The following is a 66617-nucleotide window of genomic DNA, read 5'->3' as shown; positions in this document are numbered from 1 at the left end:
TGTTCTACATCTGTGAAGCTGCATTAGCATGTAAATTAAATCTCATTCTGTTGACTAAACATGGACATTATAAACACAACCAGTAATGATTTTTAAGTATAAGCAGATAAATAGTGGCTTCCAAGGCAGCAAAGGGAAAGGCAGATTTTTGCTGTGTAGCATGGTGACGGGTCTGCTTCATTACTGATACAGTACCACTCATATGTCACTTTTTTTTGTTTACTAAGAACAGCATAGATGTAATTGTGCACACACTATGATGCTGATTTCTTTGCATCAGCAGAGCCATGCATCTGTCTCAGCAAAGTTCTGCTATCACTTGGAATGTCAAATGACAAGCATCAAATGAGAAGAGAGGAGATTAAGATTGGATAGAAGGAAAAAGTATTTTAGTATTTTACAGTGAGGATGGTGAGGCACTGAAACACGTTGCACAGAGAGGTGGTGGATGCCTCATCCCTGGAGACATCCAAGGTCTGGCTGGATGAGGCCCTGAGCACCTGATCTAGCTGTGAACGTCTCTGTTTACTGCGGAAGAGTTGGACTAGATAACCATTAGATGTCCCTCGCAACTCAAAAGGTTCTATGATTCTGTGATTAACTATATCTTGAGTCATGGGATGGGCGGTATCACTTGCTTTCATTGGAATTTTGCTAAATCTGCTACTTCAATAACTCACTTGCCTGTAAAGTAATTTCTGCTGTCTACATTATTGTCATGTTTGTCATTTAGCTCTCTATTGATTTAAGAACACAGAATGTGAAAGCTAACAGTTTAGAATTGTAGAATCATTGAGGTTGGAAAAGACCTCTAGATCATCTAGTCCAACTGTCACAGAATCATAGAATGGTCCAGATTGAAAAGGATCTCAACGATCATGAATCTCCAAACCCCCCACACATGCAGGGCCACCAACTTCCACATTTAATATTAGACCAGGCTGCCCAGGGCCCCATCCAACCTGGCCTTGAACACCTCCAGGGTGGTGCATCCACAACCTCTCTGGGCAGCCTGCTCCAGCACTTCACTCATAGTAAAGAACTTCCCCCTGACATCCAACCTAAATCTTCCCTCCCTCAGCTTAAAACCATTTCCCCTTGTTCTGCTTTATCTACCCTTACAGAGTCGACTCCCCTCCTGTTTGTAGGCTCCTTTAAGTACTGAAAGGCTGCAATGAGGCCCGCAGCCTTCTCTTCTCCAGGCTGAACAAGCCCAGCTCCCTCAGCCTGTCTTTGTAGGGGAGGTGCTCCAACCCTCTGATCATCTTTGTGAGTCTCTAGACCCTCTCCAATAGCTCTCTGTCTTTCTTGTAGTGGTTGCTCCAGACCTGGAGAACTGTCCACCTACCACCAATATTGACTACTAAACCACGTCCTAAAGTATCGCATCCTTACATTTCTTGAACACCTCTGGGGACAGTGACTCCATCACCTCCCTGGGCAGCCTGTTCCAGTGTATTACCACTCTTTTTGAAAAGGAAACCAATCTCCCCTCACGCAACTTAAGGCCATTACCTTTCATCCTATCACTTTTCCTTGGGAGAAGAGACCAACCCCCATCTCACAACCTTCATTCAGAATGTTGCAGAGAGTGATAAGATCTCCCCTGAGCCTCCCCTTCTCCAGACTGAACAGTCCCAGTTCCCTCATCCACTCCTCATAAGACGTGCTCCAGACCCCTCACCAGCTTCATTGTCCTATCTGCTGCATTAATAATTCTCTTTATCAATCAAACAGCACTAAGGCTGGGAACTACTCAAAAACTACCTGGAATTTCTATTTCTGGTGGGAATCCATTCCTGGATGAGCCATGATTAGTTTTGGTGGAAGGTGTCACTGTTACAGGCACATAGGAAAGACCTAGAATATAAATAAACTCAGGAAAGGAGGAGTTGGTGGGGAGCTGCAGGGGTTGCTGCTTTATTTGGGGAGCCATATATTCAGTGATATGTTAAGTCGTGGCTAGACCCTATTTTCAAAGTACCCTATCAAATAGATTTGAACCTCTGGCAACAGTGTGTCACCATGCATGGCTGATCATATTTTGTCAACTAATTGTTTTTTACCTAACTCATGCTCAGATGAAAATAGATTTACTATTCACTCTGATGTATGCTTGAGAATGCCTAAATGGTAATAAATGTCAGCATTGCTTTAGGTAAGTGTGCTGTATAAGAAGTCTTGTAGTTATTTGTAAAGTTCTACCAGTCATCATGGATCTCTCCATATTTTATCCCTATATTTACACTGAAAATACACAAGAAATGCTTCAGTTAAATATCACAGACCAAATGGGGAGTGGGGGGTGCAAGATAACAATATTGTGATATTTGGCTTTGCGTAGTATGCAGTCGTCTTTTTACTTCTAACTTGGAAGTTACACATGAATGCAGATAAGAAGCAACTTAACATGTTTCCTGGAAAGATCTTCAATTCTACAGCCTCATCTTTGATCCTGCAGTGCAGTCGAAACGCGGACTGTGTAACATCTAATTACAGTCATCATTTCCCTAGCAACAGAATGATATCCTCAATGCATTACACAGTAAATTTCAGAGAATAGTGCATGCTGTAAGGGAGAAAAGATGGATGACTTACTAGGCATTTTTCATCTATAATTATTCTCATCCAGGGAAAGAATTCAGCGCACTCTCCAAACACAGCTATGACATTCTCATTTGTTCAGTAGTGAAACACCAACACTACATAATAATGAAGATTCTATAAACTTCTACCACTGTTCTGTTATTACAGAACCTCCTCCCCAGCAGAATAATCGAAGTGCTCCAGAAAATAACCAGTAAATAGCACACGGACACCTCCTGGTGGCATTGGGTAGTATTTTAAATAGCAGGATTAGAACTTATGCTGACAGAAAGAAATCCAAACAGCCATGCTGGACCTGGGAAGGAGTTGAGAACCTTTGTGTTTTTTTTTTAATTATGAGAACAAAGTAATGGAAGTGCATCTTCTACATGTTTAATTTATAGGCTTGACTTTCATCCTTAATCTCTTAAAACACCCATCATTTTTCAGAGCTTGGTAAGATCTGCATCCCTGCCCCACAAAGAAAATTTCCATAAGTGCTGGAAATAAACCTGGGACTGTACAGCAGGTCCTGCAGCTGATTCCAGCTGATGATCAGAAACCAGAAGTGCAGTATTCTCCTGTCTTTATGCAGCATCTGACTGCTAGAAGGACAGCACCCAGACTTTCACTCTAGACTCACCGATCTGAAAGCACCGTCAAAATTTTGTACCCTCCTGGTGACCTTTAACATTAAAAATTAAGAATCTGAGTGTATCAAATAGGCTTGAAATTGAAAGAAGTCCTGACAGCAACAATAGAGAAGTTTCTGGGAAGTAGGTGTTGGAAGCTTTGAGAAAGTCCACAATCTAAAATACTTGTCTTCCTAAAGGCAGTACTTGCCAAACTAAAACTTGGCGATGGCAGAATTGTCCATGCATCTCAACCACATTACATCTGCTGATAACAACACGTAATCAGCATTGCCACAACTCTGGTGAATAAATCCAGTTGCTAACTCTTCCCCTGATGTCTGAAAAAGGAATTGTGCTGCAGTGGCCCACATGGTAGGTAATGTTAGCATCAGAAATTTCATTTTGACAAATTTCTCATTGCATTTTCTATCATATGTTCCTTCTTCAAAATCAAGTGTTTGGGCCAATAAGTCTTAGTTTTACAAAACAGACCTGTATGAGACAAAGCCACAAAGGGAAGTTACATTTCCTTTGAAGTAGGCCATCTATGGCTATCTATCAGACTCAGGAACTCCCAAACTTTGCAATGTGGTTCTTAACAACAGCTATTTATGTTCTCATATAATTTTAGTCCCAACCATGGCACAATGTTATGCTTCTGTTGCTCAAAGAGTAGCAATTGCTGTTTAGCTGTCCCAAACACAGTTCAGCCACATGCCACAGCTTTCTACAGTAGTGTTATGTGTGTATATACATGTGTGTAGCCACATGTTACCTTATCAATTGTGGATCCTGATCCTTCTTTTTGGGAACACATTCTGCCCCAAACATTTCTTGGTGTTTTTTTTTTTTGAAAGGTGAAAATGATAAATCTCCCAGATGATAGCTATGTTCTTTCATGATTTATATACGAGAATACTCAAGGACTGGAAAATATATGTAGACGTGCCTTTCTTCAGTGTTTTGTACTAGTAACTGGCCAGTAAAAGTAAAAGAAAAACAACTTCCCAGTGTTCTTCTACTGAATTTTGAGCATAAAATATCCGACATAATTGTCAGCTGTTTGTATTAGCTGTCTCATAGAATCATAGAATCAAGGAATGGTTTGGGTTGGAAGGGACCTTTAAGATCATCCAGTTCCAACCCCCTGCTATAGCCAGGGATGCCTCCCTCTAAACTAGGTTGCTCAAAGCCCCATCCTGCATGGACTATATTTCTGTAAAGATATTGTGATTTCAAAAGATGAAGTGATTAATTTAATCCATCACAGAGATCTTACTATCATTTATGTTGATGCGAATCTTGAACAAAAGCATCTCAGCATAATATTTCTGTCAATGTTTGATCGCAGGAGACCTGCTTTCATCTCAGCCACCCATGAGACTAGTCACTGTCTTCCCAGAAGCTCACAAACTCATGTCCATCCATCCCTGCTGCCCCCCATGAAATATTCAGGCTCTTTTCTTTAAAGCATTTTTCTGTTTCTCTAAAATACTTCAGTGATTGCTACCCACGGGTTGTGCATTCAGAAAATATTTAAAAGTTACAACTTCTATCTCCCAGAATTAAGACTATGCAGTAGATATTCCCATTTGCTAAAGCAGTTTTGACAGGAATGCTGAGCACGAGTGAATGAGAAGAACTGAGCATCTAACTGCTGGCTAGGAAAGAAGCAAGTAACTACTTTGAATTTTAGCACACTACCAATACAAAAATAATAAGTAACCTATAGAATCACGGAATCATAGAATGGCCTGGGTTGAAAAGCACCTTAAAGATCATCTAGTTTCAACCCCCCCTGTTGTGGAGAGGGTTGCCAACCACTAGACCAGGCTACTCTGAGCCACATCCATCTATGCTTGGTATGTTCTGCAAAAATAACTTTTAAGGTCTTTGCAGAATTGGACACTAAATGATTTACAATGCAGTTGCTGTTGATAAGCACACAGAAAACACTACTCAGTACATAACAACATACTGGGTTGGGAAAAAATAAAAAATAAAAAATGATTTTAAAAAAGTCTTGGAAGATATAATCGAAGCAGAACCCAAAAAGGGCACTCATCTGAGCAGTCACGCAAGGGGCAAAAAAAAAGCACATTGATATCCTTGGTAAGAGGCATCTGGGGCCTGCTCACTGCAGCACCCTTGTTGCACATAACTACCACTGCCAGCTACGTGCCTCCAGCTGTAATGGGTAGCTACAGGCAGCTACAAGGCTCTGCTTTTAAACCTTCAGTGGTAATGGGTAGGTACTTCAAAATGGAAAGGGTCGTGACAACAGTAGTATATTTCACATTAAATTTCTTTGCATTTCCATGGCGGAAGGAAGAGGAAGATGTATGTCATCTTGAAACATATTTCCTTCCCATTTACACCATATTCTTTTCTATTTTCAGACTTGTATGGAGCTGCAAAGCTAATGTAACACAAAACTATCATAACTAATTAGATCAGTGGTGGTATTTGGGACTGAACACAGTATTTCGCTTTCACTATAGCTGCATATAATCCAGTCTGTTTTTACCAAAACACATTTTGTACGTATTAGTATAACATTAATCTTTTCTTTCTCTGGTTATCTACCATACATTGCCATTTCTCTCTGCTGTTCCCAGAATCTCCAGAATCATGTTTTTCACTGTACTTGCTGTGGTTTATTTAGAACACTGTAACAAACATGAGACATCAAAATGGTTTGTTGTGCTGTAAACTGGCTTCTATTTTCAGTAACTTCTTTCGTTGTTACTTCTATTTTTGTCATGGCAACATCTATATATCTCTATCCAGTTTGATCCCACTGAATTTATTAAAAGTTTTTTCTCAACAGGATTGATTTTCTGCCACTTTTTCTGCTATTCTTTTCCCTTTTAAAATCATGCACCAGTGACTACCAGCCCTACTACACATACTGCATTTCATTTGTAACTTTTGTTCTGTACTCACCACGTGAGTTTGCTTTTGTTATGACACATTGGCCACAACCATTTCCATGTTAAGAAAAAACTGAAAGGGGACTTCTAACAAGAATGATCTTACCCCAAGCTAGGATTCATTCTTTAGTTTGATTTAATCTGAGGACTTAGATACAAGTACCCTTGAAACCCTTACTTATACAGTATATGTTATCTGGTAGGCTGCAATGCTCCTGTTGATGTTTCCAGAGCAGTTTAGCAATTTGTGATAAAATGTTCTATTTTGCTTTTCTGGTTTTCGGTTGTTTTTTTTTGTTGTTGTTGTTCTTTTTGTTTCTTTTTGTTCTGCTTTTTGTTTGCTTGTTTGTTTTTTAAGTTAGTGCATCTCTCTTTCAACATTTCATATCTGAACACTTCATCTTTCCCTGAAAACTGCAGATCCAGTCCCATCATCTTCCTTGATGAAGAATTACAAAAGCAGCTCTATAATTACTTCACTATTTCTTTCATTTTCCTTAAGGCCCAGAAGTCCTTGAACTATTGAAATATCTCTAGGTTCTAGTCTCTCTTCTTTTTTTACAGTTCAAGTCATGTGGAAATCTGTATTCCAGTTTCATACGTCCCTTATTTTAAAAGATTTCTGTTGGGCTCAGAGATCTCCTGCTCACTTAAGTCTCTAAATAAGAGGAGGGGAAACTGCAGTTTCCCTTCTTGAATATACTATAGGGTAACTTTGTCAAGTCTATTTTGCCACTTTCTGAAGATTTTAAATGCATTGACTTAGAGTTTGAGACATTGATTTAACACTTCAAATACTGGCCAGTTTGTTCCACTTTAGTTACAAAAAAAAAGGCTTTCTCGTACATCTACAATCACATGGCAATTCAATCATTATTTTTTCAATTTCAGCAATAGGAAAGGCAGAATTCATTAACACTTAACTAGTACAGGCAGACTGAGGTTATTTCTGTCTTCATTCAAATAAATAAACAGCTTAATTCAAAGGTGTATGTTTGATCACTTGTCTATTATGGAGATGTAATGGCAAACTAGCACGTACATTGTGACAAAGATATTGCAGGTAAATTAAAGGAAAGTATGTAATTTCGTCTTAAAAGCTTTTGTATTGTAGTTTGACAGCTTAGGCTTTGAAATCTGTGATTTCTGTGTAACAGTCTGTCAGACTGCACCACTAGGAAGTACAAATGCACTCTACATGAATTGAAGGTGTAGCATATGCCTTGAAGCTTGCACATGGAAAAATAAAAGTTAACTCTTCCTCTTAGTCCTTGTCTTTTAGCTATGATCTGATATCCTCCCTCATTCTTAACAGAAGCCTGAAACAAATGTTGGAGGTTCAAGACCTGGCTGGATGGGGCCCTGGTCAAGCTGGTCAAGTACCAGATCCAGAGGTTGGTGGCCCTGCCTGTGGCATGGGGATTGGGGCTTGATGATCCTTGGAGTCCCTTTCAACCCAAGCCATTCTGTGATTCTGTGAAGGATTCTCCCCAGATATTATCTTTGACAAAGCTCATTTCATGACTGTGAGTATGAACCTAGTAAGACACGAACTGACTTCCTAAAACCAGGAAGTTGGGTTCCTTCTCCTTTAAACAACCATCCATCAAAAAGAAAGAAAACAAGCAAACAGACAAAAACAAACAAAACAAAAACCTTTTAAAGCCAATAGTCAAAACTCAGAATCTTAAATAAGGCCTCAGACGAAAGACACTGAGTCCCTTTGCTACTGAAGGTAAGATCTCTTCTCCTTTCCTGCTGAAAGCCCAGCAGCATTTTGCTCTTTGAAGAAGGAGGGACCAGATAATCGTGACAGTAGAGCATGTGTTAGTCCAGTCGTCAGTAACACTGGTCTTCACAGGAAATCATTTTATCAAAGGTTGTAGTAATAACACTTTTCCCAGTTCCTTTCCCCAACAGTCTGCAGATTAAAGCTTTGACCCCAAAGGTGACATCAAAGGTTCAGAATAAATCCTCTACTTTGAAGAGGCTTTGAATCTCCATCGTCTGCTTTCTAGGCAAGAAAATATTCTGGTACACCCAAGTCCTCCTTTTGAAGATTTCCCCACTGCAAAACAAAGAACTGAAAGGCCTTGCCTTCTCCCAGGCGAGTGCCCTAACCACTGGATTACTCGACAATGGGTCCAAAACTACAGTGGTAGTTTTCTTCAAGTTGAAAGTAAAAAGAGCCATGTGGATGATCTCATCTTCAGAGGAAAGTACTGAAAGGGATTTCCATGCTTAATACAGTTAAGTCAAAGAAGAGAACTCAGCCCCAAACCAAAGGGAGAGATATACATCCCGGACAAGCAGGCCTGAAGCATCCCCTATGCTGCTCCCTGTGAGCTCAAGGAGCTCAGCCCTCAGCACGACTTCTATAGACACTACTTTTGTGCACAAAGTCCATAGTTACTCTGGGCATTGTCAGAGGACAGAAAATTGCCATAGCTGTGTCCTCCCTGTAAACAGAGCCAAACATTTATTAACTCTTCAGCTCTCAAAAGGAGAGATTATAAAGCACTACTGACCAGAAGCATAAATATAATTTGCCCTCCAACAATTGCAATAACAGAAACTCATGAAGTATAACTATCCAACCAACCCCAGAGTCATCTAGAAGCAGATTTCATGCTGGCATTAGTATTCCAGGATGATTTTAGGAGAGGTCACCGAAGGACAGCTGCTTTTGAAACTTTTAGTTAACAACTTCCCTATCCCAGGTTATCTTTTTTAAAATAAACATGCTTTTTCATGTATGGTGTTCCTAGTTCATACTAAACCCCAAAAAATCTTCTATCAAGACAAACATACAACTAGAGGAATACAATGTTGGAATTTTTTTTTAAGACAGAGGGAAAAAGTCTACAAAACCACTGGTGTCAGTCCTTTCCTGAGCCAGGGAGTTGCTTTCATAGTATTCTGAACAAATACTTTGCCAAGACTTTCTTCTAAATAAAGATCCGTTCTCCCATAAGAGTACAGAGTTCAAAGAAACAGCAAAAAGCAACAGAGCTTATAAAGCAGACTGTGTTTAAAGGAAAGGTTTGTGTCAACATACTACTATTGATAGAGAAACTGATGAATTTGGACATTGATATTGAGTGTCCATTTTACAAAAAAAGGAGAATTACAAGTGGGAATTTTTCCTTGGCTCTATCCCTTTACAATATATTGGCCTTGAGTAGATGCAAGACTGCTGGAGCAAATTCAGTTTTCTCTTCATATGATGCAATTCCAAAGTAATAGTCCTGGAGCAAATGTTATGCTTACAGAGTTAAAAGGAAGGATCAACCGTACTCTGTAATTTCTGCATCAAGCCCATGCTGTAAATCAGCTTCATATTTTAGTACGATTCAGATCTCTGTATAGATGTATACCCCTAGGGAGCATTTACTGTACAATTGCTGCTTCAGGTGAGGGGAGGCTGTATGTGTCAAACAATGGAGTGGTGCTCCCTTTATGCAAAATATACCTGTTTAGCAGAATGCTGCAAAGCTATATTTCAGAATTCAGTTCTTTCTACGAGCATATAAATGCAGTATCAGTATTGTTTGCAGCCATATGACAGCATCTCAGAACAGCACATTGTTCTTAGAGTTAGAAGAACAAGCAATAAACTGGAAACAAAAGTACATGAAAAAGAAACCTTCAGTCAAAACCTTTATTATTTTATTCCTTCCATATTTATTTGGCATAAAGCTTTGAGAAGTTATTTGAGGGATCATGAAGAGGGAATAAAATGATTATTGTATTATCATACTTAGGCATATGAATAATAATTATTATGTTTCCTTCCAGTACTAGAAGGAAGCTTATAACCAGGATGGAAAACAACTTTTTGCATGTTCTGGTAGAGATATGACAAGGCAGAATGGCTTTAAAGTAAAAGAGGGGAAATTAGATTAGGTTTTAGGAGGAAACTCTTTACTCAGAGAGTGGTGAGGCACTGGCACAGGCTGTCCAGAGAAGCTGGATGTCCCAACCTTAGAGGAGCTCAAGGCCAGGATGGGGCTCTGGGCAGCCTGAGCTGGTGGGTGGCAGCCCTGCCTGTGGCAGAAGGTTGGAACTGGGTGATCCTTAAGGTCCCTTCCACACCAAGCCATTCTATGATGATTCTTGTTACAATTAATAACCAACTTGGTATCGTATTATTGTACTTCAGTATATTAAATGATAATTATTATTATTGATTAGTATTTGTAACTAGCAGTTACAACTAACAGTTATATACTGTGTTCCTTTTTTCATGTTAATCTGAGTCTATCAGACTTTCTCATAAAATGCTCAGCTGAATAGAAACATTGTGTTATCTCCATAAAGGGGAAAAAAAAAATCACTGCATGAGTTTGTTTAATATATGGTAAGTAATTAAATTAATGTAAGGGTATGTATCAGCAACAGACATCTACATGCCTCCAAGTCTTATTCTTAGGACATACTCAGCCTGGTGACTAACAGACCCATGAAACTGAGTGATGCCACCTCTCTACTTCACCTTCACCATTTTTTTTTTTAGTGGGAGGAATAAAATGGAAAGTCTTGTGTACTAATTCCTCAGCCAGAGACATGGTGATTTTTTGAACTCCTAATCCATATTTGCTGAGGTCAAATGGTGTCTTCAGTACATCTAATTTTATTATCATCCAGAAGAGAGGCTTTTCAGAACAGCAAGTGCAATTTCTCTCTAAAGGAAACCACATGGGGAGGAGAGGAGAGGAGAGGAGAGGAGAGGAGAGGAGAAATGTTCCTGCTTTTTGCAGTCTGTTTAAAAGAAGTGTCATTAAAAATTAGTGGAGAATGAAGTACCTGTCTTTCTGAAAATGAAGCAAAACTATTTCCTTGCCATGTCCTACGATCAGAGCATCTTGTGTGGTTTCCTACACCTCCAGAAAGCCTAGTTTTGTCAGTATCACTTCCCAAGGAATTGCTGACACCAAGATTAGGATGAGTCATCTGTACCACAGCAGCATATATGTTCAGTCTCTCTGCTGTTTTCTTACTTCATTACTGATCTTTAAGAGTAACATGGAAGTTTCATAACTGAACAGTGTTTTCTCTTAACTTCTTGTTTCTGCAGACTGAGATTAGTTGGAGTTCTAAAGCTGCAAACACACACGCACACAAAAAGGGTTGTGATGGAATCTGGAAAGAGATACATTCTTTTTATTAATGAAAAAAGAGGAGAATTTGCATTGCAGGGTGTGCATATGTCATTTCAAGAGTTATGTGCAGACGCCTGAATTCATATTGCAAATAAGAACAACACAGAGCTCCTGCGAATTCCTGCACAAAGTAGAATGCCTGCTGATACATATATAGAGGATCAATATCCTCATAGATACCCATCTATCATTATAGCATCCATATAGGTACATGTCAGGGATCTTAGCCTGTATATAGAACTGAGAAATGTTTTATGTACAAAAATAATATACAGTAATTGTACATCAGATAGCAGCAACAATAAACAGCCAATTACCTCAAAGTATGTAGTGACAGCTTTTGGTCCAATTCTTTATGTTTACAGTAAAAAAAACAATAATTTTGTTAGCAATAACAGATGTTTATACAGCAAGCACACTAAATGAACGCTACACACTCAAGTATAGCATAAAATACACAAGAGATGACTGATTAAGATAATGGATGGTTAAACACAGCAGATGGAAATGGCTTTTAAGATTTTTATGGAGGACGTACATAGAAACCTAGGATTGGGAAAAGCTAAAGTAGTAGTTCAAATCCAAGGTCCAAGGATCAAGTTATTGGAAAGTGTTTTTCTGGACTATCACTAGAACACATTTGGGGTCTGAATGTAGGGAAATCTATTCACCCACAGGACACTATAGCTCTGACATGGAAATGCTAGTGCAGGAGTTGTCCAGACTGTGCCCTGGACTTGTTTGTTCGGTACAAGGCACCAAATTTTGAGATGCCTTGATACTGTAAGACTGACAACTAGGTAAGGACATACCTACACTTAAGTATGAGCTAAAGGAAAAATTCGGCAGGTGTGCAGACTGCTGACTTGTAAGAACACCAACAGAACTCGTTCCACAATGACTAATCCACCATGCCCTAAGCAAAATTCCAAGTGTGTCTGAATGTACCGCATGCACTTTAAAAAGCAATTAGTGACACAATTATCTGAAGTGCAATAGCCCTAGCTCCCAAAGCCTGGTTGGACAGCCTCCACACATCCCAACCACATGCAGCTCTTTTACGTCTGACACTGGACAGACACAAGGAGTTGGGTACTCTGAGGTGTAATTTCACACTGGCACTTCACGCAAGTGAAATGGTCCTGGGAACCAGAGGGAGGCAGCTGGAGCTGCAGGAAAGAGGATACTGCATAGTGAATTTGTCAGGAACTGTAGCAAGTTGGCATCCTAGAGCTGTCAAAGATTTGGGCTGTCTTAGCAGCAGACAAAAATCACATTCAAAAATGCAAATTTAGGATTGAAGCTCAGTTTTTTTTTTTTGTTATGCCTTTTTAACTTTGATCAGAACTTTCAAAGAATCCATTCTCCAAAAGTCTAGTTTTTAAAGAAAAATGAAAGGCACACGTCAATAAGGAGGGGGAAAGTGCCTGCCAGCAAAACACCCATTTTTTCTCTTATTACTGCCTACACCTGACGTTTGAATTTCTGATAACAATACTTGGCACCACCTGATACATCTGAGATGGAAATGGCCTTCCTTAATGAACACAAAAAGCTACTAAGCAGAGCACTTAAAATGTGTTCGTGGGTAATAGACTAAAAAGATGTAAGAGATGTGGACGTATACACAAAATAAAAAGTACACATTAGAGGAATTTTGTCCTGCCCATTTTACCTTATCCATACTTTATATATTATCTTTTCGGTAAGTATAATTGAATCTTGTTTAAAATCAACACATTTCCCAAAAAATTACATGAAAATGATTTAAGAATAAAAACAAAAACAACCAAACAGACCATACTTCAATCACTGAAAGCGTGATAATCCATGTGTAAGGTTGTTTTCTCAAAATCTTCTTCAGTTCCTAGCATTAAACGAATGTCAAACTCACTTCCATTTATTTTACGAGTATCCAGCTTTTTCTATGCAAACAGTAAGATGACTGTGATGCCAGGACACAGAGGGGGTGTCATGGAAAACAATCTCACAACTCATAGTTCTGCATGTGACATTCTGTGTAATTTTACTTCCCCTTTCCAAGTCTTATGCTGCCAGCTTCAGTGATAGTTTGAGACCAAAAAATGTCCTTAGCTGCAGGCTATTGTTGTAACTAATAGCTTCTACACCCAAATACTTTTCTTAGGCTGAATAGTTTAGAGCAAAGATCAGCTTACTTCAGGTTATGAGTTCAGTGTGTTTCACAGTATAGAACAAAAATAGAAATCCTCAGTGGATTTCTGTTTCAAGACTATTATTTGTAGCTCTTTTAAATCAGTAAGAAATTTCTTATTCATCCAGACAGCCTGAAACATTGAGCTGTGTGTAATCAGATACTCGCCAGTGAATCAAATAAAGATTTTTGCAATTCCAAATCCTACAGTTTCATCAAATGACAAAAAGTATTTAGGAATACATTACAAAAATTATTTTCTGTTGGCATGAGTCCTCTCAGTTATTGATTTTTTTTTTATTAAAAATGAAATATGCCACAGAAAAGTTGTTGAATTAAGCCAGTATGACACCAGCAATACTGTGGGACTATCACCCAAACTGAAAACATTGACTAATTATTCAGTGTTTCTTGCTGTAGCTTCTGTATAGTTGGTGACTTCTTATAAAGTTGTAAAAAAGAATACACTGTACTGTAAATCTAAGTTTAAAAATAAAGCACATTATATGTTTTTCTTTTATGTTAGAGCCTATAGTAATGACTAAAGTTACTCATGAGCAACTTTCATCTTCATGAATAATATTTTACAGTCTAGACTGTGCCAAATGTTCTAAGTAGTTATATGAATCTGCAAGTACCAGGATTGAAGTAAATACTGAAATCAATTTTTTATCCAAGGGTCTGACTACATGGCAAAGTTGGCATGGACAGAGAAAGTCAGTTCAGCTCACGCCAAAGGTCACTGCATTTTCAGTAAGATATTTCTTTTTTCTTTCCTTTTTTTTTTTTTTTTTTTTTTAGATTTCAGTATACTGACTATGCCTAAAAGGCTTTCTATTTAAATACCTTGTTAGATTGGCTTTTAGAAATGCTGAAGAGCCAATTTTCACCCTGCACCATAAGTAGGTGTAATCACTGATACTACATGGGACATGTGAATATCTGGCATTCAGAAAACAAAACAAAACAAAATAAAACCAAAAAACCTCACGTAATTGTGACACAGAATGAATTCTCACCATAGGGATATACCAAATGCTTCTCATAAGAGCAAGTAAAGGGAGAAAAGGCAAAGATGTATATGGAGTAAAGTTGTGATCTTTAAAGGAAGTGTTATGAGAGACAATCACAAGGAGGTCAGCTCCAACTAGAGATTGTCTGGAGAATTCACAGAATCACAGAACGGCTCGGGTTGGAAGGGACCTCAAGGATCATGAATCTCCAACCCCCCAGCCACAGGCAGGGCCACCAACCTCCCCATTTAATACAAGACCAGGCTGCCCAGGGCCTCATTCAATCTGCCCTTGAACATCTCCATGGACAGGGCATCCACAGCCTCTCTGGGCAGCCTGTTCCAGCACCTCCCCACTCTCATAGTAAAGAACTTTAGCCTTTTTCTGTATAATGCAAAGAGAGCAAATGCAGTGAAACCGCATTTGGGTTAGATGTAACTAAATGTACTTTTAGACTATTGCTTTTAAGTTTTTCTTTCTTTGCCAAATTGATATGCAAAAATATTTTGTTTTAAGAACAACTTTTACAATCAAGTCTGTGAATACATATTACCCAATAGAATTAAAAATGTGTAAATTTAGTCACATAGCATAAGGAGTTAAGTGATGACACTGCATAATCCGTAGGTAGGTTTTTGTCTAAGAATAGAAGAATCATGAGATCACATTCTGAGACAGAGAACTGCAAGAAGCTGAGTATATTCAGTGATAAATAAAAAAGGAAACAAATATAACAATATTTATTCTAAGCATTCTGAAAGTTCATTTCCAAATGACTTTACACCATTAGTTACTATGATTTAACACATTTTCCTCTGAATATTAAAAAAGAACATTATGAAAATCACACAAAAATATAAATTGAAATGTAATCTCAGTTACAAAAAAAAATTCTTGTGACAGAATTTGCCACCTTTGTTCTATCCACAAGAGTAAGAATATATATGTATAATTTTCATTTTAACTGCCATGTAAGACATTTGGATGATTCTAGAAAACTAGAATATTTTACCTGCTTCGTGGTCTACTGGTTTGTACAATACATAAATGCAACCAATTTTTGCATGCCTACCCAGAAAAGTCAGTTTTCTAAGCAAGCACTTAGGGTACAGAAATGCATAAACTACTTTGCACACAAACTCACATCAAATGGCTTTGTTAAATCACCTTTATAGGATTGTTTTGCTTCTCAGTAATCTCTCAGTTTTGGCTTGTGCCATGCCTCAGAAAACAAGACCATGTCCTAAAACAACAAGCTCAAGTGTGGCAGTGTGTTGGAAATAAAACACAAATGGTACATGAGATTTACCAAAAGTCGATGTCTGCCTTATGTAGACCGTGCTCTGATTTTCCTACTCATCTTTTTTAGAGAACTACCCTGCTAGTAGAGCTGTGAAAACTAACAAACAGCCCGACGTTTGAAAACTGTCATATAGGTTGCAAAATATAACTGTTATATAGGTTGCCAATATACAGCAATAAGTAAACAGTGGAACTACTGCAGTCTGTAAAATTTCAAGTGCCTCTCTAATGAGACTTTTGAAGAAAAGGTGATACAGAAAAAGGGGGTATATCATGTCATTTTAAAGTTCAGCATAGAAATGTAGAGACTAGAAGGCTATGCTCAATGCCTAAGTCTGGAATTACTGAATTTTGAGCCCTGACCCTCGCAAATTAAAAAAGGCTCCTCTAGGTTTCACAGGAGAAAATATAAGCAAATATGTGAAATTACTTGTGAAAGTAAAGAACTCAAAGAACCTTGTGTTTCTTCAGCTCTAAAGCTTGGACTTCACAATCCCAGCTTTACTGACACCACAAGCATACTTGGTTAGAAGAAAGCTGTTATCAGATAGCAAGAGGACACTGACTCCACACCCTGAACTGCAACCCAGAACACCAGGGGTTTGGTCTCGCTCTCTTCTGGAACTCTGGATTCTGCCTTCTGCTCTGAGCAATGGTGCTCTCAGGAGTGGGCAAAGGTTGATTGGAGAACATGTCCGGCAGAAACACAGCTTGGGAAACCTATTTCTTCAAAACTTCCTGCTGTTCTAACAGTACAGCACTTTCCGCTGCTGCTATTTTGGCACAGTCTCTAAATATTAATCAATCTGGCAGAGTAAAATGTCAGGATTTCTTGAAAGCACAAGGAAGAACTCCCAACATTTCATATTTTAGCCAGACTGAGAAGCAAGAAACAGGAATGTCTACTTTCCTTGTTTTGGCCTTTCTATTTTTAAAATGGCTGCTACAAAACCATGAAAGGATTTGAGCTCATTAAAAAATAAATAAGTAAATTAGTCCTATCGGATTTATATAATAGACCTGGTAAAGATTCATATATGTTTTAGAGACAGCACAGCCCAATCCTACACACAGGGCCGTATTTTAAGTTCTTTGTTTCTCATGCTTCTGGATCAAAAAAAAAGATGAAGCTTTTTAGCAAGGAAGGGCTGTTTACTTAAAAACAAAATAAGAGATCAGAAAGGATATGTAACATCAGAGTTAAGAGATGAGTAACCTGCAGGCTTTTTGCAAGTCCTCAGACTTATCAACAGAGAAGATCCTCTGTATTTTGTCACACGTCCAACAAACCAAGCTGGAGAAATTCCTGATTTTATCTTCTCTTTAAACTAATACAAACTACCAGTGGAAGCGTCAGCTCTGTTTTCCTGAAAGATGCTGGCTACCCATTCTGATTTTAATGTGGACACCCAGTGTGTGATGGCACAGTTCATGTAGTCATATAGGGAACCATAAAGATAAGCAGATCAGATGAGTGTTGAGGATCACTTTCCCAGCTACTTGAGTACAGCAGCACTTGGGCCAGCACAAGGAAGAGGTCAGAATGATGAACTGAGAAACAATGGTTATAAGAGGACAGCTGGGCTCAGTGGCAGCAATGGTTTACAGATCAAGAAGGTAAAGCAATAGAGTGTCCGATGAAATAAAAAACAACAGCTTTTCTTTTGTTGTTTATTGTCCAATTGAAGAATTACAGACTCAGATACAAAGTCACAATCCCTGGACTCCTCCTCTGGCTTGACAAAACACATCTAACAACATGGCATGCTAGAATTTAAACTAGCATGTTTATTGTTTTATCGGTGTTTGGGGCATTATTGTATCTTATTTGCTCTAACACTGACAGTTTACATTCAGCTTTATACACTGAGCAATTCATGTTTGAGCAATTCACAGGCAAAATCTGTTCACTCAGGCACTGCTCAACAGTGTTCTTTGTGGCCTCTGGTCTTGTTCCATCTAATATGGGAGTCTCACAGCAAACAAAACTATAATGTGTACTGAGAAAAAGAAAAAGCAAAAAGCTAGGCTGCTAAAAAGATTGATAGGAAAATCACAATATACCAGTTCTGAATATAAATCAGGTCTATAAGCCACAAAAGAACAAAAGGCACTCTTATAGTAGTTCAATTGAGGAATTATTTCGGTAGGAAAGTAATCATTCTTGTCTGTAGTCCTCAATTAGTGTTAATTGTAAGAAAAAGCTTATTAGGAATATTTAAATTTTAAACTCCCCCGTGCAAGCATATCTGAATTCCCAGTAGCTAGTGTGAGGCAAAGTGTATTAATTAAAAAGCCACTTTGGGAAATCCTTCTCTATCCCATGTTCATTATTAAGATGAAAGATAGAGAACAGGTTTTGATTTTCTATAAAGATTTTAGTCATTATGGCAAGGATTTAAATGGTGGAGGAAAGCATTTGGAACGTTAATGGAATTCTGATCATTTTACAAGACTTAGACCTTTTACGACTCTTCTGACCCAAAGGAGGGATTTGCACAGGTTTGCAAAGGTCTAGGACAGTACAATGCCAAAGTCTGGATCCCAGAACTCTTTAGTCACTTTCTAAAGGGACTAATGATTTTTGAATGCTTCAGTTTAGATAATCTGCTATATTAAAATATATATACATATTTATTCCTCAAGTCCCACTGGCCAGCCTAAACAATTTAAAAGTTTTACAATCTATTTCATGGAGCCGTCTTTACCTGGAGTAAGTGCTGGCCAAATGAACAAGGGCAAGAATTCAATTCCCATTGCATTTTACTAAATATATCCTGTTATCAATATGCACCTTTCAGACTATCATAATCCAACTATCTCTATCATACGTAGTTAACTGAATGGGCTGTGGCAGTCGCCAGGGTAGACAGGGGCCCCTTGGCCCCTGGGAAACCAAGGCAACAAATGTCTTGAAGATACGAGAGAAGAACAGGTTAGACCAAATAAGGAGGAAACAAGATATGCCACATGTCCATTGGTCAGAGATAACGGTAGTAGCCCTAAGGCATGGGGAAAGTTTTAAGAAGGATGTGCTCCTTGCAATTAACGCCATTTTGCTGCTCACCATATTGGTGTCATGAAAAGGGTGCAAAACTGACTGGGGCTGTCAGAACACTTTCACAAGGGGACTTCAATCAGGGTCGTCAAAACAAAGGCAACAATCATACAAAGAGCTGCATGAGAAGTAGGGAAGTAGAGCTTGCACGCAAGAAAGAGCTGGAGTTCCTTGTGTAACCAGTCAAGAGCACAGTGAACAAATATTTTGAAAATGTTGCCTTATGCAACCAAAGACTAAACTGTAACTTGCTTCTATGCCCATAGCTGGCAGGGAAATTGGGCCTTCATAATCTGCCCCTCTTTTATACCAACTAAAACTGAGAAACTCTTCTGAAAAAATAGCCTTCTGAGAGACACATAAGCCTTTCTGCAAACTGACTCTTAAGCTAAGAGGGTACCTGTATATTCCTGCCTGATGTTTGAGCTGACTGCAGTGCAACTCTCACCTCCTTTGGAATTCCTCCTGGAATTTGGTCAGGTGTAGTTGTGTCTATGCCAGTGTTTATATTTCCACTCTTCTAATAATGTGAGTGGGGAAAATGTGACCACTGCACTCATGGCCATGTTTTCTTGTTCCTTCTCAGAGATATTGAACAAACTGAACTGAAAGTGTTCAGACTGTAGAGTCTGAGAGTAGAGTAGAGGCAAAAATTCCTGTCATTGCTGCCCCTGCAAAACAGCTGATATGGAAAAGGAGCTAAATATAGACTAGGTGCCTACAAGTTTACAATAGCATAGCAAATGTAACCTAAGATGCATTAGTAGAAATACTCCCATCAGAGGTGAAGAACTCTAGCAGATGTTTACAGTAAGACACTGATCACATGCAAAATGAGGAAAAGCTTCTTTACTCTGAGGGTGACAGAGCACTGGAACAGTCTGCCCACAGAAGGTGTGGAGTGTCCTTTTCTGGAGATACTCAAAACCTACCTGGATGTTTTCCTATGTAAACTTCTGTATGGAACCTGCGTTAGCAGGAGCATTGGACTCAATGATCTCCAGAGGTCCCTTCCAACACCTATGATTCTCTCATTCTGTAATTCTGCTAAATATGAACTAATGTGGTATAGGTTGGTGGAAAAAAAAAGGATACTGCGATGACTATTGAAATGGGAAAGGAAGTTTATGAAGACAGTTCAGAAGAGCTCTACTTTGTTTAGGCTAACAAGGCAAATACTGGAACAGAACATAGGCTAATTGCCTATAAATACATCAAAGAGATAAACAATGAGGAAAATATTTAAACTAGAAACCAACGATGGCAAAAGAAGACAAACTGCAAACCAGTAATTAATAGATTTAGCATATAATTTGGAAAGGAAATCCTAAATATTATAGAATTGTCAGACTTGCTTTTGGAGTAGTAAGTCTAGAGCAAAGTAGTATAGGCATGGTTGTTTTTGTTTTTTTTTTCTTCCTTGTTGTTGTTTTCTTTGTTTGTTTGTTTGTTTTGTTCCAATACGTAAAATAGAGTATATTTACAACAATTGAAAGACCCAGCATTGGGCATCCTTTAAGATATTCTGTCCATGTGCATATTTGCACAACAGAAGTTCATACACCAGCCACAGAAAACAGGAGAATTGTTCAGCTTTGCTGCAGAACAGCCACTTGCCTACTAGCTTTGTAAGTCATTTCTTACGTCCTTCACTTCCCAGATGAGTAATGAAATGACACAGTCAGTCAATCGCACCTTGGCAGAGCAAAACTAAGCAGTACATCTATTTCCAGTACAGGATCCAGTCTGAAGACATCTAAGGCAGAATTTGACTACTCTAATGTGGGTGTTGTCTACATCTGAGCTCATCACCTGGCATTAATACCTCTTCACTTTGTAGGTAGCGCAGAGTTAGTAAGTCTAATTCTTCCTCTGGCTAGAGGTTGGGCTCTGATTCATGTCACCCTGAAACAGGCAGTATGTTTGGCCAGATGGATCTCACTCTCATCCCACAGAATACATAATCTACAAAAACAAATTCCTATTGACTATAATAGGAAATCTGACAATTAGCTCAGCTCACCATGTTGTAGACCCTTAAAACTGGATGAGATGAAGTCATCTTCTGCTCTGGTTGCTAATAAAAATAACCACACTTTTCAAAGAGAAACAAGAAACCAAACCAAGCCAAATGATCTTCTAATACAAACTATTTACTACATTGCAAACACAGGATAAAAGTTGTGCTTATGGTTTCATTATAAAGGATTTGTCTGCTGAAAGATGTGATTACCCTAAGCCTCTGCTTTTGAGTTTTCAGCCCCGAAGTATGCAAATGTCACAAAAGAAAGTGAACTTCTGTTTGCTACTCTCATAGCTAGGTAAGCAGCCAGCATTTGGCAACTATGACAAACCTTGGCTCTTTCAAGTTTTATGACAAAGATTTAATGGACAATTTGCAAGCGTTTGGTCTCTGCAGCACTGGGGCAAACAGCTTTCTTCTGCCAGGGCCTGTAATTTTACAAACATGAGCTCCACAGATCAAAGGCAAATTTGAAATGCATTTTCAGCATGGTTCTGAACCACCCGGAGAAACTGCAGCTAGAGTTACTGCACATCTTCAAAATTTTGACACAGTGGATGATTTAAACATATACTTGTCATAGTTTACATGCTGAGTGTTGGGCATGCAGCACTTAGATCTGTGGAGCTCATGTGATCGTAACAGTGATCCTATGGACAAGGAAATATGATTTCAAAGTGCACAGAAAAGACAGAAATAATTTTGGTAAGATTTATTATTGTTTACACTGAGAAATTTTATTAGTTGTTTGTCATCATGAAGACAAGTAAAGGAGCTTAAAAAGTAATCCTAAAAAATTATTGAAATGCTTTTATTGCTATAGATGTGAAGTTTTAACAGATCAAAAGGAGCTCGGGTAAAAAGCACCACAAAAGCATAGTCATTGACAGTTCAGTGGTATTGTTTTCCAAAAGCGGGCCTTGTAGCCTGTTGATCTTGTAGCAGGAGATAATCTCAGTGGATAAGGAACTGGTTGGAATGCCACAGCCAGAGGATTGTTCTCCAGATGAGCAGTGAAGAGCAGTGTCCCCCAGGGGTCCAGCATGGGACCAGTGCTCTTTAACATCTTTATGAGTGACATAGATGATGGGATTGAGTGCACCCTCAGTAAGCTTGCAGGTGACACCAAACTGAATAGTACAGTTGATAGGGGAGAAGGAAGGGATGCCACCCTAAGGGACCCCAATAAACACAAAAGGTCCTGGTAAACCTAGTGAGGTTCAACAAAGCCAAGTGCAAGATGTTGAACTTTGGTCCAGGCAATTCTAGATATATATACAGACTGGGAGAAGAACTTAAGAGCAGGCCTGCTGTGAAGGACTTGTGGGTCCTGGCAGATGAAAGACATAACGTGAGTCAGCAGTGTGTGTTTGCAGCCTGGAAGGCCAACTGTATTCTGGGCTGCATCAAAGACAGATGGTCAGCAATGGTGGGGAGGTGATTGTCCCACTCTACTCTGACCTTTGCAGGACCCTTCTGGAGTGCTGCATCCTTTTCCAGGCTCTCAACACGTGAAAGATGTGAAGAGCTTCCAGAGAAGGGCTACAAGGATGATCAGAGGCTGAAGGATCTCTCCTACAAAAACAGATTGAAGGGCCTGGGCTTGTCCAGTCTGGAGAAGGCTCTAGGGTGACCTCATTATGGCCTTCCAATATTTAAAGGGATATTATAAAGGGAAATTTTTTTTTGTTTTTTTTTTTTACATTGGTAGACAGTGTTAGGACAACGGGAGAATGAGGTTTTAAACTAATGATGGTAAAATTAGATGTAAGGGGAAGCTTTTTTGCTGTGTTGTGAGGTGCTGGAACAGGCTGCCCGGAGAGACTGTGGATGCCCCGTCCCTGGAGGTGTTCAAGGCCAGGTTGGATGGGGTTCCAGACAGCCTGATCTGATGCCTGATGTAGTGGCTATCAACCCTGCTCACAGCAGGAGGGTTGGAACTAGATGGTCTTTAAAGTCCCTTCCAACCCAAGCTATTCTATGATTCTATATTCATTTCCTTCATATGTGTGCCTGTTTAATGAGGAGGAAAGGACGAGGAACCCACTGCCTACAAACACAAAAAACATTTTTCGTGCTTTTCACTCGGCTGCCCCGTGTTTTCACACCAGCAAGGGCAGCGCACCACACACCGGCAGCCGTGCCCTCAGCCCAACCCCTTCACCCCCCTGCCAGCCGAAAGCCGCTCAGAGGAAGGCGGCAAGCCGCTCTACTCCCAGCCCGGCGTTGCGGCCCCGAGGGGCGGTGAGGCCCGTCCCGCCCGCTCCGGCCGCCCAATGGGAGCGGCGGATGTTAGCGGGCCGGGAGGTGGCGGCGTTGCTACAGCAGCGGCGGCGGAGCGGGACTGGGTTGGGCGCTGGCGGTCGGGGCGAGCCATGGAAGGGCTGGAAGGTGAGGGGCAGCGGTGGGGGGCGGCTAGGAAGGCCTCAGCCGTCCGGCGGGGCAGCGGGAACCGTTCGGGGTGGGCCACGCTCCGGTTTCGTGGTGCTGCGGGCGCGTCTGGGCGGTGGCGGCGGGAGCTGCGGGAGCTGCGGGCCGGGCGCCGCTTTCCTCTCGTTCGGAGCCCGGCCTCGCCGCGCCGTAGTGCTGGGGAGCGCAGCCGGGCACGCTTCGGTGGTCGGCAAGCGGGGGGGAGAGGCTGTGGGTCCGGGCGGGCTGGGGGTGCCGGCGGGCGGGGCCGCGCTTTGTCCCCGGCTCCGCTCCGCTGCCGCAGCCCGGCGGGCGGGCTGGGCGGTTCCGCCGCCCGCTTGGTGCTCGGGGGACGCTGCTGCGGGGAGGCTGTGCCCGCTTCTCTGCTTTTGCTCACGGAGGATGAAGTCATGGTACAGCCGTAATTCCTGGGGAGTGCTCGGTGCCGCGAAAACGAGGTGTGTGTTTGCTGACAGAGTATTTGCAACTTTATCCCGTGCCAGTTGCTTCGGTGAAGATATCATCACCCTTCCGACCATCCGTCGCAGTGAAATGCCAGCCTGGAACTTAAGAAGTTGCAGCTTGCCTTAGAACGCTTAGTAAATCTGCCATTACTGCGTTTGATGAGCTGCTGTAACCATATTAAGAAAAAATGCAGCCTTGTTCTGAGTAATTGTCACAAAACAGTCGTTGAGGCTCCCATGCTGAGCTTCGCAGGCAATAACTGCGTGTTTAAACAGGGGTGAGCATTAGCTAGCCTTTGTCCTTTGTCCCTCCAAGCACTGGTGTCACTCACAGCGAGCGTCTGTCCTTTCTCTATGTCCTAACCATAGATGTTATGGCCATCAGGCTCTTCTCCTATGAGCAGTGACTTCAGTAAGACTATAGATTAGGGCAGCATTATTTGGCATTAAAATCCCAAGAGGTTTTCTGTTATTTAATTTGCTCTTACGCCTTCCCTGTTAGTGAGATTTGAAAGGTGATGTCCAGCGGTTTATCAAATAATATTTTGGGTTTGGTTTTGTTTTTTGTTTTGCCTCTGACTGATGACAATCCTATGCTGCCTGCCCAGAAGGGGGAAGCTTGCTTTGGTTTTGAGTCAGCTGCATGTTTGCCTGCAGTTGGGACTGCGTATTATCTGCAGCCCATCCATCAATTGATTTGGCTGTGAGCTAATTTAATGAAGCCAGCTATGCCAGCTGTGTTGTATAAGCTCCAGTAGCTTCATAACAGAGGGTAGGGAGAATGGTCATCTACAGATTACAGAAGGCTAAGAAAGTTTGTCATTATTGGGTTGGATTTCTCCCTGTTCTGTCTGCTGGTTGGTGTGCCTTCTGGAGAAGAGTTACACTTTTATTGTTTCAGTAGATACAGGCAGTGGTGGGAAGAAGAACTTCTAAATTGTAGGCTCTCATGCTTACTCAGCCCTTGTTTGAAATCACTTTCAAAACCTAGAGCTTATCAGAGTTATTTTGTTTTCCATGGCATGGAATGTTCCTTCTGAGCACTCAAGATCAATTTGAGCATAGTATGGGTATTGAGACATTTCTAAAATTCAAGATGACCTTTGTTCTGAAGATTCATATCCCACACTGTTATCTAGCTTCTTTGAAATTAAGTAATAGAATTTTCTGCATCTTTTGAGGTTAGTTTGTACTACTTTCCTGTCTTTGAACATTGCCAAAACACAAAATACTGCTTTTTTTTTTTTTTTTTCTTTTATTAAAGCACAAACTATTAGTGCTCCTAGAGCTGCAGTGTACATAAGTACACAGAGCTTTTGTATACAGGTTTTTCAGTTTAAGACCTCTCTTTTGAACATTAAGGTAGGCTCTAATGACGTTCATATGGGAATATGGCCCCAAGAGAGGAAAACAGGCAAAACCAACAGTAAAGATGGATTATTTTGCTAGATGTTGTGCTTTTCTCTCTGTCTCTGCTTCACCAGTGACTCAGAAGAAAGTTGTTGGTTGCCATTTTGGATTAAATTTGTGTTAAGGAGCACAGTTGCCCAGTCATTCATCCAGCATGGAAGCAAGGGCTGCTCCTGAAATCCGGCTCAGCCTGCTCCTTGTCTGGGGTTAGGGCTCAGCAAAAGCAATTCCCAGGGCTGATTTGTGCAGCTGGTCTGGGGAGTTGTGAGGTGAGGGATATAATTAGGGTGCAGGGCAGGACTTTGGCTTTTGGCTGCATTCTCCTGGTGTGTTTTTGTGGTGGTGGAAGGGCCCTCAGGCATGAATTGCCTGGCCAGGACTTCTTGCCTTCAGAAGCTGATGCTTTATTTTCTGAAGCTCAGCAACCTTGAGGTGAGATCTGTTTTATTTCTGACAATTCAAGCATGCTTTTAATAAGAAGTAAGTTTACACAGTTTGTAATGATTCTTTCCATTATGTGAAGAGTTGAACGTGTATTAGTTGGCTTGTTGAGCTGCATTAGTGACATTTAAGAAGTGGAATAGTACTTTTTATGTTGTGACTGCGTTTTTCTCACTATGTACAAGTTTAAATGTTCAGTGAAATGGCAAAGTAGCTTTCTGTACAACTTAAATGTTGCTTTCAAAGTTCACTTGTGCTGGTTTTTTGATGTCTGCTTTATTTTTTCAGTTGTCTACCAGTACTGTTGTATTACTAGACTGGTGTTGAAAGTCACATTTAGAACTACAAAGCTTTGTACAAAGGAATCAGTGCGCACATTTCAAGTGACAAATTTGTTACATGCTTTGAAAGTTGTATCTGGGATTCCTGACTTGACATTTATTACTTTGTAGCCTGTGTGGGTTTGACTGGTCTTCAGTTCATTTATTTAATTTGTTTAATTTCCTGGAGAATGTACTGAGAGCAATGACTGCAGGAAGCAATGATCTTTAAGGTGAGTTAAAAGCCCTGCCCTGGGTAACCTGGTGTGTGCTGAGTCTGAAGGCCACTTGCCATGGTTTGGTGTGTGCTAGTGGCTCTCACTGCTGGATGGCAGAAGGGCTGTCACATCAGTGCAGTTATCCCTGTGCTTTGCTGAGGATGATGGAGGAGGGGCCCAAGCACTGAATTCCTCACTTGAGCAGGAACAGTCCAATGGTGGCATTAAATCAGCTGCACTCTTAGGCTCTTGTTTTTTTTCTGGGAGGGTGCTGGCAGCAGCTGCCGAAGCTGAAGAAATGCTTATTCCCACACTTGTTCACAGCCATCCCAGCAGGTCAGAATGGCTGCTGCCTGGAGGGTGAAGGGCACGGGGCAGCTGTGGATGAAGGCAGCACCCACAAAGCCCCAGCAGCTAGGGAGGGCTCAAAGGGGATGGGTGGCTGCAGGCTGTAGCCTGAAGCTTCCCCTGCACACACTAAGCAGGATCTGTTACTGCCATTAAGCTTTCAGGCTCTGAGCAGTCTGGGTGTGCCCCTGTGGGCTGTTACTAATAAAGCTTGCTGTGTAGCATCACCTGGGAGCTGAGGACTGTGCTGAAGGAGCGTTTTTGTTTCTGGACCTTTCACTTACCCTGATAATGTCTGAGACCCCACCGCAAACAGTTGAGGCATAATACTTTGGGGCTTAGTATTAGTAACATGACCACTGGATGCAAGTGCATGTGCTTGCTTTCAGTTTGGGAGTGAGCCAATGCCCACTTCCTTTGCCTTATTATTATTATTATTATTATTTTCCTTATGCTGTAGGAAATTATTACTTTGTTTTCAAAACAGAAATATGTGAGCTTCCTTTCCCTTTGGTGTACATCTTTGCCTTACCTCTGGATGTGTACTGCAGCTTCCTTACTTTGGCAGCCATTTTCTTAAGCTGCATTTAAGGGGGCCTCCTGCATTTCTGTAACATTCTGGCTTTTTCTTTTTTTCTCCTGAAACTATCTAATTTGTCTGAGAGAAGGAAAAATAAATGTTATGATTCTTAAATCAGCAAGCTGGAAACTGCTGTCATCTGAAATCCAAGACTAACATAAATGTATATATTTTTAAGAATGTGCTACTCTAGTAGTTATTAAAGCATAATAAGTAACTTTGCGTTGTACTGCTGTGTTTTACACGTGTTTGCCCCTCTGGTAAGCGATATAATTTTTACATTTAATACACTGAATAACCATGGACAAGTTTAGTTTTTTGACAACTTTTTATTTTTATTTTTGATTAGTGCTTATGTTTCAGGAAAGAAACTGAAATGAAATGTTTTGGGGGCTGCCAATGCAAGGCTGGCAGAGTGAAGGTCAGCGTGAGGAGGCCAGGCTGCGTCTGGCTACCTGCTTACTGTCAGCACAATTCTTCTACCACGCATAGATTTTGCAAGTCATGTGATTTCTAATGGTGACTAGCTGATGTTAAAGCTCATTAACAGAAGACCAAATAGCATGTTTGGAAGTCAGATCGATCACGCAGAACTATTTAATTGCCTTGGGTTTTGATATATATGGTATGCGTTGAAGGGGAAGCTCTCATAGTTTTTTGTGTGTCACAACTGAATGCCTCTCCAAAGTGCCTGCACACCCATGCTCAAGTGTGTGGAACAAATTGAAGGAATTGGAGTTCTGTGCACAGCTGCAGGAGTGCAGTGTCACTGGGGCCACAGGAACGCGGCAGTGGCTGCTGCACTGTGGTTGGGTACAGGCTGTGCAGGAAGAACCAGCCAGATGGCAAGCAGAGGTTGCCTTTGTGTGGGAGAGCAGTGGAGCCTTACTGTGGGACTGGAGAGGATCAAACATAGCAAGCAGAGCAATAGGGGAACTGTCGTATTTGTATGTCTGCTACAAGCCACTTGATGAGGCAGAAGAAGTCCTCTTCAGATAGGTGGCCCTCACAGGAGATTTTACCCACTGTTATCTGCTGGAGGAACAAGTCAGCAGGGTATGAGCAGTCCAGAAGGCTTTTGATGTATATCAGTGACAACTTCCTGACCCAGGTAAAAGATAGATGTGGAAAAGTCTGCTGGACCTCACAGCATGAATAAGGAAGCATTGCCTGCAGGGGTGAAGGTCAGGGCAGCCATACATGTGTTGGCCATCAGGCGAATGCATTCAGGGTCCTGAGAAGAGAGGGCAAGAAGGAGAATCAGGACCCTGGCCTTGAGGAGAGAAGATTTTGTCCTGTTTAGGGATCTGCTTGGAAGGGTCACGTAGGAGTGGGGAAAAGTAGTTTCAGGAAGATATTTAGTGTGACATCAGCATGTTTTCACATTGGAAGTTATGCTTCAGATGAGAAAGGGAAGAAGAAAGCATAGAGAGTTACAGAGAAGTGTAACACATCATGATACACGTTTTGCATGTGCCTGTTTTACTGTTCTAGACTGTGTGCAATTCACTTCTCAGTCACAAAAAGAACTTATTCAGAGAATCCTCCTCCAGGTTGTCACTCTGAGGCAGAGGGGTTGTCCTCAGCATGTTATTTTCAAGGAAGTGATATAGAACTCGCCATAATCAGACTCATGTTCGTTACAATAGCAGTAATTTTGACAAATATAGTACACTTGCATTGTCAGGCTGGAGAGCTGATAGAGGAGTATGCAGGAGGTACTAGGAAAGCCTCACTGAAGCTTTTCAGCTTGAAGGAGTTGAAGTTTTGCTGCTTTCTGATATCTTTAGTAAGCAGAAGTGACAGGTTTACACAAGATTAGACTCCATTGTCAATACAGTAGTAAAAAAGAATTAATCTTTCCTCTGAAGTCAGGCAGAGATAGAAGTAGACAGAATCATCATAGAATGGGTTGGGTTGGAAAGGACCTTTAAGAACACCTAGTTCCAAACTCCTGCTGTGGGCAGGATCACCACCCAGCTGATGAGGCTGCCTAAAGCCCCGTCCAGTCTGGCCTTAAACATCTCCAGAGATGGGAGCATCCACAGCTTGTCTTGGCAGCCAGTGCCTCACCACCCTCAGAGTAAAAAATGTCTTCCTAGCATCTCCCCTAAATTTCCTCTCTTTTGATTTGAAGCAATTCCCCCTTGTCTTATTATTATTAGACCATGTAAAAAGTTGGTAGAAGTAGATTGGTTTACTACTTATTGTGAAAAACCTGATGGCGTAAAAACTTTGAATTATGCAAGAAGGCTGAATAGTAAAGAATGACCTTACTATGATTTCCTCTTGCTTTTTCTTCCTGTGTATTTGTGAGTGGCATGAGCTACTAAGGGCTAGGTTGGAGTGTAAATCGTTTCCATCATCAGAGTTCAGCAAAGTACTTCCCATTGTTAGCAGAATGATGTTTGATTTTATTTTTTTCATTTTTGCTTCAGACAAAAACCTGTAGAATTAATATTCTGTTTTTTCAGTCATTTCAGCACCAGGTCAGTGCTGCTTAGCTGACATATGTTGGAGTCTGCCCCCAGGAAATGGTGTTGTGGATTGATGATACAATTCCTCAGTCAATGAGACTGGTTTTTTTTTTGGTAGCTGAAGCATATGGATTTAAGCACAAAATAACTGGCTTTTGGGGATGGGAGTTGTGCCAAAAACAATACATTCGATTTTCCAGGGAAATTTGGCATGCACTCTTCCACAAATGTCTTTCAGTATTTGCAGACCACTTGTCGAGTAGGTAATGCCAAAGCTGGAATTCATACCAGAGTGTTTCTGCATGTTTGAATGCAGTGGCACTTGGTGGTTCTTGTTATTACAGTTGTCTGGCCAAAGTCATTTAGTACTGTCATTGCTGCAGATAAATTAAAGGCTTAGAAGGGCAATCAAACAGGTCTCATAACATTACAAAATACTGTTATTGAGACCAAGTATTGCTTTAATCTTTGTAGTCTTATTTCTTTGGAGCGTCCTGCACCTTATATCTAAGTATGTGCAGATGTACATAGAAACTCACAGCTTTCCAAAAGTGTAAACTGTAATGAAACTTCAATTATTAACTGCTCAGCAGTACTGAAGGCTTCTGCTCCTCAGTATGCAGTCTATTTTACACAACTTGCTTGTTTCTTCAGCATGACAGTAGGAGCTAACATTATGGCTGGGACTGCATCAAATCAAACTTGTATGTTTCTGTGGGCCCACACATTACTGTACAACAGAAGATAAATCTGGGAACTGACAGCTTGTAGTTTCCACTCTAAATCAGTTGCTGTGTTTGAATGTGGTGGGAAGAAGAGAAGCTGTTCCCTAGAAATCTAGCTTTCAAAGAAGTTTAAATTCATCTGTAGTCGAACTAAAAGCCCCGTGCTGCCTGAGAGGCTCTGTGAGGCTCTATTGTCGGACTTTGAGGTCCACCCAAACTTCTCAGCAAAACTCCAGCCTTGAGAAGAGGAAGTACAGGAAACTACATGACCACATCTGAAAGGAATGTGTGGGGTAACTTATTCATGTGCAGGTAGAAAAAGAAATGAAGAATGAAAGACTGTTCAGAAATGCAAGTGATGAATTTGGATGAATTTGGTCATGAGATCAGGAGATTTATGAACAAAGCTGCAACAATCTGATGACTTAATGATTGACAACCAACATCTTAGTAGGTTGATCTCTGTTTTTGAGACCTAATCTCAGGCAGACAGTAGAATTGGGTGTAAACCTGCGTGTCATAGTTCTGGCAATATTCGATGAAACTACTTCTTTTATTGGTATATACATGACCATCTTGAACATAATTTTCTTACAAAATGATGTAATTATTACTGTTTAAATAAACTGATGTTATTCATGTTTAAAATTGGTACATAAATTACTGGTGATATCCCTGCACTATTGCCAGACTTCAAAGAAGACTGAACCAAAATTTACAAACTGCTGTGATGCTATCTTAGAGCCAATTTCTATTCTCCTACTCATGTGCCAAGTAAACCCTTTCTTGTGTTTCTTGATTCAGGTGTTACCTTTCTATTTTATCTTCTTTCCCATACAACCAAGTTGAATCTATTACCTTTCTTACTTGCATCTTTATTATTCCATGTGTTGCTGTACTCCTTTTCCCTTCCCTTATCTTGTCAGTGGTTTTGATGGTGTTGGGATGGAGGCGTGCTTCTCATCGGCCTTGCCTGAAGGCCATGGTGGAGGATCTTTTCCTCACAGTGTTTTACAGCCTAGGATGGAAAGTGATCGTGATAGGAGAGAGTTCCAGTGCACAGCTGTGGAGGTTCCTCTGCAGAGCTGTCCTGGGTGCTCATGCAGCACAGAACTCATACAGTACCAGAACTGTCAGCTTGTGCTCCTTAATAAATGGATTCTGCTGTTTGATTTATTCTTACTTGTTATTGCTTTTAAGCCTTAAATGCATTGAGGAGTGCCTTAATCAGGAAAAGAGGTCCCTATGGACTGCCATTTGCTGCTACATTTTGAATTGCTACTTTAGGGAAAACCTTGCTGAAGTTAGTTGTGATGTAAATACAACTTTGGACGAGCGAGAAAAAAATAATTTTGTCTCTTGTTAATTGCATGCCTTATGTGTAACAAGTGCTAGGTATTGTATGTTATTGCCTTTAGGAGAAAAAAAAAAAAAGCAAACTCACCAACTTTTTTCACAATTTCACAATTTTATTGCCATCGTTTATTTTAAAATCAGCAGGTTTCATGTTGATGTTACTCACCTGTCTGTAAAGCTCCTGAGCTCTTAAAAAGGAAATGTTAACATGTTATGGATTTATTTTTTAATTTTCTGTTTTTACTGAAGAATAAAAAAGCAATGAGGAAGAAGTGAAGGGATAAACACAGTGGGTTTGGGGTCAGTGATCTGTGTTACAGGGGAAGTTTTGGCAGTGCTCTTGACAAATGTGGCTGAGTACCTGCCAGCAGCACAGGAGAGTTAGGAATGCTGGAAGGAAATAGAGTTCAGTAACTGTAGCTGGTGAGTGCTAATTAGCACTTGTTATGTGTTGAAATGCCTTATGTAAATACTGCTGGATTAGGTGAGCATCTGTCAAGTCTGCTTTTTTTCATGGTGAATTCAAATATAAACATGAATTCCTAAGTGCAGCAAAAAGAAGAATATGGTGGAAGATGTAGCTATTGTGCTATATTAGATTGTATCCATAGTACTGTGTTCAGTTTTGGGCGCCTCAATACAGAAAGGACATTGAGGTGCTGGAGCAGGTCCAAAGAAGGGCAACAAGGCTTGTGAAGGGCTTGGAGAACATGCCCTAGGAGGAGAGACTGAAGGAACTGGGGCTTTAGTCTGGGAAAAAGGAGACTGATGGGAGACCTTATTGCTCTCTTCCAATACCTGAAAGGTGGTTACAGCGAGAGGGGGTTGGTCTCTTCTCACTGGCATCAGGTGACAGGATGAGGGGAAATGGCCTTAAATTGTGCCAGGGTAAGTTTAGCTTGGATATCAGGAAACACTTCTTTACAGAAGGGTTGTTAAGCACTGGAATAGGCTGGAGGTTGAGTCACCATCCCTGGATGCGTTTAAAAACCATTTGGATGTGGTGCTCAGGGACATGATTTAGTTGTGGGTTGTTAGGATAGTAGGGTTGGGTCGTGGTTGGACTTTAAGGTCTTTCCAACCTGAGTACTTCTATATTCTATTCTTCATTCACTAAGGCAGATATTTGAAAGAATTCATCTCTCAGTCAAATCTTATAATATTATGCTATACACCTGATTACGAGATCACTAATAGTTATTTATTTCAGCCAATTTCTTGAAGACACAAAGGGTGTCACTTTGTATTTCTATGAAATGCCTCTCTCGCTTGTTGGCAGATCTGAGAATTGTATTAGAAAAATGTCACAAAATAAAGTTCTTTGTTTTTTTTCAAAACGGAAGTGACTTTGCACTGTTATCTGTCAGCACTATTAAGAGTGCCGAGAATCCAGAAGAATGAAGTAATGGAACAAGAAAGTCTGTGCATATCTGGTATTTTTGATTGGGAGAATTGAAGGGTGCCTTCAACCACTGCCTCTTTGCTTACCCTTGAGAAAAGCAATGAGGGAGGTTCCAGCTGTCAGAGCTGTGCATGAGAAGTTTGCATCTTGCTACTTGTGATTAGTGCTTAAAGGAACAGACCTGTGGTAAAAATTTCAGGTATGATTGTTTAAAGCAAAGGTTGGAAAGATACCATCAACAATAATAATAATAAAAAAATAATAACCTTTCCTGTTTTGTGTTGTTAACATGCAAGTGTAATTCGGATGCAAGAATAGATGAAAAGCAAGATCTACCTGGAATGCTTTCTTTCCTGCTTTCCCTCTACTTGTGTAAATACAAATGCGTTTAGATTACAGGAATGAACACTTAATTATTACTTAAACTACACATCTCAGTTACTGTCTGCGGTCCTGCTATGCTGTGATAAGGGCCTACTCGTGTCTACATGGAAAAGGTGTGTAAATTAATGAAGGCACAATATATACAGAAGCGTATTCACCTGGAAAACACTTTCTGTATGACTTTTAATTCTTAAAAAAGCTGTGTTGTAAAAATATACAATGAATTAATATACTACATACAATTAATGTGTACGTAAAAGTAGTGGAAATAGATTTAATGGTTACGTGTTGCTACTGGAAATCTCATTTAATTTCAACCTTTAAACTTGAAAAATGCATTAATTGGGAGCCATGGCCACTTGAATCTGCATTTACTTGCCTTGAAGCATTTTGTTCAGCTTTCTATTTTCTATAGGACTGATTCTCTGGTCCTAATTGATGTGTATGTATGTTTAGTTGGAAAACTGTTTACTACTGAGGAAAAAAATAATAGGAACTTTGAACTTTCTTATGTTTATAACTTCTGTAGTTTCAGCAACTAGTTTGCCTAAAGGGCAAAGAGCTGTACTTTCAGATTGAGTACAGAGGAAGAAACTAGTACATCTTAAGCTTGATCCAAATTTACTCCCTTTCTACTGATGTGTATGCGTATGTTCCTATAGCTGTGTTACAGTGCTTTATATAATAGATACATGTCATTTATAAGTCTTGTGTAGCTTTTCATCTCTGCCTCAACTCCATCATATAATACATACTACATGAATATACTGGCTTGAAGGAACTTGGATACTGTGACTTGTTATGTTTTTTTTTTTTAATCTGGTTCTATGAATCAGTCAGAGCTTTAATAGAAAGATCTGAAATGTTTGTGTAAACTGTCAGCTTATAACCTATATCAAATGTCTCATAAAAATAGCCTTCAAGAATTTTTCTAAGGCAAAGTGAAATAGTTTAACTTAATAGAGAGAAATAAGTGATGAGATGTGGCTTCTCTGTGATGTTTTGACAGGTGGTTCTCTTTCAAAAACATCATCCTCACTAAGAATTGTTGTTCTCCACATTTCTGTTTGGGCTGTCAGTGAGACTTGGTGTGAATGAGTCCTTTTCTTGCTGTTGTGCAGGCATTCCTTTAAAGGTGCAAAGTCTCATGTTCTAGATCATTAGAATTCATGCTGACTTTTTACTGGGCCAGGCTGCTTTGAAAAGTTATGTAAGGAGTTGTATCACCCTTTCCTTTCTGATCAATGCGGTCTTTGCACAGTTCAAAGAACACATAGTTTAACAGTGGCAGCTGTTGTTATTGCCAAGTATATGAGGTTAGCAAGCCAGAAAGAATTCTTTTCAGTACAAATTTAAACAAATTTTCTTATAGAACTATGTTTTTGTTGTTTTTTTTTTAAGGTGAGATTGCAGTGCAAACTGGAGATCTGTTGCCATGTAGGATTTGTGGAAGGACTTTCTTTCCAGCAGCACTGGTAAGTACTGTGAGCACTGTTGGCTTTTACATTTGATAAGTCGATATGAAAGTTAAGCAGTGATCAGAATAGTTAAATAAAGAAGATCTAGATTATTGCTTTTTTTCTGTTTTTATTTCTGTTTTCTCAAGTTAACAATTCCCATTGTCTCAGTCTTGAAGCTATTTAAAGATTAATTGTATTTTGGCATCCTGTCACATTCTGAAAATTCAGATGCTTCCAAAGACGTTTTCTCTGGGGCCACAGAATCATTCCTTGCCTCTGCAAATGTAAGGCCTAACACCATTCCATCTTACCTAGCAAATGAAGCGTTCTGTTAGCAGTTTTCAAAATTCCTGCCTCTTCAGTCTTAATATAAGTTGAATTGTCCTTAAATATAAATATGAATTTCAGACAGTTTCTGATCCATCTTTCCTCTTAATACCAATGCTGCCTACAACCTATCAGTTTCTTTATTTGTAAAGAGCAAATACAGATGCCTCCCTTTCTCTTCCTTGCTCAGACCCCATACCCCAGTTCCTGTATGTCTGTTAAAAAAAAGTAATGCTGGCATAGGAATTTGAGTGAAAGCACTCTAATCTTACTCATCAGGACCTGAGCCTCATTTGCTTATTGGCACATCTAGAAAGAGGAAAATAACATGTTAATAACATATTTCTAAAAACAAATTCTGCTTTCTCTTTAATTTCTTCTTCTATTTGTAGAAAAAGCATGGACCCATTTGCCAAAAAACTTCTGCCAAGAAAAGGAAGACATTCGATTCCAGCCGCCAGAGAGCAGAAGGAACTGACATTCCCACAGTAAAACCTCTTAAGCCACGGGTATGTTATAATTTACTCCCTATATGAACATTTTAGGTAAAATATGTATACGTTATAATAAGGTTTACTTCTGCTGGCAACTTGTGATAATTAGATCGATCAACAAGGATCTGGAATGAATTTATAATAAATGTATTTAACGTGAAATAAGAGCTTCAAACATAAAAAGTTGTGGGGTTTGTTTTTTTTTGACTTCTTAGCCAGAACCCCCCAAAAAGCCATCCAATTGGAGACGAAAGCATGAGGAATTCATAGCCACTATACGAGCAGCCAAAGGACTTAATCTTAAAGATGGTGGAAAACTTCCTCCACCACCTCCGCCATCATATGACCCTGGTATGTAAAACTATTGAGTTCCTTAAAGACTTTTTTGTAACTTAAACAATATATAAAATTTTGTATATTGGGGACTTTTTTTGAATACAATTTTCATGAGTTCTTGAAGATTCCTATCTGGTTATCCCTATGCAAATGTTCTTTCATGACTGTTGGATCTGACTGGCTAGTTGTCCTGAGTGGTTTTCAATGCCTGTTACTTTGTTTTCAGTGCACCAAAAGGTGGTTATAGCCAACTTGCTAGTATGTTACATACTGTAGGTTGTACAAATTGTTTCAGCACCTTATTTCTATCTTCTGCAGCGGAACAACTCAGAGCAAAGTTTCTTTTTAATTGGCTGCCAATTCTGGACATCTACATCCTTTATATATTGTGAAGCTGTGTGTTCGTCCAGTGTAGTCTACCATTTCTTTCTGACTTCAGATGTAGTTTCATAATTGCACTGTATGTACTTAACTGCTCTAGGCATGCTTGTGATCCTTCCTCGTGCACTAGAGAAGGTGTTTTAGAGTATGTGAGATCAGTGGAACTTGTATTAATATGCGAGTAACATTTCTTCAGTGGCCTCAGACCTTGAGTTAGGATAAACATGGAAGCAGTCTGGGGTGATAAGGGAAAAACACTTTTAAGTGAACTTCTGTCATGTGATTGTAGGTTGGAGAATATCTTTGTTCAGGTCTTAAGAGGTAAGCCATTTGATTAACTCAGTGGTCATTTTCAGAAAGACTGGGAAAAAACATAAAAAATCATCTATTTGCTTCTGGCTGTCTGTGATCTTGTGAGGATGTCAGTAGTTTACACCTTCGTTCTCCTCAGGAAATGCATTAGTCCTAGTATAAGGACTGTAGCTGTGCATTCATACTGTGAAGTGAAGAGTCATATTATTCAGGATGCTAGGAAACATCAGGCCTAATCATGGAAAAGATCAATAAGTTAGTTGTGTAGGTTCTGAATTACAAGAAGAGAAGACCAGAACGAAAATTTGCCATGCAGAAGCTATTGAAGCAGGATTCCCTTGGCACCAGTCTGCAAAAGAATGCAAGTAAAAGCAATGCGAAGAAAGTTGCTCTCTTCACTTTGCTTGAGTGTGAAGAGGTACAGGGAAGAGCACAGTATTATGCCTTTGTTTATCTTCCTTCCTTTTCACTTTCCCAAGCTATGCTTTATTATTTATAGTCTCCTTGCTTCATCCTGTTGCAGTGGGTAAGGAGTGAACCAGGAACAAAGATGTGTCAGTTAATTATGGACTCTTCCCACAGAACAAAACAAAACAAAAACCTGCAAACAACAAAACAGAGCAGAGGTAGCTACAGTTCTGCCTTTTTCACTTTATGTATGGGAAGAAAGAGGAATTATGCAGTGTATCATGCAGTATATCCATCCTCTCCTACTCAGCTTTGTTTTTGGTACGCCTACTTCTAGGTAGCTGTTAGACTGTTTTTCCTTTAAGTAGGAAATATCAATACAGAATATTTTTCTTTTAACTGCTTGCTTTGAGTTTGGGAAAAAAAATAGGTAGTATTATTCCTTCTTTGATCGCCTGCTCCAGTGTTTCTTTAGAAACAGTGTAGAAAAATCTGATGATGTTGAAAAGGATTTTAAGTCATTCCTATTTTCACTGAACTTGGCTACGTATGTTTATTGCCTATTTATTTTGATTTGTTTGGACTGTATTGAGTTTACATTGAATCTTAACAGTTGTTCTGGATGGTAATGTCTGGTCCTGGGCAATCTGCTGCAGGTGTTCCTGCTTAAGTAGGGCCTCCACCAGATGGCCTCCACAGATCTGTTTCAACCTCAGCTGTACTGTTCTATGGTAGCTAGGTGGCTGCCTGGTGCTAAGCATTTTATGAAAGGATAAAGATACAATCCCTTATACTTAAGAAAATACTTGTTAATCCTCTGTTGTCTGATTCACTTACTTTAGTCAGCTTTGAAAGTCTTCTCTAGGCTATCAGGGCTTCCATAATTCATTGATTCATTGATTTTTTTTTTTTTAATTTTATGTTTATACTTTCTGTTTGGTCCTAACATGGTTTGACCACAGATGTTTTTTTAATTTTTTTTAAAATTTCTGAGTTTCCTTCTCTTAAGGTGTAGTTTATGTTTGAGAATTCTGTCAGTAGTGGAGTTTACGTAAAAATAAACAATTGGTGTTGCCATGCGAGATTCCCATGCCATCACTTCTGCGACGGATTTCTATGTTTTTCTTGTAGTCTTTCTCTCTCTTTTTCAGGTCACTATTCATAGTTTTCCAACCATTAAGTGTTTGAACTATTCGAGATTTTCTTCTTTTAAAGGGATAAAAAGAGATAACTGTAATCCAGATCTGCTGTGTTTGGAGTAGTAACATGTAATCTCAGTCTTACTTTGGATTGTATGTGTCTGTGATCTTGAAGGGCAGTGACTGTTGCATTTCTTTGTTTTCTTTAATGCACTTATAAAAACACATGGGAACATGCTAATTTAAACTGCTGTGATGGTGCCCACATCTTCTGAATTTGATATTTGCATGGCTTAGAATAATGTACTCTGAGGAATTAAACATCTGTATCTCTAGATGCGAAGATATCTACTGGAAACTGAACTATAACAATTTACTGTCCAGGGGCAGTACATTTTAAGGGCTATATTATTAACACTCAGGTGAAGGATTTTGTAGTACTTTAAATACTTACACAACATGAAATGTTGACTATATATTATGTATATGTTATTATTTATTTTAAATGATCCTTTTTTTAAGAATTGCAGTTGATACATCTCAATTCTTTCAAAATGACAGGAGGAAAGAGAATTTATTGTCTTTAGCTATTTGTATGGGAAAGTTATTGTTCTTTCTTATCTTGAACAAACAGAACTGTACTTGTCATTCGTTGTTTAGCCTCTCCTGCACTTTCTGCCAGATAAGTTCCAAACCATTTCCATCCACCTGTTTTGCTACCTTCCATGCTGAATAGCATCTCTCAGATTATTCCTGTTTTCACATGAATTATCTCTGATCTTCAACTGCTCTTCTCATTCTTATCATCAAGCAAGAAACATCATTGCACAGTAATCTTTTCCCCAATAATGTGTATTTCATTTTCAAAACCAAAAGACCTTAATTTTCTCTGGGATTTGAGCTGGTCTTTAAAAGACTTGAAAACACTTTTTATAACGCTTGTTTAAAACACATTACTAACGTTATGCTTTTGTTTTTTTAAGATTACATTCAATGTCCGTATTGTCAGAGGAGATTTAATGAAAATGCAGCTGACAGGCACATCAATTTCTGTAAGGAACAAGCAGCACGAATTACCAATAAGGGGAAACTGGCAGCTGATACCAAAGGGAAGGTTCCTACTCGAACACAGGTGAACTACAATATTTTTCTGAAATTGTACTTTGCTTTTGGTATCAAATCAAGCTTGTTAAATATTTTGTGTTGCGCTTAAATTGAATTGTTTTCTTCTGTAATTTTATTATTTTATGCACTATAATATTATTAAATTAGACACTAAGCATGGGAGAAGTTTTTGTTTATGAAAGTTGCAATCGGAGATTGGTAAATGAAATAGTAGCAGCTGCAAAACTGAAAGCTATCAAATATTATTAAGACTTGTGAAAATGACCAATAAAGATAGCAGAAGGAAGTATAAATGCAGTGTTTGCAAACAAAGCTTCGTTTCTTTTGTGCCTTCTGAATCCACTTCAACACTGTTCCTTAAGTAGGCAGGTACAGCATTGTTATATTTGGCTAAATAGAGGCTTAGAAAATTCAGGCAAATCAGGCCAAGGACTGCAGTTGTTAACTTGCAGATTAACAAGTGAAGGATTTAAGTGTGATTCTTCATTTCGTGGTGAACCAAATGAAGAAGTTTTTTGGTGGTTTTTTTTTTGTTTGTTTGGTTGGTTTTTTTTGGAGGCTGTGAAGAGTAAACAGACACAAGCAGTTAGTCTAGTGATTCTTGTGCTATATTCTAAATCAGTATTGGACTGAATGAGAACATACATCACTTTTGCCTTTCAAATCCTATTTTAACATGTTGCCCTGGAATATCTTTTCAAAATTACCAGGTAAAGAATTGGTAATGTTAAGCTCTTGAGAAATCTACAAAAAAATAATATATGAGAAAAGCAGTAGAAAAGTGGAAAGAACGTACCATGTGGTTAAATGAGAAACAAACAAGCAAAAGCCACTAGGTTGGACAATGTTTCCCACTAGTATATCTCAACATGTACAAGGCTGCAGGCTAGTAGGAACCTTTTGTCTAAGCCAGGTACCAACAAGCTATTTGCTAGTACTCAGTTTGTTTTCCCATAGTGCCTGAAATAACTAGCTGTCATATTGCATAGATAGTTAGACTTCATTGCTTAAATTTCTAGGCTGTATTTTGTTACAGTACAAGCCTGCTGCAGTTAAGAAGATGCCTTCTGCAGTGTCAACACCACCGTCATCATCATCACGTCTACCGCAGCCAAGTGGTGTTAGCAAAGCAGTTGTAGGTATGAAATGAATGTTAGCAATTTTGCATTTCTTTTCTGAATACTATTTTTCAGGCTATGTAGTAGAAATAGTAAAATAGCTGGAAGGATTTCTAAAGCATTGCCAAGTGATTTAAACTGAAGGAGTAAAAAGTTCATGGGAGGAGATCAGTGTTACAAGAGTGGATAAGATGGTTTCTGTCTTTCATGATAGAATTAATATTTTAGTTGCCTGATATTTTTTCTGACTGCATAAATGATAGCTTTGTACTTCATTGTTCAAATCTACACCATTCCTTGGAGATGCTGGGGAGATAGGGAGAACATAGATTGGAAATGACAGGTTGTTCCCTCTTCAGCAAGACCCTAAAGCATGTAGAAATCTTGTGTTTTGTATATCAGGTCAAATTGGAGATTCTCTAAAAAATTAAACTTGTAAAAGCAGTTCATGAAATAAATGCATAATTTTGCTTAATACTGATCTTTCATATTAGCTATTTCTTTTGCTTCATTCTGCAACTAACTTGTATGCTAAATGTGATCTTGAATTGGTGAAAATACACGGTCAAGCCATGTATGTTATAATCATACAGACTACTCTTACTGTGATTTCAGTTATTGATAGGATTCTGTTTGTACATACTTTGATATTCTAGACTTTATTTCTGAAGAAATTGAGATCTAATTTTTTATCAGAGTAAAAAATGTTCTCAATTGGATATATGCTATAAACTTTTGGAAGCTCACCTGGTTATTTTTTTTCCTAGTATCTTGATATTTGTTAATACTTTCATACTTCCATAACTATTGTTTTGAATTTTACAATAAATCTATAGTGAAGGATGTTTTTCAAATAGCAAAATCTTATGCTTCATTATATTTCCCTGCTTGCTTTCAACTGTAAGGTTCCTCTTCAAGCAAAGCATTGTCTTCAGCTGGATCCAGTGGCAGCAAAATTCAGTCGTTATCACCAGCTCATAAAAACTCATTGGGAATGGTGAACCCACAAGCAGGGTAAGTTCTCATTTAATGTTGTCATTAATGGCTTTTTTCGTATTTATTTCTACTAGTTCTAAAAGAGGCTTTGGGCTGTTCTTTGTTGTTCTTTTTGTTGTCCTTTTTTCTGCAAGCTTCAAAATGCAGTGCTTGGAATTCATCTTTTATTTATAAACAAAATAAATGTTTAAGGGCCATTGGAGGAGGTGAAGATGCATTTTCTAATGTTAAAATAATAGCAAAGGATGTGAAGTGACAAAACTGCATAAAAAAGATTTCATAGTTTCATAATATGCAGAAGCAGTTGGAACTGTACTAGTTTTCTTTGTAAAATTGAAAAGATTTTAATAAGAGAAAATACCAAGCATAACTTCTGGAATTTTGTGAAAATAAAATAAAGACACTTCTGCCATGGATCACAAGGCAATTGTGACAAAATTTCTCTCACAACAGAATGGCACCTCTCCTCCTCTCTTCCTTGTAAAATAGATGAGACAACACATGAAGGCAGTAGAATCCTGTGCTCTACAACAGTAACAAGAAATGGTAGATATAGATATTATTAGTGTTTCCTGAAAGTGTCTATTTTGCTTAAGTCTGTTACTAGTGTTTGGTAAGGGGATGTTCAGTGCAAGCTCTATAAAAGAAGAAATGTATAGGGGGAACTGAAGATAAGTGCTGGAACAGCATCACAGAATGGTTGAGGTTGGCCAGAACCTCTGGAGCTGTCTGTCCAACCCCTGCTCATGCAGGGACACCCAGAGCAGCCTGCCCATGCCTGTGTACAGGTGGTTTTTGAAGATCTCCAAGAAGAAGAAATAGAGAGGTTGGAAGCCTTTGAAATCAGAAGGAATCTTAGTATTAGATGAAGAAATTCATTGTAACTGGAAATGGGAAAGGAAAAGGATTGTTATTTTGCCATGCACTGTGAAGACCTTAGCTTTTCTTTCTTTGCCTTGCATCAGACTTCTGCTTTTCTGTTCCTGCTGCTCTCTTTTTCTGTGTCTTTCCTTCAGAACTGTAAGATTTCGTTGAAGTGATACAAGTCATTGTGAGAACAAGTGGCTACAGAAAATCATCAGGCTATGGATATTGTAGATAACTATGATTTGGTCAGACATAACTCTTCAGAGGCAACAAATGAGTGGAGTATGAGAGGAAAGAAAAAGCTCATGTGTATTTCAGGCAAATGAAATAAGTTGAATGTGAGTAGAAGGAAATTATTTTCAATGGAAGAAAGGGGAAACAGGGTTGGGCATGATGAGAAGTGAACATTACTGCTGGTGGACAGGTGGGCAAGCATGTTAAGCCATGATCATTGTGTGTATAGTAGGGAATGGTGATATAAGGAAGAAAGAATAGGTGGAAATTCTGGTTGCAGAAGGCCATCAAGAGTAGCTAATCTGCAGGAGGGAAATAATGGAATTCAAAGCAATGTACAGCAAGAATCAGATGGCTGAACTGCAGAAGTTGAATTAACACTTGAAGTAGGTCTGCAAAGACCTGCAAAACAAGTCAGCTGAGATAAGTCGAAGGCATGTTCCTGACTCCAGTGGTCAATCACAGATATTTGGGAAAGATTCTTTCCTACTGACAGTTTCCAATTGCAGTCTATTAGTTTGTGAGTAGATGCAGGTTTTGATCTTCCCTTCTTAACAAGACAGTTTTGTTGAATTTTAGCAGTCAGTTGCCCACTGAACTGAGTACTTATTTTTGTCAAGATTGGAGGAAGAATTGTGATGTGACCAGATCAAACAGTAATGTATGGAGAGGTGTTAGCACATGTTCTCTGTTTTCACATGCTGTTGCCTGTAAATAGATGACTTCTTTTTGGCATCGCTCTCAGATAATGTTCTCTGCAGGGAGGTGGTGAATATTAGCTTGGCTCATAATGTCACTTAGTTGCCTGTACAATTGTACCTTTTTTTTTTTTTTTTAAAGAGTGTGAATGTGATGATGTGATGAATGCTTCTGCCTGCAGTCCTTCTTACTTCCCTATTGTGTGAAAAAACAGCAACAACAAAAACAAATAACTTCTATCCCATTCTTGCCTTTGCCAAGCAATCCTTGTGTTTCATTGGTGGTCATACTAACTGGTCTTCTCAAGAAGTCAACTTACTGAGTATCTTTTCTAAGCATTCTAATTGAGAACTTTTCTATTGTGTGTGTTGTACTTCTGAGAGCAAGTTTGTCAGGAATTATGTTGAAGCAAAGAGACACAGGAGTAGTTACAACATGGAAAAATTAGATGCCTCGCTTTGGTCACTACTGGAAAATTTTGGCCTTAATCTACCCTCAGTTGTAGTATTTGGGAGGAAGTGTATACATTTGAAATGTGTAGGGCTCTATTGAAATACCTACAGACTTCTATCAGAGTAAAGAACAAGACATTAACAGTCAACACAATGAAGTCAGAGTAAAAATGATTAACATTGTACTGAAACCAATTTTAGGCATTGGAGTGTCAAATAATTAAAGCTTTAGCTAATTGCACTTAAAATATTTTATATCTTATAAAAGCTGCTCTTCCTTCTGAGTTGTTATTGAACTGATTTACTGAGTACAGTGTGCACATATATTGTTTTAAGTGCAGTCATTCAAATGTTAAGAATGTTAGTTTTCTAACAGTGGTTGGTTTGTTGTTTTTCTTTATTTTTTATTTTTTGTAGTTGCTCAGGAGCTGAGATTTTTTTGTTGTTTTGGTTGAATTCCAGTCTTGCTGTAGGAAAAGACCTCCTGAAGTGTTATTCACACCCTAAGACAAACAGTAATTTTGAGTGGTTTTTTTTTTGTTTTTTTTTTTTGTTTTTTTATTTGTATTCACAAAGTGAGGTCTTCCATTTTTGCTTAGATTGTTTTAATTCCAGATTTCACAAAAGTTTTAAGGCTGGATAGAATTACAATTATAATGTGTCGTGTCAAGGATGAATTAAGTGGATATTAGAGAGGGGCAGTTTAATCCGACACTGACTCTTCCTCTTCAAGGTACCTGTTCACTGTGATGGTTATGTGAAGGGACAAGAAACTGGAATCTTTGGCTAATTAAACGACTAGAAGTTTCCCTGTTGCTCTCTAGATGGCACTCTTGAACTGCTGTCAGAAGCTGTTCTGAGAGGCGAATAAAGCTGTTGGTGCACTTCTGTTACAAGTGAAGGCTAGAACAGCGTGTCAGGTGTTTCGTTATGTACAGGAAAAAGTTAAGTAACTTCATTTCATATGAAGCTCAACTCCAGTATTGTAGTATTTATTTTTATTTTATCAGAACAGAAATGCAACCAAACTATATGAATTACGTTATTTTAACATTTTGATATAATATTTCTATTCTTTTACTCCCCATGTAGAGGGCCACAGTTAAAGCATCGACAAAATAAGCTCAATTTAGCTTTATTCAGACTGATTTTGTGCATGTGGGTCTGAGTGTGTCAGCAGAGCTTGGCTGTGAGAGTTTTCTTTTTCTACCTTAACAGAATAAAAGCACAACTATTTATAAATGTGAATGGAAATGTCTTAAGGGCATCGTTTTTGAGTACTAGAGAAGTGAGAATGCAAGAGTAGTGTATGACCCCTGTACTGCTTCACTAGGAAGACCTCCATTTACTTGAAAAATTCTACGTAAATTTGTACTTGGGTTTACATTTTGATGTGAGATGTTAAAACCCAAACTTTGATACATCTTTCATAAGAACACAAAGTTTAACACTTGTCTTGTATTTCTTGAGGGGTAGGGCAGTTCTCAAGCTGCCAGAAATAATTCCACGAGGGAAAATTGGGTAGGTTCTTCCTATCTACTGCTAAGCAAGCAGCCAGATTCCACCCACACAAACTATGTTTCGCACGGCAGAACTTAACTCTTTGTGGCCAATCACCTTTTGCATATACAGATTAATTTCTCATCTCTGCGTATTTCATGTATGAACATTGGAACATATGAACCTATGAACGTATGAACATGTGGAAAATTGTTTTTCAGTAGGGCAAACGTGCCCTTAGAGATTTCTCTCATTTTATTTGTGAGGTATATTGTAAATTTCACATAGGTATTTACCATACTGTAACTGTAACCTTTAAAAACAATCTCCTTAAACAAGACTCTAAGACAGCACAGTTCAGTGAAATGAAGGCTAATAAGTCATCTTGGTGGTCAAAGATTCTTTTGATTGCACTTGTATTCATTAGTACCTGAAAGGGCTCAGCATGTTTTGGGTTGTTTTTTTGTTTTTGTTTTTGTCTGTTGAAGGATATTGCAATGCTTCAGTTTGGCAGTCATGACTGCTGCAAGGATACTCCTCAGTATTTTATATTGCAGGTGCCCAGGTGCATGTCACCTATCATGTTTTGAAAGCTCAAAAGAGAGCTAAGGAAATCACAACAGGTTGCAGTATGTGTCATGCAGTGTCAAAAACCTCAGTCTTGCTTCTTATTTTTGGGAAATATGTCTTTGGCCAAGCAGGAATTGATTGAATGTTTCCTGAGTTGATTAGCTTGAGCTGGAACATCTGTTGGGAGGAGGAGTGGGAAGAAGAACTCAAGGGAAACTCATCTGATAGCCTGCATTGAGAGCTAAATTGTCAGACTAATATCTCAGTGCTCCCTTCTGATTTCATAATGAATGACTATCACTTAGCATTGTTCAATTTTTGCTCCCTATGAGGTGATTTCCTTTGATGCTTTACAGATGTAATGTGGATTGAAAGGTTCTCAAGCAAAGAGTCTCAAAATGCAAATTGTTTTTGTAAAATTTATAGGTCCTGTACTTTCTAACATGCTAATACAGAAGAAGCATGAGAAGTTGTGTGATACAAATGTTGGAAGTTCACAAGCTCTTTTTCTACTGTTGTAATTTTTTTTTTGTGAGGTATTAAAAGCTACATGAAAACAGTGAGCTTCCTTGGCAGATGTTTAGTTATTTTTCTAGTATTGCAGTTCTTCGAGGTTAGATGACAAGAGTCAGAAAATTTTATTTTAATTTTATTGCATTATTTCTCTCAGTTTGAGAGTGTATTTTTTTTTTCATTGTTACTTACATTCATTTGTTTTCCTTATGACTTCCCAGGAGGGTAGGGAGCTTCAGAAGAGCTTAGCTTCAGCAGCCTAGACATTTTAATCAATTTTGGTTGGCCTGTTTGTGTATAGCTCTTTAATTTCAGAAGGATCAATAAAAATACTCTAAGATTGTCTTAGTTTTTCAGTTAGAGCTATTATTTTTGCTGGCAATAAGAAGAAATGTTTTGTTACATTACTGACATGGGAATGGAGATATAATTGAATTTTGCAAGTTTTACTGTTTTAAGATGATGAAAAAGCAGAATTTTACAGGAAGACATAATTTTTCTGATACAAATTATGATTTCTCAAGAATTAGTGTCTCTTTTGATGATGTTGAAGGGAGAGAGGCAGTGTTTTGTGGATTTTTTTTTAATAATCTTTTTGGTTCAGAATTGTTATCCCTAATAGTTGGGGAAAAAAATTATTACAAAAGTACCACCTGTGCATAGTGCTACATACATGCTGTGAGTGGGTGTTTTAATGATTAAAACAAACTTATTCTTTCAGGTTTTCTTCTGGGTTTTTTTTCCTCATTTCTTCTCAGATAAACTTCAACGCTTTAATTTAAGAAAAAAAATTGCGTGGGGGAAAGCAGTTTTTCTTTCCTGCTAATCCTGAAGTCAAAGAGGCTCGTACTTGCATCTTTTACTTTCTAACATCTTAATACAGTTGGCATGAATTGTTAATAGGAACCTCGTTTTCTAGATGGGGATGAATTTAATGTTATGAAAAAGATTCTTGAGACAAAAACGAATGTGAGTGTATTGTGTAAACTGTGAATATAACTAGCAATAATTTTATCCTATTTTTAATAAACATATGCATTGGAAACTTAATCCAATTATAAGCCTACGAAATTATCCCCTTTTTTAAAGTAAGAACTTCCCTCTGGTTTGCTGGATAAATGTCTTTTTGGTAAATAAGAATTCTTTGGGAATATAGATGTAATTGTAAGTACTTTTTTGCAATAACTTAAACAGCAATTTGACAATCTCCTTATGAGTACCCCTTTATATATTTTAGTAGTAAGATGGACAAGTTAGGCCCACCACTGCGAACTGGAAGAGATGTGCAAAGGTTTTATGACACTGATAGAAAAACAGACAGTACCATCAAAAGACCAAATGAATTGTTGCCTATAAAGAAGTAAGTATCACAAATGAGCTTGATTTATCAGTTATACAGAACTGTTCCTCGAAAGCATTGGAATATTAGAAGTGTGGCCTTGATAGATATCTGCTTCCTAGTACGTTTTCGCTATAAATGTTGTGGGAATATAATTAGTATATTTATTTCACATCAGGCAAATTGCCTCATGGTAGGAATGGAAAGGGGATGAAAACGTTCTTCAGGTTTGATTTCTTTTGTCACTGATTCTGCACTCAGAGTAATGTGCTCTGTAAAGCTGAGATGAAACTGAAGCGATATGATGCAAAACTTAAGCAAGCATTTAAACCTGTAGAACGGCTGATAGCTTTATAAATTGCTTTACATGCTAATACTTTATGGCAAAGGAATTTTATTTTGCTCTTGAAATCAAATATTTCCTTCTTCTTCTATAAGATAGCTGTGATTGTCCAAGAGTATAGGTAAGGTAAGCTTTATTATGAAAGATTAAAATCAAGGCTGCTTTGGAAGAAATGGTGTTCTATCTTTTAAAAAGGAAATTATTAAAATGTTAACATAATATAATTGAATTTGACATCTTTCAAATTACAGTTGACTGTTTCTTCCTAAATACCTCAAAGCGTATTGCAGAAGAGTAATTAGTAATGAATTATATAGCCCATATTTGGAATATACTGATATACATAGCAGAAACGTATTTAAATCTTGCAGTGCTGTTTTAGTGTTGTAACCAAAGCTGAAATGTTCTGGCTTTATCCTAAAAATATTTCAACTTTGGTTCCTATTAAGAGGCAAAAGGAGAAAAGGGAGGGGATGCCTCCAAGAGAGGTACAGAGTGTGTGTGTCTGTATGTGTCTTCCTTTGCACACCTAATTAGAGGCATGAATCCTGTGAACTTTTGAAAATTAGGTCAATATAAATTTTATATGCATTCACTAAGACTTATTTTCAGTATCTCAGTAGTTCCTAAGCATGCTTACAGTAGCCTTTGTCTGTAGAGAAGGGACTTCTTTAAAAAAAATTCTCTAAAGAATTTAGGCATTTACTGTGGTCTTCATAACCTTACTGTTTGAGTTGTACTTACTCAAATGTTCACTGGAATTGTGGATTAAACCTGTCTTCCTTGCAGGAGGTTATTGAATACATTGCATTCATATGGCACTGGAGAATATGAATAACTATTAGCCAGTGTTAAATTCCACATAGTGATGTAGGTAATTATAGTTTAGGGCAAAGACTCCTGGATTTCGGTGTTCTTGCTGAAAATTATTTATGATTTTGCCCTGAAGTATGAGCTATGGTGGGTGACAGTGATACCTGTCAAGAACATCTGAATACTCCCTGTTTAGGAAGTAAACTTGGTGTTTCAGTCTTATAAAGTAAAATATGACCAAATTGCAAATGCCTAGATAAAAAAAGGCAAGCTTCTCATGCAAATTTGTTTCAGGTTTTGATTTTGCAAGCAGTGGTAATTCGACTAGATGTACAACATGAACTGCTTAGGAGCAGAGGTCACCTTCAGTCCTAATTCTTTTGAAATAGAGGCATAATAATAAACATTTGTAAAGGTACGTCTAAATGTTAAGAATTAAAGATGACACTGACAATCTCATCTGCTGTCAGGCTCCATCAGTACTTCATGTTATACAGCTTAGAACAGGTATTATATGTATGTTGTTTATAATTACATATAGGGAGGCATATGTCTGTAATTATACTAGACAAATGGCAATAATAGCAGAGGTTAGACAGGTTGGAAGAGACCAAGCTGTATGACTGAAGTGGAGATGATGAAGAATCTTTGACCATGTTGGAAGACATCTGTCTCCATAGATCAGATTGCATCTTGCAGATTCAGTTTCAAAACTGGTTATCATATGTATGTTAAATCTGATGCTAATTTTAGTGTCCTGATCTGGGATGCATGAAGCTACAGACAGTGGCAGCCTGCTGCTTCTGCTATTGATTTACTTGTAAAAAGATAGAAATCAGTGCAGTTGCTTATAGGGCTAGTGTATCAGTCTAAGAATATTTTTGGCCATGTTTTTCAGTACTTTGTTTTTTTGGTGTTTTTTTTTCCTGGTTTCATCAATAACTTATGTGTCATACTGGACATCATTTAAGTGATGGTTTTAAGATACTGAAAATGTGGGGGGAAAAAAAAACAAACTGACTTATTAATAGATCAGAAGAATTTGGTTTAAATTATCTGGCATTGCCTAAACAGGAACTGGGACTCAGTTCTATTCATTCTTTCCTCTCATCGCTGAACCATGATCCACTGTTTCTATTTCTTCATCTGAATTATTCTTAACACACTCTTCTAGCTTTCAGAGCAAGTGAAAGTCCAGTATGTGTTCCTGCATTCCTGAGCTTTACTGAATTTTACTTGCCTTTAAGGAAAGGTCTGTCTCCAATGTAAAATGAGATAGAGAAGATAACACATGCTAGTTTTTATGATCTGTACAGTTGTGCATACTTGTGACAGCATAATTTGAATTGGTTAAAACTTTTTTATCCTGAAAGTCTGTATCTCCTGAAAAACTGATATAACTTAGGTGTTAGTTCTGATATAAAATTATGTAGTGCTTTTCAATCCACTTTTTTTTTTTTAATGAAATCGTGTTTAGAATCTCTTTGCTGAGTAAGAGAGCAGATAGGAAAACTAAAGGAGAAGAAGCTGGTATTCTTCCCAGTGAGCCAGAATCTCTGATAATTCTGGTATGCCTGTTGAATGCAGAAGCCATTCCTGTTAAATCTGAATATTCTATCCAAATGTACCTTTACTTGATTCAATCTTAAATTTTGTTCCTGGATTCCATTTTCATGCTTAATCATTTGATCACTTTTCCATTTAATTATTTTAAGTCGCTGGTTTTAAACAGAAGGAACTGAAAAGCCCTTCTTAGCCTGTATTACTGATATGGAAGAAAAAGTTGCCTGAAATTCGGGAGTTAGTACACTGATACTTACTTGTGTCAGTGAAGCATTTGAAGTTTTTTCTTCATTTACACTTGAAAAAACAAACCAAGAGTATGTTGTTTGTGATTCTAAAAAGAGCAGATAGGCTCATCTGGAAAAAATCATCGTTGAGGTTTTTCTTAGTGACCGGTCTCTTGGTGACTAAACTTTATGTGAGATCCTGTTTTAATATTTCTTCATACCCGTGAGCCTGTCCCACTTTAATTTATTCATCAGTGTGCAAGAATGAGAACCAAAAAACTTGGTTGGTCATGTGCAAGATGTCATAGTCACTGAAGCCTTGCAAGGAAGAAATCCTGATGAATAGTAAGTCTCTTGAGCAATGAAGAAAAATTCTGTTCTTGATTACAAATGGAAAAAAGGATGCCCGTTCTTATCTTTCTTTTCCTTTGTGCTGCAGAGATTTTCCAAAGAATTCTGAAGTTTTTACCACTCATTAAGCAAGCACAGAGATGTTCAGTGTGTTTAGGATGTGCACTGGAGTTTAGAAATTATATACTGGTGCTGACAAGACCCACCAGTTCATTGTGACCTGCAGTCTGCTGCTTTCTATTTCTCTGAAATCCCTGCCAATACTATAAAGTGACTTACAATCTGTCAAAGAAGACCTTAGAATATACTAAACAATCAATAGTGTGGGTTCTGCTTGTATTTTGGTATGATAACAAACAAAATACGTGAACAGGACAGGACTTGTGCCATCATTGAGCTTGCAGTGCAAGATTAAATTTATGTGCAGTCCAAAGCAAGCAAAGATTTTCTATCTGGTGTTCATAGGAAATAAGCTATTAATGCAGTAAAGCGACAGATGGGTGGATTATTGAATTTTTGTATTTTTGTATGTTTGTAATTTTTGTACGTAGCATAAATATCTATTCTTGTGTGTATATAATTGATCAATATTTTTTTCTGTTTTAGAGGTGCGACAAAAACACGGATGTCAACCCCTCCTAGTGTGGCAAGGACTATGAGCACGGGTGCTCTATCAAACAAAAGAAAAACTAGTAATTCAGACAGTTACTCAAGGTAGCTTTTAGTTTTGTTATTTTATCAGCAATAGAATCTTCACTTAAGAAGAGTACTCATTGCAGAATATATTTTCCCTACTCTAATACATCAGCATTGCCATCTGGTGTCTAAGATGTGCAGGAGATAGTGTTAGAAATGTCAAAAATCTCTTAGGAATAGTTGTACATTTGAGTGAATGCTCTTTTGAATGACATGTGGCTCGACAGAAGTTAAATGAAAGTTACATGCACAGTACGTAAAGAACTTGTCTGGTGTGTGCCTATTAAAGGGGAAAAAAATATTCTTTTAGACTTCCTTTTAGACTTCCTTATTTTGACAAGCTAATTTTTGTAAGTTTCCAAATGGTCTGTTTAACACAAAGACTCAAGAACTTACTTGATCCAGCTTCTAAAAATTTTGGCACTTTTTGTTGCCTTGTATCTGGAGATAAGTAGGGGAATTTCAATAAATTTACAAGGTAAGCATGAAAATAACGGCAATAATTCACTGCAAGGATTTAAATAATTTTGGATCAAAATATACCGAATTGAGTTAGTTGGAGTTCTTTATATCTGTTTTTTCAGGTCTGATGGTAAAACTGGGAATGACACTGCTGGCTACCTATCCTCAGTCAACGGAGGAAGTTCAAAAAGCAATGAAGGAAATTCATCTGTACAGTTACCTAAATTTTGCCATGAATGTGGAACAAGGTATCCAGTGGAATGGGCAAAGTTCTGCTGTGAGTGTGGAATTCGAAGAATGGTTGTGTAAATGCATTCTTAAAATCAAAGAGAAAGGGAGATCCTGAAAGCATCTGCTACATGCTGCTGCATGGAAAGCGAAAACACTCCAAGTTAGGCTTCGTGCTGCAAACATGTTGAAGCATTATAATTTTCTGAGTGCAATCTGCTGGTTACATAGTAATTTATATATAAATATGTACACTGTATATAAAAGTAACAGGTACCTAAAACTGTGCCATTCAAGGAAATACTCTTTAATCTCAGTTGGAAATATTTTAAATTAGGGTAAAAATGTGTTAAGTAACTTAAGTGGTGGAAGTGGTTCAGTGTTCCTTTTCTTATATAATTCTATAGAATTTATTTAAGTCACTCACCCATAGGGAACTAGCCATGAAGAATTTCTGCATCAAAAGTTTCTCTGTGGAGGCATTTCTTTCTTAAGTGATAGTAATTAGATGCTATCTGTGTTGTAAGTGAAAACAACACGAGCAACTCCCTATAAATTCCTTGTTATAAGTGCAAAAACTGGAGTGCATTAACCTCTTCACTGTAATACCCTAACTGAACTTTCCAATTACTTGCAGCATTTTTTTTAATGATTCAAATAGGAAAAAGTCTGAAAATTCCATTCGCATCTAAGAAAATCAAAAGTTGTGGTTGTTGCTCTGCCCATTTTGTTTTTGAATAAGAACTTGTTAATATTTTATGTATTTATAAGGACAAATGTGATATTTTAATTACTTTTATTCATAAATACTTTTCTTCCTCTCCCTGTGCTCTCCACCATGGCTAGCATATGTAAAAGCTCTTTACTTTTGTCCTTAAGGCTTGCAAAGGTCCTATTTTTCTCTTTCCTTGTCTCCTGAAGGGGACTCTATTGTAACTGTACCTAGAACTGTTGAACTTATTTTTAAAAAACAACCTTCTTATTGTATCCAATACAAAAAGAGTTCCATAAAAATGTATACTATTAGAAAAGTAGAAATTAAGTAGTTACTTAAATTAAGTTTTTTATACTTAATCTTGTGTAAATAGCAGGTTCAGAGTTTGTATGTTTACAGCTCTACATGTGTTTTTTTGTGGTGGATTTTCTTCTGTTTTTTTTTTTTTCCTCCCCTTCCCAGTTCCTGGTATTCATGGGCTCTGAACAGTAACCTCATAAAGTTTGTGACAGTCTTCATGCGAGTTCATTGGTATGAAGTGTCAGGACCTGTAAGCTGTTCCTTTTTTGGTGGTTGTTTTGGTTTTTGTTTATTTTCTTAAACAATGCAATCTACTAAAACCATTCACAAGCTGTATCACTTGTGTCTGAACGTAGTGATTTGTTTTGTAAAGTTTTATTTTGAAGTACTGCTACTGTCTTATTGGAAGAACAATCTGGAAGGACTTAATTGTGCCTTTACCACAGTACACTTTTTTTTTTTTTTTTGTCAAAAATGATTACTTTCAGCTCACAAACATTATCAGAAGCAATTTATATAGTTTCTTTTTTAGCTTGTGTAAAATATACTGCAGTGTTGCACTATAGTGTAACTTAATCGTTGAACACATTTTCAAAACATGTGATTAACATCAGTGGCGCCAATTGTGAGTAAACATGAATGAAGAAATTAATCTCCAAATCAGGTTCTATTCTTGGAGGATAAGAGATTTAAGAGGCTTGATGTAGTCATCTTCCAGGCCAGAAACTATTGGTATTTAGAATTACTTCAATGATATGAAATTGTCTTACACTTTGTATAAAAAATTATTTCTAGAAATTATTCTTTTACCTAGTGTAGTCTTGTAAATAGTTGATATAAGCTGGCTACAGAGCATGATAGGTTGGATAACCATTAATGAGAGACCTGACAAGTTTTAGCCGAATTGTATTCTAGTTAGTTTAGGTCGTAGGATATTTTGGCACATCCCTATCTGTACTTAGAAAAAATTGGAATCCTGCACAGATAAGTCTGCTTTACAGAATTTCTTCAGGACTTGGGCCTTGCAGGTCTACATTTGATGGAGGTTGGGAGCATCCATCAGAAAAGGTGCAAATCCAAAATAGATTTGATTGGTTAGTGAATCTATAAAATACTCAATTCCTTTATCTGACTTGATGAATTCCCATTTCTTGTTTCTGCCAGAAGTATGCATTTTACCACTTACTGAAAATACATTCTACAAGGAGAACATTTTGTAAGGAAATAAATATAGTCTAGATTTTCAAGGACTAGTGACGCTGTTGAGAAATATATTGACGTTTTCTCCTTTGAATTGCAAGTGGTACATTTCCTAATTTTAAAATCAATTCATATAAAATAATGATAATTTCTGCTTTTTGAGTTGTGTAACTCTGCTTCCAGAGCTGCGTACAGTAAAGTGAGAGAGACACGGTTTATTTACGATTCTGTGATGTATAGCAAGAATTAGAAATGGAATTAACCTGAACTGAAAGGAAAATTTTAGAGATTTCCTGAACTTTTAATTTGGCCTTAAAAGAATGTCTACTGAAGTATAAATGACTATCAATAGTAACAATGAAAATGTAAATGACTGTGCTGCTTATTATGTTACAGTGAGACTATCAGAAGCCTAGTATGTATCTACTTAATGAGCTGTTTGTTTTTTTTCACTGAGTGACACGTTTCTGAAGTCTTCGGTGTTGCTGACAGTAGACAGTATTACATGCATGATCAGAACAGATCACTGTAACTTCATCTAAATGCTTGCAAATAGATTAGCTCTACAGAACTGAATATGGAAATGAATCTATTATAGTATTTAAAGAAAAAAAAACAAAAACTGTAAGGGATATAAGTTAAGACTCTGATCTTCAGGTGTATTGCATCTGCCAAGAAGGATCTGAATTCAGTTTAACAAGACCTAGGTTCACACCTCCTTTGCCCTACTCCTTCCCCTGCTTTTGTGTCTTGGTTCTTCCTGGGAGGAGAAAACATCGGTACATATTCTGAAAGGGCAGAGTTTCTGAATGCATCAAGAATCGAAAGTTTTATAATTGTAAACATAACATATCTAGATGATCTGTGCACCCAGATGCACTGCACTGCTAAGAATAACTTAGCTAGTGTTATCCTCTGGATGACTTGTTGACAGATACTTAACTTAAAAGCATAAATTCCTGAGACTAAATGTGTAAATTTGGGATGATACGATTACTTTATCTGTCTTTTCAGTTGTGTAATTTGTGAATGCACATATATATTGTGTAAGAACTCTAGTCTTGCAAGTATAAAAAGTTGTTTCACTGAAGCAGAGTTGATACACAACAATGCTGAACACTACTGGGGGATTGTGAAGCCCCATACAGATAATTGATACACCTGCTATATTCAGGAATTTATTGATGTGATTTTAATGTTACCTGTGTCTATTTCTGAGCCTATAACAGACCTTTTAGCATCTGCCACTGTATGTTCCTGAAGTGCTTGCTAAGACATGAATAAAATTCAACTAATGAGAAAAGAAGGAAATAAAGAAAGGCTAATGGTAAAATCCCATGTAGAGAAACAAGAATGTTGTTGCTGAGGTGCACAGCATGCACAACTAAGCATGTTTACATTCACATTTTGGTTTTGTATTTTATTTGATTTATAAAGGATGTCTGTGCGACAGAAAGGAGCTGTAAGAACTGAAACTGTACTGATGCAAGTGCAATGGAATTTTGAAATATACTGGCTTCAGAGGTGAAAGCAGGACAGCGTAAGGCCTAACCTTTATATGATATCGCAAGTTTATATTTACGCATGATACTGATTCCAGTTCTGAAAGAAATTGTCTAGGTTGTATCTATTCACAGCAACTTAAATGTATGGTTAGATAGTTATAGTTATATCCTCAGTGTACACCTCTACAGGAAAGTGTGCAGTAGGAGGCAGAGCAAGCTCTAGCACTCTTTCAAATAGTAACTATGGACATCTAGGCAGAAATTTCCTTACTTGCCAAGGAGGTTTGAACAGCCACCAGCCTCCCTCAGGTGGATTTGAAAAGCTCAACCTGAAGGATTGCATGAGCAGGGAGCTCTCCATGGTGCTCCTGGCACCAGTCCTTTTCCTGCAGTGTGCCTGGCTGTGTCTGAGCTCTTCCATGCAGCAGGTAGCAAGGTGCACAGCGTAGTAACTCCAAAATGTCCTTTAAGACCTGAGGTGAACTTCACCCATCGTGGAACTTCTGTCATTTGAGTGAGACTAGGTCCTAATTCACAGTTGCAGTTAAGAGTTAGTGTCTGAAATGCGGTGTGTGAGGAGAATGGTTCCGTGATGCATGCTTATCAAGTCTGTCAGGGGGAAGGTATGATTGCAGTAATTGAAATGCTAACAAACATGGCATTTAGCAGTGCACACTGATGTAGGCTATGTAATTAGAGTCTAAAATGAAATGGCATTGTCAGTGTCTTATTAAGTTCTCAAGAAGTACTGGTTTTCAACACGTAGCTTTTGTATCTGTGCAATGAACAAAATTTTTTATAAGTTTTCTGAAATCTTGACTAAAAAATGTGTGTTTTGTAAGAGCATTTGTTGCAACAGCATTTCTTTCAGTTTGACAAAGCTATCAGTAATTGTTTGGGTTGAATGACACAGTGGAAATATCGTCTTTGAAGTTGTTTTTGGTGACTGGTGAAAATATTTTCATTGACTTTGAAGAAGTGCAGCTCATTCCAACTTGTGATGGTTGTGTTGCGGAGTAAAACTTTGAGTTACTTTGTTGTGTCACTGAAAAAAATGTTCAGTAAGAGATTCTTGGCTGTATTCAGCATTTACTTGGTTGATGCTGTCTTTCAAGCGTTCATGATAAAAAGGATTAGTCTTGCATATTAGTGGATTTTGTTTTGTTCGTTATCTTTTTATTTTTTAATGTATGTTGTTCCAGAATACCCTATTCTGCTTAGCCCCTTTTCGTGTTGGCAGAAAACAGCCCACTTATATTTTCTTTTAAATAATTACTGTTGTTTTTTGTTTTATAAATCATTTTCCTCCAATACAAGCAGCAACTTGTGAGACAGCAAATCAAATACTCGTTTTAATATTGTTGAACAGTGAGCATAAGGTCTAAATGTTGTTTTTCATTGTTCTTGTATTTGAATTTCTGGCAGAATTGCAAATGGATTTGGATCTGTTCTGGTAAATTCTAAGTATTCCATGGCTGTTAGAAAACCTACTTTATATGATTGCTTTAACTCTCTTGGTGTTCATCCTTCATATGATACTTAATATGTATCTTCATAAGTTTATTTATTGATGTTCCATGTTTTTAAGTGTTCATTCGTGTGTTTAATTTTGTCAGCACTGCATTTATTATGTTTGCCTTGCCCTTCAGTGTACTTAATATTTGTTTGTGACCATCCAGTGTTTTGTGGGGTTTTTTTTGTTTGTTTTTGCAGAATGCTTAGGTTTGTGTTTTATTTGATATATTATTATTATTTTAGACCTTCAATTCTGTTTTCATCAATAAATGTAAATCACCCCCTGATGCTAATTTGCCACTTGTTAACAATAAAGTGAATATGCCAATAAAACTTCTTGAAATGCATGTTTATTTTTTGTAATTGTATGTGATATCACCTTAAATAACATACCATAGGGATAGGTAATATCATTTCAGATTTAAAATATTGGAATGTATTTCATCTCTGGGAAACCATACCTATTGGGAGGACACACCCACTGTCTTTTCCTAGAAGGATAGATTTTTTTTTCAATTGACTTGCAGGATAAGATTTGTATATACCTGTTGCCTTGAAGAATAATCTATACCAAATACTTAAATTAGTAGTATTTGCTCATATGAATTTAACACATTTCAGGAATCATCTGCAGTACGCGTACCTGGCCATGTTGCTTACCCAACAAATATCTGGATAATTAAAGTCCCCCATAAGAACCAGCATCTGGCATCACAAGGCTACTTCCAGCTGCTTGTAGAAGGCCTCATCAAACTCCTCTTTGCCTGAAGACTGGAAGATAGCCACTGTCATTCCGGTGCTCAGAAAGGGCAAGAAGGAGGATCCAGGAAACTACAGGCCAGTCAGCCTCGCCTCCATCCCTGGAAAGGTGTTGGAACAGCTTGTTCTGGATGCCATCTCCAAGCAATTGGAAGAGAAGGAGGTTAGCAGGAATAGTCAGCAAGGGTTCACTCGGGAGGCAGTCATGCTTGACCAACCCGGTAGCCTTCTATGGTGTCGTCACTGGCTGGGTGGATGGGGGGAGACCAGTGGATATAGTCTCCTTGATTTCAGCAAGGCATTTGATACTGTCTCCCACAACATCCTTATAACAAGGCTGAGAAAGTGTAGAATAGGTGAGTGGATGGTGAGAACTGGCTGACTGACTAAGCTCAGGATGTTGTGATCACTGGCTCAGAGTCCAGTTGGAGGCCTGTATTTAGTGGTGTTCCTCAGGGGTTGATGCTGGGTCTGATATTGTTCAACATCTTCATCAATAACTCTGAGGAGGGGATAGTGTACACCTTCAGCAAGTTTCCTGATGATATGAAGCTGGGAGGAATGGCTTCCCCTCAGCAGAAGGCTATGCTGCCAGTCAGCAAGTCACTGGACAGGCTGGAGACTTGGGCATAGAGGAACTAGATGAGATTTAACAAAAGCAATTGTAGTGTTTTGCACCTAGGAAGGAATAACTGCATGTACCAGTAAAAGCTGGGGGATGACCTGCTGGAGAGGAGCTCTGCAGAGGGGGACCATGGGGTCCTGGTGGACAACAGGTTGGCCATGAGCCAGCAATGTGTCCTGGTGGTCAAGAAAGCCAATGGCATCCTGGGATGAATTAAACAGTGTGGCCAGCAGGTCAAGAGAGGTGATCCTCCCCCTCTACTCTGCCTTGGTGAGGCCTCATATGGAGTACTGTCTCCAGTTCTGATCTCTCTGGTACTAGAAAGACAAGGATCTCCTGAAGAGAGTCCAGTGGAGGGCCACAAAGATAATAAAGGGCCTGGTGCACCTCTCTTACAAGGAAAGGCACAGCGACCTGGGTCTGTTCAGCCTTGAGAAAAGAAGACTGAAAGGGAATCTGATCAATGTCTATAAATATTTGAAGTATGGGAGGCATAGGGATGAGGCCAGACTCTCTTTGGTGGTGTGTGGCAACAGGACAAGGAGAAATGGCCACAAACTGAAGCATAGGAAGTTCCACAAAATTGTGCTTAAGAACTTCTTCACAGTAAGAGTGACAGAGTAATGGCACAGGCTGCCCGGAGAGGCTGTGGACTGTCCTTCTTTGGAGACATTCAAGACCTGCCTGGACACCTACCTGTGCAGCCTGCTGTAGGGGGCCTCCTTTGGCCGGGGGTTGGACTCGATTGTCTCTAGAGGCCACTTCCAACCCCTACAATTCTGTGATTCTGTTAACTTAATTCTGTATGCCTTTCCCAGCCATTTGGGATACTTAGTTAATATACAGATGTAGAGTGTGTCACTGTGATACCTGCAGTATTATTTCATTTAATCTATAAAATATAACCTGTAACTAAACTTGATCTGGATTCTTTCTGCTTTGTATAAAGTCAAAGCATGTTTTGCTGACAAAAATGAAACAGAAGTTATATTCTTCCAGAGAAGTTCTATTATGTGACCAGAAATTATAAAAAGGATTGGGCTCATGATTATTTTTTTTTTTTTAAAGGGCTCAGTGGAGACCAGTTCTTCTTTTTCTTTCTTCTTTTCAGGGGAAAGTTCCTCCTGATGGCTTTCATTTATTTCACCACACTCTCCAGAGGAAAGCAGACATATTTTTCCTTCATTCTGGATGAAACTTTTGCTAAAAAGCTGCAAAATCTTGTCAGTACTAAGATCGCGTAGTAACTCCTAAGAGGAAGGAAACTAAAGAAAAAATCAGGAGTGAGATTTAGCTGAGCAACTTTGGCAGTTAAATGGTGTAAAGTGAGATATGAACCCAGGGACTTTTCTTTATTTGATTTTCTAAACACCAGAAATTCTTTCCTCTCAGAAGAATGCATAACTGGCTCTTTACTGTTAGAAATTATTTAAATTACTTAAATTACTTAATATCTTACTTAAAGGAGTTAATCTCTTTCTGTTCAATTCACGTGGTTCCTTGTAACCATGGTCCCTTAGCCCATTTCCTGCAAAGCAGTTTGGTTTAAACACATTTATAATTTCAGAGAAGGCTGGAGAAGGTTCTGAGAAGAAAGAAATCAAGAAGCAGAAATCGCTGTTTGGCAGTATGACTGTGCATGTAAGCAAAGTGGCAGTAAGAATTATGCAAGCAGCATATTTATTAAGAGAAGCAACCAGGAAAACCACAATTTCATAACCACACAATCTAAAATTATTTTCTGGACCTTAGTATGATCTTTCCCCAAAAGGAAAGGCCAAAATAGGCCGAAAACTGCTTGATTGGCCTCAAACTCTGACTTCTGGAATGCTGCTTAAATTATTTAAAATAACTGAATGTTATGATTTCAATAGTAATATTTCATCTGTGTATTCTTGTATTTCACACTGACTTTACCTTGCCAAGTGATAATGGTTACTAGAAAATAAGTCTTGGCTTCCAACTGTTCCTAAGTTTCAAAAAAATAGCTGCTATTCTTCAGGGAAATTTAGTCAGCACCAAGTGGGACTTTTTCAGTAGAAGTTTAATTGTAGTTTTGGTACTCTCATTTGCAGTACAACACCAGAAAGTCTCTTTCCTGTTTAATGGAAGGGTTACGGATTTGGAATTGTTTTTTCATTTGATTTGTTTTTCTTTGTTTGTTTGTTTGTTTGTTTGTTTTGCTCTTGTTTAATGGGTGCGCTTCTCTCTCCCACTTTGACTCCCTTAGATCAAGAGCTGAAAAGAATAGTTGAAAGCCTCGGTCACAGTTTTTACAAAGGTGCTTCTCCTAACTCAAGAAGTTCCCTAACTATAAATAGATGTGGGGTTGAGGAAGGAGAAGCACTACAGTGTGTTTAATTTGCCCTTAACTTCTTCCATCACTGTTAAAAGTAGAGCACGCTCAGTTTCATGGATTCAGTAGAACAGACCTTAGTCCAATCAGGAGAGATCCCTACAGTTGTTTGAAAGATATCCCATCATTTGGGGGATACCAAAGATTTCATAGAATCTTCAAATCATCAAGGTTGAAAAATACCTCTAAGATCATTCTGTCCAACTGTATACCTACCACCAAAATTTCCCCACTAAACTATGTTCCTTGGTACAACATCTGAATTTTACTTGCACATCTCAGGGATAACGACTCCACCACCTCCCTAGGCATCCTTTTACAGCATCTAACGATGCTTTCAGCAAAAAAAAAAATTCCTAACATCCAACCTGAGTCTCCCCTGGCACAACTTGAGGCCATTCCCTCTTGTCCTATCGCTAGTTACCTAGAAGAGACAAACTGCCACCCTACTACAATGTCTTTTCAGGCAGAGGTCTCACCTGAGCTTCCTCTTCTCCAGAATAAATGATCCCAGTTCCTTCAGCTTCTGGTCTTAAGACTCATGCTTCAGACCCCACACCAGCTTCATTACCCTTCTCTGAACGTGCTCTAGGGTCTTAATGTCCTTCTTGTAGAGGGAGGCCCAAAACTGAATACACTACTCAAGATGCTGCCTCACCAGGGTGGAGTACAGAGTACAGATCATTTCCTTGCTCCAGCTGGCAACACTATTTCTGATACAAGTTAGGATGCTGTTGGCCTTCTTGGCTACCTGGGCACACTGGTGGTTCACATTCAGCTGAGTGATGACCTACACCTCCAGATCCATTTCTTCCGCGTAGTTTTCCAACCACTCTGCCCCAAACCTGTAGCATTGCCTGGGGCTTGTTCTTGTTGAACTTCATGCCATTGGCCTTAGTCCAGCTATCCAACCTCTGTAGGGCCTTCCTACCCCCAGGTAGATAGATTCTTCCTCATAACTTGTTTTCATCTTCAAACTTAGCAAAGGTGTGCTTAAACCCGTCATCCAGGTCACCCAAAAAGATCACAGAATTGTAGGGGTTGGAAGGGACCTCCAGAAATCATCGAGTCCAACCCCCCTGCCAAAGCAGGTTCCCTACACCAGGTAGATATTGGACAGGCCCCAGTACCGATCCCTGGGGAACAGCACTCATGACCAGTTGCCAGCTGGATTTAACTCCATTTACCACCACTTTCTGGGCATGGTCATCCAGCCAGCTCTTTACCCAGCATAGAGTGTAGTTCCACAGAAAACATTCGCTCTATTTCAGGAAACAGCAAACTTATTTGAAGATGTCCCAAAATATTTAGTCCATGGTGAATACCTGGTCTGGAAGTCTGCTTAAATTTGCCAAGTTACAAGCAATTTAAAAAATTGACATCTTATAATGGGAATTCCCAAGCAGTTAGAAGTTACAAAAGTAACTATTCCTTCAGTGATTAATTGTGGGGGAAAAAAGTGAAAAAAGGACTAACAGCCAAAAAACTAGCAGCCCAATTCCAAAGAAGGTAAATATTTTATTACCACAAATTATATCAAAGTAAGAAAATGCAAAAGAGTTAAAAACAACTATAAAAATACCTCTATTTATCCAAAATTAAATATGAACACTTCATTAGTTAAATGCCAATATATTATTCTCTGAAAATATTCACACGTTTTAAGTCATGTTCATCTAACATGTTAAACACATAATATAAAATAATTGAATATAAGAAATCACTATCCAAAGGTAAGAAATTCTAGGTCCTCTGTCAACTATCTCTAGGATAACCAAACTCAAGGTTATTGCTGTTTGCAGTCAGCTGAGTAGACCTACAGTTGGGCAGCCCGTTTCCTCATCTACCATTTGCCTCACTGTCTTGTCTCTGCCTCACCTAGCAGAAGCATGCTACATCTCTCAAAAATCAGCACCCTTCAAAGGCTTTTGAAAAAGTTAACTTTTCCTATTTTTCAAACTTAAATCGTTTGGATTGGATGCTCACACTAAAAACATTATGACATCAGTAGAACAGACTCAAGAGCTGGTGCTTGTTTGATAAATCGTTCATTCTGATGGAAGTCAGCTGGTTTGGGGCCTGCAGCTTCTATTTTTTTATAAATTGCAGTAGACATTTAAGTTGATCTCTGTTGTATGAAGTCACTCAAAAGATCAAAAAAAATGCAGACTACTTTTCAGAACCTGAAGGTGGGACACAGCCTTCTCTGGAGTTCTTTGTTTCAAACACCGGTTCTTATTTCCTTTTCATGGGCATCAGTAGCTTGGTTAAGCCAGTTCTATTTATTCCATCCTTAGTAACAAAGTACAGTAGCTTTCCATCCAAATCCAGCGTAAGGTGTTCGTATAAGCAAACAGAGTAACTTGAAGAATGCATATAAAATGCCAAGGTACCAAGTAATGTCACTTTGAAAGAATAGGATTCACTTGTAATCACCTTGAAATTATTTTTTCAAATTTATTCCAGCAGGATCGAAGGCTAGATATATTTTCTTTCAGTTCACAAAATTCTTGGTTGCATTTCTTTTTCAGTTGTTCAGCTGTTTCTGTATCTTCATTATTAGGTGCATTTACCTGCATGCAAACCTGAAAAATAACATACTGTTAATTAAAAAGTTCTTATTCTTTTTATATACGCATTTTTTGAAACAAATTTCATTACATCTCACTAAATATTGCAGGATATCTCTACACAGTAATTTAGCCACTGTTTTGGGCACCTCAAAAAAGGTGATGTTGTGGACACAGCCTGCCTCAGTTCTCCTGTTGGCACAGCCTTATTGCTCCTTTCCGCTGGTCTGGGAGCATTAATGCTCTGCAAGTACAGCGGAAACCAGCATGTGTAACTGAGAGCATCTACACCCTCTGTCTGGTTTGAAAATTACCCTCAATTGTTTGAAAGACTGGAAGAACAAAGCCAATTAAACTTTGAGCCAAACATCCAAAGCTACACTGAGAAGACAGAACCAAACAGTCCTGTTCCACAGGGCTGATGCTATGGCCTAATGTCTAGGGTCTCTCACAAAGATACTGAGATTGCTCCTGTCCACACTCGACGGCTGTGACTTAACAGAACCACAGGACAGAATAGGTTGGCAGGGAACTCTGGGTCCATCTGGCCCATTCCCTGCTCCAGCAGGGACAATCAGAGTAGAGGGCCCAAGACCAGGTCCAGGCAGCTTCTGAAACTTTGCAAGGAAGAGACACCACAGCCCCTGGGCAACCTGTGCCAGTGCTCCATCTCCTGCACAGCACAGAAGTGCTTCCTTATGTTTGTAGGGTGCCTCCTGTGTTCCAGCCTGTGCTTCCTGTTCTGTCACTGGAAACCACTGAACAGATACTGGCTTTATCTTCACTGCATAATCTTTGACAAGACACCATAGACATTTATAGACTACCACAGAGTTTTACGAAATGACTTTAATGTAATTCGTCCTTAAATAAAATTGGGCATCCCTGAGATAAGGCGAAGCTCCAACTTCTGCGACTAAACTGGGATTCACCAGAGCCAAAGTCTAAGCCAAATACAGGTACAAATGCTACTTTGTAGAACTAATCTTGGGTTGTAAAGGTTTTATGCTTCTCCGTTTTAAGGGAGTTAAAGAGTGAGTTAAATGCAGCCTTCAATCTAGCTATGTAAGACAACCATAAAGAATTACACAGTTTGGTGCCTATTATAGAAGCTTTTCAATGTTGACCTGTGCTGTTGTGCTCCATAGATAACTGTGAGCTAATTACTCTGGTTAAGTTTGAGATGTTGTGATAAAAATAAAAATCAATAATCAAAGGGATTATGGAAAAGAGAGAAACTCCTACAAATTACTTATTGGAATAACCTAAACATTAATTTTAGGGTAAAACCTCAATGCTAACTACAAATATATTTTTACATACACAAAGGTGTTCCTTGCATAAGCGTGGCCTTTATACTTACTGGAGAATTAATTGAATTACTATTGAACCAGGGTACCTATCTTGACTACAGATTTCCAGGTCCCTGACTTAACTAGTCTTTGCACTGGGCTTAATGTCTGTTACAAGATGTGCTATACAGAGCAAAATTCATCACACATGTAAAATGCGTGTGATAGATGTACCTTTGAGAGGTAGATATGATAGTTTGTGTTGAAGAGCTCTGAAGAGTAAGCCATGTATTTCCAATAAGCTGAAGACCACTACTGCCACTTACCTTTTCTTTTTTATGTCTTCCACATTTGCAGTGTAGAACCTGCAATGTTCCACATGAGACTAATGCTGCTTTCCTCCTAAATTCTTTGTTGATTTTTTGCTTATTAAAGAATTTGAGCATATTACATGCCATACTCTGTAGTGATCCTATTTCCTGTAAAGAGAGCAAGAAAAAAATGTCCTGGTTTCTGGAGTCAGTCCTTTTATCAAGTCATGATAGCAGCTACAGCTAATGATTTTACTTTCTGCACTTAAGATCTGCCCAAACTATTACTTTAGAGCTTTGTGATCTGAAGTGAAAAGCTTAGCTAATCACAGAATCACAGAATTATAGGGGTTGGAAGGGACCTCCAGAGATCATCGAGTCCAACCCCCCTGCCAAAGCAGGTTCCCTACAGCAGGTCGCACAGGTAGGCATCCAGGCAGGTCTTGAACATCTCCAGAGAAGGAGACTCCACCACCTCCCTGTGCAGCCTGTTCCAGTGCTCCGTCACCCTCACCACAAAGAAGTTCTTGCGCACATTTGTGCGGAACTTCCTGTGCTGCAGGATACGATTATAATACGATAATACGATTTCTGTAGAAAAATGAAAACAAGGAACTGGGATTTTTTTTGCTTACTTTTTGTTTACAAAATATAATCAGTTTTCTGTACTGGTTTGTATTAAAATTTAAAGCAACTCATGCAGTAGGAAAAAATTTTGGATATGGTACTGCTTAATATTTTAATTGAAAAGAATATCTATCTGCTGGACAGATTCTATTATTCCACATTCCAAGAAGGAACATCCCTGAACACCACGATTTGACTATTAGAAGACCAGACTACTCACTATCAAAATATGTTATTCAGGTATATACATAGAATTTACTGCAGTTTATACTCTCCAAAGCAAATTCTGAGAAGTTAAATTTTACCTGAGTATCATTGCAGAGGAACACTTTGTTGTGCTCATGTCTTTTATTCTTGCAGCATCTGTCACGATACTCTGTGGACATATTTACCTGTAAAATATAATATTTATTGAATCGTGAGAGTACTTTTAATCAAGTGAGCCAAGTTTCCCATTAGCAGCTTGTTAC

The 66617-nt window shown here is 38.6% G+C and overlaps 1 protein-coding gene across 2 annotated transcripts; it reads left to right on the top strand.

Moving 5' to 3' along the window:
• The first annotated feature begins 23219 nt into the window (after positions 1-23219).
• Positions 23220-57940, top strand: ZC2HC1A (zinc finger C2HC-type containing 1A). 2 transcript variants are annotated; one of them, XM_042839773.1, is made up of 10 exons: positions 23220-23276; positions 34821-34894; positions 35599-35715; positions 35916-36051; positions 39260-39408; positions 40438-40540; positions 41425-41533; positions 47588-47710; positions 51593-51700; positions 52267-57940. In XM_042839773.1, the coding sequence occupies exons 1-10, from the start codon at positions 23261-23263 to the stop codon at positions 52451-52453; spliced, it is 1122 nt and encodes a 373-aa protein (XP_042695707.1). In that variant the 5' UTR covers positions 23220-23260; the 3' UTR covers positions 52454-57940. The 2 variants fall into 2 exon arrangements, with proteins under 2 accessions (XP_042695707.1, XP_042695708.1); XM_042839774.1 differs by lacking the exon at positions 47588-47710.
• The last annotated feature ends 8677 nt before the right edge of the window (positions 57941-66617 follow it).

Source organism: Centrocercus urophasianus, unplaced genomic scaffold (assembly GCF_019232065.1).
Source record: "Centrocercus urophasianus isolate 14NV4802_14NV808 unplaced genomic scaffold, USGS_Curo_1.0 seq_11, whole genome shotgun sequence".
Classification (NCBI taxonomy): domain Eukaryota; kingdom Metazoa; phylum Chordata; class Aves; order Galliformes; family Phasianidae; genus Centrocercus; species Centrocercus urophasianus.
Note: the sequence above shows the minus strand (reverse complement) of the source record. Positions and strands in the feature narration are given on the sequence as shown.

Coding starts and splice junctions, on each gene's coding strand:
- ZC2HC1A (XM_042839773.1), top strand. Junction 34,895..35,598: donor CTTTCTTTCCAGCAGCACTG/GTAAGTACTGTG, acceptor TTCTATTTGTAG/AAAAAGCATGGACCCATTTG. Junction 41,534..47,587: donor ATGGTGAACCCACAAGCAGG/GTAAGTTCTCAT, acceptor TATATATTTTAG/TAGTAAGATGGACAAGTTAG.